At 48.0% G+C, this 70,560-nt stretch overlaps 2 protein-coding genes, 1 long non-coding RNA gene and 2 pseudogenes across 3 annotated transcripts; all 5 read left to right on the forward strand.

Moving 5' to 3' along the window:
- The first annotated feature begins 21,174 nt into the window (after nucleotides 1–21,174).
- On the forward strand, nucleotides 21,175–38,441 carry LOC105497013 (membrane bound acylglycerophosphatidylinositol O-acyltransferase MBOAT7). The gene is given in 11 exon segments (XM_071090008.1): nucleotides 21,175–21,238; nucleotides 22,070–22,148; nucleotides 22,234–22,363; nucleotides 23,270–23,395; nucleotides 27,158–27,318; nucleotides 29,606–29,782; nucleotides 29,785–29,811; nucleotides 29,814–29,943; nucleotides 31,785–31,812; nucleotides 31,814–31,965; nucleotides 37,358–38,441. Coding segments are annotated over 10 exon segments (1,395 nt in total). The 5' UTR covers nucleotides 21,175–21,238; nucleotides 22,070–22,072; the 3' UTR covers nucleotides 37,746–38,441.
- A 4,654-nt stretch (nucleotides 38,442–43,095) lies between these two features.
- Nucleotides 43,096–49,334, forward strand: LOC139361380 (voltage-gated chloride channel TMC4-like). The gene is made up of 5 exons (XM_071090007.1): nucleotides 43,096–43,239; nucleotides 43,326–43,516; nucleotides 47,247–47,394; nucleotides 48,290–48,457; nucleotides 49,024–49,334. The coding sequence occupies exons 1-5, from the start codon at nucleotides 43,096–43,098 to the stop codon at nucleotides 49,216–49,218; spliced, it is 846 nt and encodes a 281-aa protein (XP_070946108.1). The 3' UTR covers nucleotides 49,219–49,334.
- Nucleotides 49,335–51,881: 2,547 nt separating this feature from the next.
- LOC139361382 (uncharacterized) lies at nucleotides 51,882–52,763 on the forward strand. The gene is made up of 3 exons (XR_011618948.1): nucleotides 51,882–52,158; nucleotides 52,464–52,542; nucleotides 52,635–52,763. It is a non-coding gene; the product is annotated as an uncharacterized lncRNA (long non-coding RNA).
- A 313-nt stretch (nucleotides 52,764–53,076) lies between these two features.
- LOC139361386 (leukocyte receptor cluster member 1-like) lies at nucleotides 53,077–57,752 on the forward strand (annotated as a pseudogene).
- A 2,417-nt stretch (nucleotides 57,753–60,169) lies between these two features.
- Nucleotides 60,170–62,203, forward strand: LOC139361388 (coilin pseudogene; annotated as a pseudogene).
- The last annotated feature ends 8,357 nt before the right edge of the window (nucleotides 62,204–70,560 follow it).

Below are 70,560 nucleotides of genomic sequence, written 5' to 3' on the forward strand. Positions count from 1 at the left end.
TTTCTTTTGATTCAGGGGTATGTGTGCAGGTTTGTTACATGGATATATTGTGTGATGCTGATGTTTGGGGTATGGTTGATTCCATCACCCAGGTAGTGAGCACACTACCTATAGTTTTCAACCTTTGCCCCTCTTCTGTCCTTCTCCCTCTAGCAGTCCCCAGTGTCTATTGTTGCCATCTTAATGTCTATGAACACTCAATGTTTAGCTCCCACTTTTGAGTGAGAACATGTGGTATTTGGCTTCTGTTTCTGTGTTAATTTGCTTAGGATGATGACATCTAGCTGCATCTGTGTTTCTGCAAAGAACATGATTTTATTCTTCTTTATGGCTGCATGGTATTTCATGGTGTTTACGTGTCACATTATCATTATACTGTCCACCATTGGTGGGCACTTAGGTTGATTCCAACCCTTTGCTATAACTATATATATATATATATATATATATATATATATATATATATAATTAGCATAATATATTAATTAGATGTTTAAATTAATTAGATGTTAAATATATATTAATTAGATGTTTAATTTTAAAAATTTAAAACTTAAAAATATCTGCTAATTAAAAGACACCATTACTGAGTGAAAAGGTATACAAGAAGTGGGAGAATAATACAGTTGTACACATATATACAGTTGATATTTGAACAAAAGTTGTGAATAGACCAGGCTATGATTTAGACATATACACATATTCTGAGATTTTCTTTAATTTGCTGATTGATTTGGAGATAATTGGTGTCTTTACAGTTTTGAATATTGCAAATTCATAAACCTCCATTTACTTACAAAGACCACCTTTAATTTCCCTCAGTAATGTTTCATGGTTTTTCTGTCTATATCTTATACAACTTTTAGTTTCACTGTTTGACAGTTCTTGATGCTAAAGTAACTGTAATCACTCTTTAGAAAATTAATATGTAATTGTACCTGTTGTTGCATAAAAACATTTATATATTGACTTTTTAATGTATTAATATATTCTTTTTAATTCTATTTTTCATAGTTTTTTGTGTTTTGTAGATGCCGAAAGACATTATGTGTGAATAATAAATGTTATTTCTTACAGACATTATGCATTCTCTTTTTCTTGTCATATTGCAATAGCAAAGGCTTTTCACGGTGTTGTACAATGTTACATAGAGGTGGTGATAGTGAATATCATTTGTCTTGTTTTCTATTTCATAGTTTACTACTAAATAGAATGTTTGTTATAAATATATTTTAACACTGTTTTTAATTCAGTTAGAACTTACATACAGTGAAGTGCACACATATTAAGGGCTCAATGTAGTTAACGTTTACATATGTATACACTTTTGTAACCACCATGGGATCAAAATATAGTACATTCCAAGAAGGCTAAGATGTGCCCTCCTCCCATTACCATCAGGGCCTCTTATAAGTAACTGAATACAGTCGGTATTAAGTGTGTGAGGGAGCTTATTGATGAAATCTGTAAACCATTTTCTAGAGCATAGAGCATGTAGAGAAATGCAAAAGTTAATCTGCTAGGGCAAATGGTAGATATTCAGCCATTTTCCTCCTTAGAGTTCACTTTTGCCCTTTGTTCTGTTGAAAAGTATATATCCCCATGTCAAGTTCCAATAGCTACTATATTATCCTGAGATCATTCCAGTTCAGTCATCTCTCTTCCTGCAGGACTGATCTTTGCTCTTCATTTAAGACAGTAGTGAGAAATAGGTAAAGAGTGGGAGAGGAATTGATTAATATAAAACCTATCTCTTGGAGTTATGATCTCAGTTAAATTATAAATGGTCACAAAATACAACTGATCACTCCATAACATTAAGAAAAAACATGTAACATGAAATACATACACACACACACACACACACACACACACACATATTTAAAACCACCAAAAAGCTATGGGCACAAAGAAATTTAAGTAAAATAATTTTTTTATTTTTATTTTTTGAGACAGTGTCTCATTCCTGTTGCTCAAGCTGGAGTGCAGTGGTGTCATCATGGCTCACTGCAGCCTCAACCTCCCAGATTCAAATGGTTCTCCCACCACAGCCTCCTGAGCAACTGGGACTATAGTTGCATGCTACCACACCTGCCTAAGTTTTTGTAATTTTTTGTAGAGATGAGGTTTTGCCATGTTGTCTAGATTGGCCTCTAACTCCTGGGCTCAAGCCTTCTACCTGCCTCGGCTTCCAAAAGTGCTGGGATTACGGGCCTGAGCAACCATGCCTGGCCTAAATACATAATTTTAGAAATACGTGAGACCTTGAGATGAGCAGAGACTGCAACCTCTTTCATTTCTGAGTGCAGGTATTGAGTCTATAGGAATAACTGGGTGGAAAAGTAAGACCATTATACGCAAAGCAGCATTAATGCCAAAGGGAGAGGCAAGCTGAGATTTTTACCAGTGCAAATTGGCTGACAGGGCTGCTAATGAAATTCTCCACGTAAGGAATCTGGGTGACTAAGCAGTGGTTCTGAAAAACTGATGGCAGGCAGGTTGGAAAATAGAGAGAAGTTGCTTAAGCCCTGTCGGAGGGTGGGACCTGATCCCGTTCTGGAAGCTTCTGAAGACAGAACCCAAGTCATCTAAACTACTTATTAAATTGAGGACATAACCCTCTAGCTCCATAACAAAGGAACAAAGCATGTCCTTTCTGGAAGAACTTACCAACTTGGGTGTCTGCTGCTATTTTGTATTTAAATTGTGGCACGCATTAGAAAACTAGAAGACATGAAAAGTTTTAAGACAAAGTGATTCCTGATAAAAAAAAAAAAAATTAAAAAGCCTAATTCTGTGAAGAAAGTCAATGGTAGCTTGATGGGGATAGCATTGAATCTATAAATTATTCTGGGCAGTATGGCCATTTTCATATTGATTCTTCCTATCTTTGAGCATGGAATGTTCTTCAATTTGCTTGTGTCTTCTCTTATTCCCTTGAGCAGTGGTTTGTAGTTCTCCTTGAAGAGGTCCTTTACATTCCTTGTAAGTTGGATTCCTAGGTATTTTATTCTGTTTGTAGCAATTGTGAATGGGAGTTCACTCAAGATTTGGCTCTCTGTTTGTCTATTACTGGTGTATAGGAATGCTTGTAATTTTTGCACATTGGTTTTTTTATCCTGAGACTTTGCTGAAGTTGCTTATTGGCTTAAGGAGATTTGGGGCTGAGATGATGGGGTTTTCTAAATACACAAGCATGTCATCTGCAAACAGAGACAATTTGACTTGCTCTCTTCCTGTTTGAATACCTTTATTTCTTTCTCTTGCCAGATTGCCCTGACCAGAACTTCCAATACTATGTTGAATATGAGTGGTGAGAGAGGGCTACTGTTGTCAAAACACCTTCAAGGCAATACAATTAGATGAAAGTATTAAAAAAAAAGTTAAAAAGCCAAAAGAAGTAGAACTATGGATGACACAAATACAGAAATTAGTAGATGAAAAAAATTAAAGTTAAGTAATTTAGAAGAAAAAATGGATGAATTGGTATACAAATGAAGAATTCCAGCGGAGAAAAGGAAAACTAAAAGAGGAAATTCTAGAACTGAGAATTGTAATGTTGGAAGTGAATAATTAATCTGATTATCTTAAAGTGGACTGGACACAGAAAAAAAAGTTACTGACTTCAAATAAGGTCATTTGAAATTATCTAAACTGAAACACAGAGAGGAAAAAGAAATAATGATTTTTGAATTGGTAATCAGAGCCCTATAGCAGAATGTCAAAGGTATCATATTGATATAGTACCACAAAATTGGAAAATAAAATGGGGAAATAGTACCACTTACAATAGTGCTTAAAAAAACACAAAACCATAAAATACTGAATAACAGTTTTAAAGAATCATGTGTAAGACCTGTACATTGAAAATTATTGAAAAAAATTTAAAAACTAAATAAATTGAGAAATAATGTCACAAATTGGAAGTCAAAAGGTTAAGATGTCATTTCTCCTGATATGTATATATTCATGGCCATCATACTCATATCATTTCAAATTCTAGCAGGTTTTTAAATTCTAGAACTGAAAAAGTTTTTCTGTATTTTATTTAAAAATGCAGAAGAGTCAATTCTTAAGAAAAAAGACTTACCATATTTCCAGGCAGAATAAAACTACAATAATTAAGCCAATGAGTGTTAGTACACAGACAAATATATCAATAGAACTAAAGAGCATGTACAATGATTGATTTTGACAAATGCACCAATGTAGTTCAATGGGATAATGAGAGCTCTCTCTCTCTCTCTCTCTCTCTCTCTCTCTCTGGTTTCGCTCTGTTGCCCAAGCTGGAGTATAGGGACATGATCATAGCTTACTATAACCTTAAACTCCTGGGCTTGAGTGATTCTCCCTCATCAGACTCCTGAGTAGCTAGAACTAGTTTTTGTAGAGACAGTGTCTCACCATGTTGCCCAAGCAGTGTTCTTCAATTTAAAATACAAATATTTCTGGGGGGAAAATATGTCAAAATGAAAAAAAGGTTTAAAAAATCAGTTAACTTTGACCATCTACATTATTTCTTATACTAAAATTAATTCAACATAAACCTAAATGTCAAAAGCTAAAAACTTTAAAGCTTTTAGAAGGAAACATGCACAAATTTCCCAGTGTAGCAAGTGTTTCTGTAGGGCAAATAAGGCCTATCCATTTTAGTTGAAAAATTAGGCTTGAAATTAATATATTTTGCTCACACAAAGATAAACTTAAGGAAATAAAAAGACAATCCACAGATTCAGAAAAAAATATTCATAAAGCATATAGCTGACAAAGAATGTGTATCCAGAACATATAAGTCCCACAAATCAACAATAACAAAATAATAAGCAATATATTTTTTAAAAATGACCAAAAGATTTGGACAGACACTTAGAAAACCAAATATCCATATGGCAATAAGCATATTAAAAGGTTCTCAGTTGTTATGGCTAATGCAAATTGCATGTACAATAAGATTTGAAAATTTTAAAAAACTACATATACCAAACAGGCTCATATATGAAAAGCCTGAAAAGCAAGGATTGGTGAGAATGTAGAACAACTGGAACTCTTAGGGTGAGAATCTAAAATTGTACTACCTCCTTGCCAAACTCCCAACTAATCTCCAATAAATCTAAAATACTTTGACCATATGGACCAGCAATTTCACTCCATGTATTATTGTGTATGTCTGCAATCAGCCATCAGGTAGCTAGCCGGTTTCCTTAGGAAATGGTGCCATTTAGGGCTCCATTTGTGTGTCTGTTATTAGCAGGTTTTGCACTTAATGATGGGGATCATTTGTTGAGCTTTGTATAACTTCCACACGTGTCATTAGGGTCTTATCATACATGACTCCATTGAGCAGAGAAGAGTGGTGGGGGAAAGAGACTGATTGACATCAGAGAAAGGATCTTGTCTGATTCTTAAGAAGGTCCTAGGTTGTGGATACCCTCTGGTGGGCGTTTATGTGGCACATGATCATCCTTATATGCTGCACCAAGTTATTCATCACCTTACTTCAGTCTCAGCCTTTGTTGTTACCAGTTTGTCAGTTTTGTTCTTTTCCCATCCCTGACTAAGCAGCCAGCATATAGCATTGGCTATAAGTTGGTGTTGGTCTTTATCATTGGCCATTTCTAAATCATGTAAAGTAAGCAACCAACCCACCGGGAAGATAGCCCTTCACTACTGTCTTTATCTTCCCTTTATTTTAACTCATGGCAGAATATTGTGCAGACTTATTTACCAGCCAGGTCGGTCTTGTTTCGTTTTTCATTAATTCGTTTTAGAATACTTTCCAAAAGGCTGTAAGAGTGGGCCTTGAAATCCAAAGCACTTTGTGCAGTTTACCCATGCATTTGGCACCTGCCAGTGCTGGATTCCATGCTATTTCCATCTTTTATTATTATTATTATTATACTTTAAGTTCTAGGGTACATGTGCATAACATGCAGGTTTGTTACATATGTATACTTGTGCTATGTTGGTGTGCTGCACCCATCAACTCGTCAACACCCATCAACTCATCATTTACATCAGGTATAACTCCCAATACAATCCCTCCTCCCTTCCACCTCCCCATAATAGGCCCTGGTGTGTGATGCTCCCCTTCCCAAGTCCAAGTGATCTCATTGTTCAGTTCCCACCTATGAGTGAGAACATGCAGTGTTTGGTTTTCTGTTCTTGCGATAGTTTGCTGAGAATGATGGTTTCCAGCTGCATCCATGTCCCTACAAAGGACACAAACTCATCCTTTTTATGGCTGCATAGTATTCCATGGTGTATATGTGCCACATTTTCTTAATCCAGTCTGTCATTGATGGACATTTGGGTTGATTCCAAGTCTTTGCTATTGTGAATAGTGCCACAATAAACATACGTGTGCATGTGTCTTTATAGCAGCATGATTTATAATCCTTTGGGTATATACCCAGTAATGGGATGGCTGGGTCATATGGTACTTCTAGTTCTAGATCCTTGAGGAATCGCCATACTGTTTTCCATAATAGTTGAACTACTTTACAATCCCACCAACAGTCTAAAAGTGTTCCTATTTCTCCACATCCTCTCCAGCACCTGTTGTTTCTTGACTTTTTAATGATTGCCATTCTAACTGGAGTGAGATGGTATCTCATTGTGGTTTTGATTTGCATTTCTCTGATGGCCAGTGATGACGAGCATTTTTTCATGTGTCTGTTGGCTGTATGCATGTCTTCTTTTGAGAAATGTCTGTTCATGTCCTTTGCCCACTTTTTGATGGGATTGTTTGTTTTTTTCTTGTAAATTTGTTTGAGTTCTTTGTAGGTTCTGGATACTAGCCCTTTGTCAGATGAGTAGATTGCAAAAATTTTCTCCCATTCTGTAGGTTGCCTGTTCACTCTGAAGGAGCTGGTACCATTCCTTCTGAAACTATTCCAATCAATAGAAAAAGAAGGAATCCTCCCTAACTCATTTTATGAGGCCAACATCATCCTGATACCAAAGCCTGGCAGAGACACAACAAAAAAAGAGAATTTTAGATCAATATCCCTGATGAACATCGATGCAAAAATTCTCAATAAAATACTGGCAAACAGAATCCAGTAGCATATCAAAAAGCTTATCCACCATGATCAAGTGGGCTTCATCCCTGGGATGCAAGGCTGGTTCAACATACGCAAATCAATAAACGTAATCCAACATACAAACAGAACCAAATACGAAAACCACATGATTATCTCAATAGATGCAGAAAAGGCCTTTGACAAAATTCAACAGCCCTTCATGCTAAAAACTCTCAATAAATTCGGTATTGATGGAACATATCTCAAAATAATAAAAGCTATTTATGAAAAACCCACAGCCAATATCATACTGAATGAGCAAAAACTGGAAGCATTCCCTTTGAAAACTGGCACAAGACAGGGATGCCCTCCCTCACCACTCCTATTCAACATAGTGTTGAAAGTTCTGGCTAGGATAATCAGGCAAGAGAAAGAAATCAAGGTTATTCAGTTAGGAAAAGAAGAAGTCAAATTGTACCTGTTTGCAGATGACATGATTGTATATTTAGAAAACCCCATCGTCTCAGACCAAAATATCCTTAAGCTGATAAGCAACTTCAGCAAAGTCTCAGGATACAAAATTAATGTGCAAAAATCACAAGCATTCTCATACACCAGTAATAGACAAACAGAGAGCCAAATCAGGAATGAACTTCCATTCACAATTGCTTCAAAGAGAATAAAATACTTAGGAATCCAACTTACAAGGAATGTAAAGGACCTCTTCAAGGAGAACTACAAACCACTGCTCAGTGAAATAAAAGAGGACACAAACAAATGGAAGAACATACCATGCTCATGGATAGGAAGAATCAATATTGTGAAAATGGCCATACTGCCCAAGGTAATTTACAGATTCAATGCCATCCCCATCAAGCTACCAATGAGTTTCTTCACAGAATTAGAAAAAACTGCTTTAAAGTTCATATGGAACCAAAAAAGAGCCCGCATTGCCAAGACAATCCTAAGTCAAAAGAACAAAGCTGGAGGCATCACACTACCTGACTTCAAACTATACTACAAGGCTACAGTAATCAAAACAGCATGGTATAGGCCGGGCGTGGTGGCTCAAGCCTGTAATCCCAGCACTTTGGGAGGCCGAGACGGGCGGATCACGAGGTCAGGAAATCGAGACCATCCTGGCTAACACAATGAAACCCCGTCTCTACTAAAAATACAAAAAAATTAGCCGGGCGAGGTGGCGGGCGCCTGTAGTCCCAGCTACTCGGGAGGCTGAGGCAGGAGAATGGCGTAAACCCGGGAGGTGGAGCTTGCAGTGAGCCGAGATAGCGCCACTGCACTCCAGCCTGGGCGACAGAGCGAGACTCCGTCTCAAAAAACAAAACAAAACAAAACAAAAAAAAAAAAAACAGCATGGTACTGATACCAAAACAGAGATATAGACCAATGGAACAGAACAGAGTCCTCAGAAATAATACCACACATCTACAGCCATCTGATCTTTGACGAATCTGAGAAAAACAGTAAATGGAGAAAGGATTCCCTATTTAATAAATGGTGCTGGGAAAATTGGCTAGCCTTAAGTAGAAAGCTGAAACTGGATCCTTTCCTTACTCCTTATACGAAAATTAATTCAAGATGGATTAGAGACTTAAATATTAGACCTAATACCATAAAAACCCTAGAAGTAAACCTAGGTAATACCATTCAGGACATAGACATGGGTAAGGACTTCATGTCTAAAACACCAAAAGCAATGGCAACCAAAGCCAAAATTGACAAATGGAATCCAATTAAATTAAAGAGCTTCTGCACAGCAAAAGAAGCTATTTCCATCTTATAATGCAACGGCTACTGAAAATGTTCCAATTTTATGGTTTGGTAAATTACATAATGCCAAGTACCTAACAGGTAGTTTCTATTGTGTACATACTTGGTGTCACATGGTTATGCATTCATAGAGCCCAGTAGCAAACCAGGTACTGCTTTTCAGATGACATATAGTTGTCAGGGAAAGAGGGCAAAGAGAACATGGCTTAACTCCAAAGCTCTCAGGGCCTGCACTGCAGTTCTTACATTGCGGTTTGCTAAAAGCTTTATTCAGCATCTCTCTACTACAGATCTTTCCAAAACAGTTATGATTGTGGGTCTTAAGTTTAAAGGGACAAGGCAGCTTGCACTACAACCTATACTTGCTGCAGCGACTTTTTTGCTCCAAAGTCCTGCTCAAAACCATGAAGCTTTCAGTTAACTTAGAAAACACCTTGGAGCAGTAAAGCTGAATAAGTTATAATTACCCCCAAATCTAGAGCATCAACACCTTGAATTTCTTTTTTTATTAGTTGGCAGGGGTAAATACAGTGGTTGATTTTTACTTTATAAAAGAGATCCCAACATACCACAGACCAGAGGGTCCAGAAATTTCACCAATGTAGCAGGCCTCTGAGTTTCATGGGTATTTATCACCCTCTCTCAGGTATACATGTATTTCTTCTTACTCATTAGGTACAATGAAGAAAATGTCAATAAAATGAACTAGCAAAATACTTTGTAGGCCATCAAGAAAATTAAGCCCCCTTTAGAATATATTGTGGACAGAGAACGGGAGGGCTGATGAGTGACAAGGGCATAATGGTATACTGTTTTTCGTAATATAGAAAGACAAATTGCTTTTAACCAACTTTGCTGGTAGCAATAAGGAAAAAAAAAATTGTCAAGTCATTATCTGTACACTAGGTGCCAAGGGCTGTGTTGCTTTTCTCTCTAAAAAACACCACATCTAAAAAGATGCTTAATTAACATCACTCTCTGATTGTTTGTGTTGATGTGTACCAGAAGACATCGGGCTTTTGCACCAATCAGACAAAGTAGAAATGAATGAACACCTCCCATGCCATGGGTAAGAGGATCATATTTGGGAAGGACTTATCTAGAAGAACACCAATTGGTGACCTGAACCATAGAGAAAGGGCTAAAGGTTCTTGAAGTAGTATCACTTGGAAATGTACTCATGTGAATTTGTGGCCTCCAGCCCAGAGCTACCAAAGCAGAGATTTCGGGGGTGGTGCTTAAAAACCCGTGTTTTAACTAGTCCTCCAGGTGATTCCAGTGTGAGCTAAGGTTGGAAAACCACTGTTCTATTTACTTATTATACCTTAATTCTTGAACCAGGTAAATTATGGTAGGATAAGTTTGAGCTTTTCCTGGACTCATTGTGATACAGGCTGGAGTCAGCAGTTCATCTATCACTGGACCACCATATGTACCCTCTTTGACTTGTACAACATGTTAAAGATTTTAGAACTAGGGATTAGCATCAGTTATTCCAGTACTTAATTATGTCCAGATTTGTGTGTTTCCATTTACGTATTGAAAAAACATCATGGGAAATGGCCACGAGCATCTCTGGTGAAGGCGTGAGCTATTACTTAAAGTATATTGCACTGGTCACATTGAAGGGTCTCTTTATCAAAGGACTCTAGATTCATAAAATAGCTTAGGTCTGGGCATCATGTAAGAGATCACAATTCTCTACGTTAGTGAGCTGCAACTGCTATCAGACCTAGAATTTTTTTCTTGTATATGTAAATAAGTTAAAAATAAACCTTCCATCCTTAGGTGTGACTAATTAACAATCACCACACATCCCTGTGGGTTAATATTCTGACTGCTGCTTTGTCCTTGTGAATTTTTATAGCAATTACACCTAGTTTTAGCTGCTGATTTTTAAGTTCTACATCCTGGCCTTTCTCATGTAGGATCTTATTAATTATTCTCGTTAAAAATAGGGAGCCCAATTCTAGTGAAGCATCCTCTACCCTCATCTCTGACCTACAGAGTCAGCTACGACAACTTATGAAAGCTGTTGCTGCTTTGCGAATGCATCTTTTAATGATTTGGTGAAGACAGTAACCTCTGGGCCTTCCATAAGGGTAAGGTTCATGGGTGACTAAGCAGATCCAGTCCAATATCTCCATCTCCTTGATATTTGGTCTTCTTCTAGTGCGCATCTAGTTCACCATTAAGTCCAAGCTTAAATTTACCATAGATTTAACACAACTCTTAGAAGCTCAAGTTAAAACATTAAATCATCCCTGAAGGACGTTGGTGAAGGAAGTCCTCTCGGTGGGCATAACTTTGAGTGATGTACCTGGTCGTTCACTTTGCTTGAAAGGAGGAATGGTCGGACGTGTGATTCTACACTGAGTCATGGCTGTGGCCATGGTTTGGCTCGATAGTCAGGGACTTGGAAGGAACATGATTAGAAAACTGGTGACAAGAAAATTTGGGGAAGAGGTATGTGGATAGACCACCATGAATGAGCAAAAAATGTGAAGATACTTGTATTCTATATTAATGCCTATCGAAGGGTGGCCTCAGCAGAGCATTTTGATAATCAAGTGGCTAAGATGACTTGTCTGTGGATATCAGTCAGCCTCTTTCCTTAGCCCCTTCTGTCATTGCCCAGTGGCTCCTGAATAAAGTGGCCATAGTGACAGGGATGAAAGTTATGCATGGGCTCAACAACGACGATTTTCATTCAGCAAGGCCAACCTGCCTAGAGCCACGACTGAGTGCCCAATCTGCCAGCAGAAGAAACCAACATCGACTCCTTGATATGGCACCATTCTCTGGGGTGACCAGCCGGCTACCTGGTGGCTGGTTGATTATACTGGACCCATTCCATCATGGAAAGGGCAGCATTTTGTCCTTAATGGAACAGACTCTTACTCTGAATATGGATTTGCCTTCCATTGCATGCAATACTTCTGCCAAAATACCATCTGTGAATTTATAGATGCTTTATCCAACATCACAGTATTACACACAGCACAGCTGTGAGACTGAGGAACTTGCTTCACTTGAATGAAGTGCAGTAATGAGCCCCATGCTTGTGAAATTCACTACCTTTACCATGTTCCCCACCATCCTGAAGCAGCTGGATAGAAAGGATGATGGAATGGCCTTTAGAAGACTCAGTCACAGTTCCAGGTAGGTGACATTACCTTTTTGGGCTGGGACAAGGTTCTCCAGGAAGCTGTATATGCTCTGAATCAGTGTCCAGTATTAGTACTGTTTCTCCCATAGCCAGGAATTGCAGGTCCAGAAATCAAGAGGTGGAAATGAGAGTGGCACCAGTCACTATCACCCCTAATGACCCACTAACAAAATTTTTCCTTTGTCCCTGTGACCTTTTGCTCTGCTAGCCTAAATGTCTTAGGTCTAAGTGGAGGAATGCTTCCACCAGGAGACATAGCAATGATCCCATTCAACGAGAAGACTGCCACCTGGCCACTTTGTGCTTCTCAGACCTCTAAATGAACAGGTAAAGGAAGTTACTGTGCTTGTGGAGGTGATTGATCCTGACTATAAAGGAGAGATTGGACTGCTACTCCATAATGGAGGTAAGGAAGACTATGTCTGGATTCCTTACAGCATGTCTTAGTATTAGCATGCTCTGTGATTAAAGTCAATAGAAAATTACAGTTAGTCTCTGACTTATGATGGTTCAACTTATGACTTTTTGACTTTACCATCCAAAGCAATAGGTATTCATTGCTTTCCTCAACTTACCATGGGACTATATGCAGATAAGCCCATAGTAAATTGAGCCCCATTACAAAGCCAGGAACATTTGTACAAAAACCCAATCCAGGCAGGACTACTCATGGCTCAGACCTTTGAGGAACGAAAGGTTAAGTCACCATCACCAGGTAAAGAACCATGGCCAGCTGAGGTGCTTGCTGAGGGTAAAGGGAATATGGAATGAGTAGTGGAAAAAGGTTATTACAAATACCAGCTGTGACCATGTGGTCAGTTATAGAACAGAGGACTGTAATTGTCATAAGCATTTCCTCCTTATTTTGTTATATGTTTATGTGTGTGTACAAATATCTTTCTTTCTTCCTATTATTCTTTGATCATGTAACATGAGATGTATTGACTTTGTACCATAGAATTTAAGTATTGTTAGCTTTCCATCATAGTATTTAAGTTATAGGGTATCAAAGAGAAGAGCAAACATCACTCGAGGAGTTTGCATCTTCTTCCGGGGAAAGGGTTAGTGCCTCTTTGATTGTATGCAGGATAGTTGTGTCATGTTAGGTAGAAGTATGACCTTTTACTCTCTTTATCTGGAGATTAAATATGGTTTAAGGAAATCTATATGGGTGCCAAGTTGACAAGAGGTAGACTTGTGATGGTTAGTTTTATGTCAATTTGGTTGGGCCATGGTGCCCAGGTATTTGGTCAAACATTATTCTGGATGTTTCTGTGAGGGTATTCTTTGTGGGGTGAGATTAATATTTAAATTAATGGACTTTGAATAAAGCAGGCTACCCTCCATAATATGGGTGGGCCTCATCCAATCAGTTGAAGGCTTCAGCAAAACAAAGACTGACCTCCCATAAGCAAGAAGGAATTCTGTCAGTAGATGGACTTCTGACTTGAACTCCAACATCAGCTCCTCCCTCAGTCTCCAGCCTGCTGGTCCATCCTGCAGATTTTGGACTTGCCATCTTCCATAATCCATGAGATTTATTTTCCTTAAAATAAATCTCTCAGTCGGGCATGGTGGCTCATGCCTGTAATCCCAGCTCTTTGGCAGGCTGAGTCGGGCAGATCACCTGAGGTAAGGAGTTCAAGACCAGTCTGGCCAACATGGTGAAATCCTATCTCTACTAAAAATACAAAGCTTAGGCAGGGGTGGTGGTGTATGCTTGTCATCCTAGCTACTCGGGAGGGTGAGACACGAGAAGCGCTCGAACCTGGGAGACAGGGGTCACAGTGAGCCAAGATTGTGCCACTGCATTCCAGCCTGGGCAACCAGAGTGAAACTCCATCTCAAAAAATAAATAAATAAATAAATAAATAAAATAAAAATAAATAAATAAATATCTCATACTCTCTACACATTCCATATGTCTCATTTCTCTGGAGAACCCTAGTATAAGGGCCTCTAAGACAATGGGACAAGCTGACTCCTCATACTCTGAAGTAGATAAATGGAGTAGGAGTGAGGAGGCTTTAGAGTCACCTGACAACATTGCTGCACATCAGGGTATTTAGATACAAGGAAGAGGGGCCTTTGTTTTCACATCCCCCAGTCTGCCCACCTAACTCTAGGGCTAGCAAGGTACCTATGGGAGCCCATTTTCCTGGGGACCAGCCTTAGGGAGTGAGTCTCCACTGCTTTCTCCACTAAGAGGGGATGTGCCCCTGATGTTGAGCTTAGGCCCCTCCTTCAGAGATCACCTGGAACATTCCTGTCAGGTCTCTCAGATGAGGAAACTCAGGCCCAGCAGGGGAAGGGACCTACCCAAGGTTGCTCAGTTACATTTAGAACTAAGGTAATTACATATCAGAACTAAAATTGATGGTCAGATTCTTACTCTAGTGTACCGAACATCAACACACCATACTGCTCACCTATTTTTACCTCAGTTTATTTATTGTTTTATTCAGAAGAGGACCCCATGCTGAAAAGCACAGAGCTAAAAGGGAATTGATTTAGCTTTTTGTACTCAAAAGGTGAGTTTTTAAAATATTCAGGGGATGGTTACTGATCTAAAGGGCTTTACTGTCCCATCAAGGTAAACACTTTGATGAACAGTGTGATTGTAAATTGTAATTCCTGATGTCATGAGTTGGTTAACAAAAATTTCAAAGATAATCAGTGACAAGTACTCTTACAATGGTTATAAATCAAAACATCATGCTCCATTTTGTGTTTTAGTTGCAGAGGTGTTCAAAATTAGTCACATGGTACAGCGAAGATTTAATGCCATTTAGGCTGTCACCAGAAATATGTACAAAAAAATTACAAGGCTATACTGACAGTTTAGCTGGTGATTGAGGAAATTTGGTGTGCTACAGTCTCTTCTTGAATAGTTTCAGGTATAGTCAACCTTAAAGATGAGGTCCAGATAAGAGACTCTCAAGCTTTTTTGGCTTCTATACTGTATAATTTTTGTGATTTTTAATATTTTCTGTTGATGTCCCCAGTTTACCAGATATTATATGCTGTGAGAAGTATATTGAGCACCTTATTAAGCCAGGATTAATGAAGCAAAATTTATATATCTAGGCTCCCATATTAAATTAGAAATAAAAGCTGTCGAGGTCTTCAAGAAATTCTGCCATTTTTATTTCTGTTTAAAATGTTTTCAAATTTAGCATCATTATTTTATATCATTAGATTGAGAGATTCATGTTGAGAATTTTCATGCCTGTGGCAATTACAGTGTTGTATCCTTTTTCATTCTGGATATTGGTTTATTTGTGCTTTCTCTCCTCCTGATTAGTCTTGCCAAAGATTAATCAATTTTATTGTTCTTCGTATAGAGTTAACTTTTGGTTCTATTGATCTCTCAACTGTTCTTTGTTTCTTTACTTCATTAATTTCTGCTGTTATTTTCATCATTTCCTTCCTTCTACTTTTTTGGGGTTTAATTTATTTTTCCAACCTTCCAAGATTAACACTCAGATGATTGACCTTTGTTTTTTGTTTTTGTTTGTTTGTTTGTTTGTTTTTGAGACGGAGTCTTGCTCTGTTGCCCAGGCTGGAGTGCAGTGGCACAATCTCTGCTCACTGCAAGCTCTGCCTCCTGGTTTCACACCATTCTCTTGCCTCAGCCTCCTGAGTAGCTGGGACTACAGGCGCCCGCCACTATGCTAGGTTAATTTTTTTTTTTTTTTTTTTTACATTTTTAGTAAAGATGGGGTTTCACTGTGTTAGCCAGGATGGTCTCTATCTCCTGACCTCGTGATCCACCCGCCTTGGCCTCCCAAAGTGCTTGGATTACAGGCGTGAGCCGCTGCACCTGACCAGACCTCTGTTTTTCTAATATATGCATTTAAAGTCATAAATTTCCTTCTAAGCCTAGCTTTAGCTGCATCCCACACATTGTGATGTCATATACTTATTATTATTTAATTCAAAATATTTTACAGTTTCCTCTGTGGTTCTTCTTTGACCCATAGGTTATTTAGATGTATATTACTTAATGTCTAAACATTTGGGAATTTTAAAAGTTATGCTTTTGATACTGATATATAGGTAATTTTTACTGTGATATTAGAACACATCCTGTATAATTTCAACACTCTGGGTACGGTGTGGTGGCTTATGCCTGTAATCCCAGCACTTTGGGAGGCCAAGGTGGGAGGATCACTTGAGCCCAGGAGTTCAAGACCAACCTAGGCAACATTGGGAGACCCCTGTCTCTACAAAAAATAAAAACAAATTAGCTGGGTGTAGTGGCACGCACTTGTAGTCCCAACTACTCAGGAGACTGAGGTGGGAAGATTGCTTGAACGTGGGAGGTTGAGGCTGCAGTGAGCCCTGACTATACCACTGCACTCCAGCCTGGGTGCCAGGGTAAGACTCTATCTCAAAACAAGAAACAAAAACAAAAAAAACAAAAAACACACCCACCAAATGCTGGAATTTGTTGAGACTTAATTTTTGAACCTACCGGGTGCGGTGGCTCATGTTTGTAATCCCAGCACTTTGGGAGGACTTGGCGGTCAGATCACTTGAGGTCAGGAGTTTGAGACCAGCCTGGCCAACATGGTGAAACTCCGTCTCTACTAAAAATACAAAAATTAGCTAGGCATGGTGACGCGCACCTATAATCCCAGCTACTTGGGAGGCTGAGGCATGAGAATCACTGGAACTCAGGAAGCAGAGGCTGCAGTGAGTCAAGATTGCACCACTGCACTCCAGCTTGGGCAACAGAGCGAGACTCTGTCTCAAAAATAACATTGTTTCTGAACCAGCATTATATGGTCAATTTTGGAAAAGTGTTCCCATGTTCACTTGAAAAGAATGTGGATTTGCTATAGACAATAGCAAAGACATGAAATCAACCTAGGTGCTCATCAACAGTGGATTGGATAAAGAGAATGTGGTAGATATACACCATGGAATACTAAGCAGCCATGCAAAAGAATGAGATTACGTGTTTTGCAGTAGCATGGATGCAGCTAGAGGTCATTATCCTAGGCAAATTAACATAGAAGACCAAATATCACATGCTCTCGCTTATAAGTGAGAGCTAAACATTGGGTACACATGAACACAAAGATGGGAACAACAGACACTGGAGACTCCAAAAGAGGGGAGGTAGGGAAGTGGGGCAAAGACTGAAGAACTTTCTATCAGGTACTATGTTCAGTATCTGGGTGATGAGATCAGTACTGCATAAGTATATACCCTTGTAACACACCTGCACATGTACCCCCTGAATCTAAAATGAAAATTTAAAAAAGAATGTGCATTCTGCATTTATTCTTAAAGTGTGTGTATAATCAGATCATGTTTGTTAAAATCTTCCCATATTGTTACTTGTCTTTTGTCTACTTATTCTATCAGTACTACTACAAGAAGCGTGTTAGCGTCTTTTACCAAGGCTGGGCTCTTGTCTTGGTGAGTGCTATCCTATTTCCAAGTCTCCTTTATTCCTAGAGTCTCAGTTCTTTAGGGACTTCAAATGAAATCCTGAGTGTTTACCATGCATGGCCCTTTCTTCCTGGTGGTCCTGAATATTTACTCCTCCCAGCTGTAGGAGACTGCAGTAAACTCTACCCAGCTTCTCAGCTGTTCCTTCACAGATTTCTGTGCAGTGCCGGGTGCCCAGTCTCTCAGCTGTTGCCTTAGAGTTTACAAGAGCAAGAGTGGTGCCTCCACCAGGCTTGCTAGTCTGTGTCTCCCTCCTCTCCGGGATCTTGGCCCCTCAGGTTCACTGTCCAGATGGCTCTTGCACAGCTTCGAACAGGTTTTATTTTCCTTACTATTATCCAGTTTTAAGCAGGTCTCTCCTTGCTGGAAGTGAAAATCCTTTTCCAGAGAATTTTTATCTCTTTTAAAAATAGGTAAGAATTTAAAATTCAAAAAATTAAGAGTAAGTTGACCCCAGTGGAAAGAAATACCTTCCTTACAAGGTTCAACTAAGAGCCCAAACCACAGATACGATTAACTGATAATTCATTTAGTGAGATTTTTCACTATGTGTTCCTCCTCCCCAATTTTATTTATTATATGAACAACAATAACAAAGAAGCAATTAATAGCCCATGATATCATTCTTCTAAATAAAAATGCACCTCTGTTTTTATTTTTATTTTGGGGTATGTACTTTTATAACATGTCCATTGTTCATGCGTAAATTCTATCTATGGTGTCAATAAATAAATTGATGTATCATATACATTGATGTAGTTTTTCCCTTAACATCACTTCATAAAAATATTCTATCATGCCAGGCGTAGTGGCTTATGCCTGTAATCCCAGCAATTTGGGAGGCAGAGGCGGGCAGATCACTTGAGGTCGGGAGTTTGAGACCATCCTGGCCAACATGGTGAAACCCTGTCTCTATGAAAAATACAAAAATTAGCCAGGCATGGTGCCACACGCCTGTATTCCCAGCTACTCGGAAGGCTGAGGTAGGAGAATTGCTTGAACTTGGGAGGTGGAGGTTGCAATGAGCTGAGATCGCACCACTGCACTCGGGCCTGGTGACGGAGTGAGACTTCGTCTCAAAAAAAAAAATTATATGTATATATAACATTCTATCAGTCTATGTAATCCTAATTTTAATAGCTATATCACATAACCTGAATTGTCTTATATACTTGTCATGAAACTTCTATTTACTCTGTAAATTGCCAGCATATCTACTTATTTGATCAATCTTTATTTTTAAAATTGAGTGTATCATAAATACTTAAAAACGATTTTCCTTAGGCCCAGTGTGGTGCCTCATGCCTGTAATCGCAGCACTTTGGGAGGCCGAGGCAGGTGGATCATGAGATCAGGAGATCGAGACCATCCTGGCTAACACAGTGAAACCCCGTCTCTACTAAAAATACAAAAAATTAGCTGGACGTGGTGGTGGATGCCTGTAGTCCCAGCTACTCAGAAGGCTGAGGCAGGAGAATGGCATGAACTCAAGAGGCGGAGCTTGCAGTGAGCTGAGATGGGGCCACTGCATTCCAGCCTGGGCGACAGAGGAAGACTCCATCAAAAAACAAAAAAAAAACAAAAAAACAAACAAAAAAAGGCTTTCCTTTTAAATCTGTGCTATTTTATTTTTCAAAGTTTTTTTTCCCCATACAGTTAAATTTGTCATTCTTGTGATTTCTTGTATTGCAGAAAAACCAAACCACAGCTGGCTCTTTGCATTTGCTGAGAATGTATTTTAGAGTGCCCACACAGCAAAAGAGTCTATGATTATTGCACTAAACCACACCAAGCATCGTGAGGAAATGAGGATGAGGACATGCTCTTGCTCTGGAGTGACTTGCGCCCTCAAGGGAGGGCTAAGTGTTCCTTGCACATAATCTACTTGTGTTATTCCAACTGTGGTGAGGAGGTAACAGAGACATCAAGAAAGGACCTGGGAAACAGTGTGAAAAGTCTTCAGGGGAAAACGAAGTAAGTATTCTTCTTAACTGTCCTTCATGTTTGGGGGAATCAGGCAAGACTTTACTGAGAAGTTAAGTGAATAGAAATTGTTGGTAAAGAAGACAGTTCCAGGCAGAGGGAAACGTACGGGTCACAATGTGGAAGCTTGTGAGAGCATCAAGTGTCAAGGAAACAAGGCATGCTTAGCATGTAGGGGAATGAGAGGAATGGAGAACAGTGGAGGCAAAGGTGGCCAAGTGACGTTGAAGCCTTTCTTATTTTTTTGCCCAATCAAAATTCCTCTTCTCTGAGTGCTGACATCAGCAAACAACTGCCTGGAATGAGGTTTGACTCTCTCTGAGGGCTTTTGAATTTTCAACTGGATGAATCTAACTGGTGTAGAGCATATGGAAAATCTTTTTTAAGTAGGAACTTCTGTACCTATTCCAGACCATCAGCTTCTCCTCTCGGGGTTCCATTCCTATCCTTTCCTTTCTTTTGCAATTTGGACTCAGTAAAAATAAATATTTATTGCTTAAATTGGCACAGAGAACCATGACATTTTCGTCAGCCAGTTAATGAGAACTTATGAATACCTTTTTATTAAGAGAACTGAAGTTAAATATGAACTCAGATCAGCGTTCTCAAGTTGCATGTGACTGTTTCAAGAAACTGAGATCTCAACATTACATCATTATGCTAGATGTGGAGCACAGAGAAGTCATTGATTACTGTCAGTTACAGTTCTGAACTCTTGAGTTATGATATCAGAATATTATTTATTTGTTCTTCATGGAGCAAAATTTAAAAGGAATCAGGCTGGGCATGGTGGCTCATGCCTGTAATCCCAGCACTTCGGGAGGCAGAGGCAGGTGGATCACCTGAGGCCAGGAGTTTGAGACCAGCTTGGCTAACATGGTAAAATCTTGTCTCTAGTAAAAATACAAAAATTATCTGGGTGTGGTTGTGCACACTTGTAATCCCAGGTACTTGGGAGGCTGAGGCAGGAGAATGGCTTGAACCTGGGAGGCAGAAGCTTCAGTGAGCCAAGATCACGCCATTGCACTCCAGCCTGGGCAATAAAGTGAGACCCTGTCTCAAAAAAATAAAAAATAAAAACAAATAAAAGGAATCAGCACTGCATCTTTCGCCCTAAAAGTAAACTTTCATCATTCTTAATTCTTGTTTTTTTCCCCATGACTACTATACTGCATGTGTCATCCCCATTGTCCCTTCCTGTGTCCATGGCAGAAATTACCAGTTCATCTTGAGGACTTCACAGCTGAACCGCAATATGGCCTTAAAGCCTTCGCAACCTGAGTCCCAGGCATCACAATTCATGGATTGTATGTGTTTGTGAGATGAAACGTATTTACTTCCCCAGCATCATTTCTACATTCTCCTTTTTGCATTTTTTTGAGACAGAGTCTCACTTTGTTGCCAGGCTGGATTGCAGTGGTGTCATCTTGGCTCACTGTAACCTCCGTCTCCAGGTTCAAGTGATTCTCCTGCCTCAGCCTCCTGAGTAGCTCGATTATAGGCACGTGCCACCAAGCCCAGCTAATTTTTGTATTTGTAGTAGAGACGGGGTTTCAACATATAGGCCAGGATGGTCTTGATCTCCTGACCCGTTGCCGACTCGAGCTCCGGTCGCCTGCTCTGGGGCTCCTTCCCTGCCCGCCCGGGACCCTGACCATGGTCTCATCCCCGCCCCGATCCGCGCGGCCCAGCGGGCGCCCAGAAGGAGCAGGCGGCGCGGGGGCGCGCTGGGCGCGGGAGGCGTGGCCGGAGCCGCAGCTGCCTGCGGGCTGGGACTGCTCGGCCGCCTCCTGCCCGGCGAGCAGCTCAGGTGGGCCGGGGTGGCGGCGCCCAGTGGCAAGGCGAGGTTACACGGCGGCAGGGTCTCTGCAGGCTGGTGGGTGCGGGGCGGCCCCGGAGGCGCGTTAGAGCTCCGGGCTGGCGCAACCGCCTGTGGATCTGCCGGGGATTGGATCTGACCCACGCTGGGGTGTGCGGGACCGGTTCGGGCTGGGCCTGGGCCTGGGGAGGGAAGGGTGTCCGATCCCCGGGTTCTCCGTAGGAGAGGGGTCTGGAGCACCGAAGGAGGTGGAGGCTGGAGGCCTGGGCTCCTCTGGGTGCTCGCGAAGGAGAAGGGCTGGGGGGTCCGGATATCTGGTTTCACAAGGGCCGGGGGATGGGGGATCCAAAGAGGGGATCTGGGTTCCTGGATCCTCGCTGGAAAAGGGGTCTCAGAGGTCTAGATTCCTGGGCTGTCGAAGAGGAAGGGTCTGGGAGGGGTGCTGTTTCTGGTTTTCTTAAAGAGGGGCGTCTTCAAATCTGGGTCCCCAGTATGGGTGCGGGGAGTAACTTTGATTTCTGCCTTCGCAAAGGAGGCGCCTGGGTGCCGGGAGATCCCCACGCTTTCCTGGGTTCTCAAAGGAGAGAAGAGCTGGAGGCCTGTGCGTTCATAGGAGAGGGGCTGGGGGTGGATTCCTGTCTCCAAGGAGGAAGGGGCTGGAGTCCGGGTTCCTAGGTTCTCAAAGGAGAGGAGCTGAGTCTCGGACTCCATCATCCTCAAAAACTGGGGTCTAGAGGGCTGGGTTCCTGGATCCTCGAAGAGGGAGGAGGCAGGGGGCCTGGATTCCTGGGTTCTCACTGTGAATCTCTGCCCCTCCCCCAGACCATGTCGCCTGAAGAATGGACGTATCTAGTGGTTCTTCTTATCTCCATCCCCATCGGCTTCCTCTTTAAGAAAGCCGGTGAGTCAGGCTCCCTCCGCAGTGGAAAATAAAGGGGGAGACCCTCTGGAAGGTTCCAGGCTTATGCTGTCCCTTCCCCCTGCAGGTCCTGGGCTGAAGAGATGGGAGGCAGCTGCTGTGGGCCTGGGGCTCACCTTGTTCACCTGTGGCCCCCACACTTTGCATTCTCTGATCACCATCCTTGGGACCTAGGCCCTCATTCAGGCCCAGCCCTGGTGAGAATTTGATGGAGGGAGGAGAGGGAGAGGAGGGCAGAGGAGGAAGTAACCTGTTTCCTCTTTGGGTCTTTCTCAGCTTCTGCCTCATCTCTGGCTGTCTGGCTGTCTCTTGTTGATCAGCTCCTTTCTCTGTTTCATGTTTTTTTTTTCTTTCTTTCTTTCTTTTTTGAGATGGAGTTTCGCTCTTATTGCCCAGGCTGGAGTTCAATGGTGCGATCTCAGCTCACTGCAACCTCCACCTCCCGGGTTCAAGCGATTCTTTTGCCCCAGCCTCCCGAGTAGCTGGGATTACAGGCATGCACCACCATGCCTGGCTAATTTTGTATTTTTAGTAGAGATGGGGTTTCTCCACATTGGTCAGGCTGGTTTCGAACTCCTGACCTTGTGATCTGCCTGCCTCAGCCTCCCAAAGTGCTGGAATTACGGGTGTGATCCACCGTATCCAGCCTCTTCATCTGCTTTTCTTCCTCCCCCGCCTTCTGCATCTGGTCCCTGTGTGTTTGTCCCAGTACGCTACATCCATGTCATGGAGAGAGGTGGGTGGTGTGTCTGCTGGCCCTGCCACCATTCATATTCATTCGTATCCACACCCCTCTTCTTGAGCCCTGGACCTTGGAAATAAAGAAAAAGTGGAGGATTGCAAAGTCTTCACCTGAAGCTTCTCTGAATCTCATTCTTCTCTGTTGCTGTGTGTTTCTGTGTGGCTGAGCCTCTTCTCCCCATTTCAATCATACTCATTCCATCCCTACATCCACCCTCCAGTCCTCTCTCTCTGCCCTTCTGTGTTTTTGTCTCTGAATGAATGGGGAGAGTTGGGGGAGGATTGGTGGCTGGACTCGGGGAGTGGGTGGCCAAGGCTGAGACTTATGTGCCCAACACAACGCACCTCCTGCTTTTGCCCAGCTCCTGCCCCACCCTGGCTCTGGCCTGGACCTTCTCCTATCTCCTGTTCTTCCGAGCCTTCAGCCTGCTGGGCCTGCCAACTCCCACGCCCTTCACCAATGTCATCCAGCTGCTACTGACGCTGAAGGTCAGACTTGGGGCTTGCCACTCCCCTCCAGCCTCCCTGTGGGCCCCTTCACCTCCCCACTTTACCTCCCCCTCCAGTTGCTCCTGGATTTTACCTCCTGCACACCCTGGGGGTGGGTCGCCACCACACTGCTGCCCTGGGCATAGGGTTCCCCATTCACATGCTCTTGGGCAGGTCTTCACCTCCCAGCTCCTCCTGGGGTGAGGAAATAACCCATGTGGGGTAACAGTAGGTGCCATTGGGTGCTTGCTGTGAGCCAGAGGCCCAGCTGGGTGGTTTACCAACATGCTGTCCTTGAATCTCTGTAGCTAGCTATTTTGCAAAGGAGAAAAACCAGCTCTGGGGAGAAGGTACTTGTTGAAGGGCACAAAACTAGGGCATCCAGGTCTGGCTCCTGGTCATCTGGGAAGATGGGTGAAAACAGACTCCCAGGGCCCACCCCAGACCCACAGAGTCACAGTTTCCTACTGGAGACTTATCTGTGAACACAGCGGTCATGCTAGGTAGGGAGCAGCCTCCACAGCATTCAGCATGCCCCACGGGAGCTCAGCAGTGGCAGGAGTAGGTTGGATGAGAGAGGGGTTAGAGGAGGAGCATTTCAGGCCGTAGGGATGACGTGTGTGGAGGGGAGCAGGATGGGTTCACCTGCTGCACCAGCCACATCCGCTTTCTGGGAAGAGCAAAAGGGAATGGGCAGCAGGGCTGACACCATGCTAGGTCTGGCTGGCGACCGTGAGGACTTGGGACTTCTTCCCATGGAGGACTGAGATCTGCTGGAAGAGGGGATTTTTGGTTTGCTGCCAGAAGAGGCAATGTGACCAGTTTCTAATGTTTACAAATACTAGTTCTGGCCAGGCGCGGTGGCTTACGCCTGTAATCCCAGCACTTTGGGAGGCTGAGGCAGGCGGATCACCTGAGGTGGGGAGTTTGAGACCAGCCTGACCAAAATGGAGAAACCCTGTCTCTACTAAAAATACAAAAAATTAGCCGGGTGTGGTGGCACACACCTGTAATCCCAGCTACTCGGGAAGCTGAGGCAGGAGAATTGCTTGAACCCAGGAGGCAGAGGTTGTGGTGAGCTGAGATCGTGCCATTGCACTCCAGCCTGGGCAACAAGAGCGAAACTCCATCTCAAAAATAAATAAATAGAAATACTCATTCTAGGCCAGGTGCTCACGCCTTGGCTCACGCCTTTAATCCCAGCACTTTGGGAGGCTGATGTGGGTGGATTACCTGAGGTCAGGAGTTTGAGACCAGTCTGGCCAACATACTAAAACTCCATCTCTACTAAAAATACAAAAATGAGCCGGTGTGGTGGCTCACACCTGTAATCCCAGCTACTTGGGAGGTTGAGGCAGGAGAATTGCTTGAACCTGGAAGGTGGAGGTTGCAGTGAGCCAAGATCCCACCATCGCATTCCAGCCTGGGCCTCCCCGGGCGAGACTCCATCTCAAAAAATAAAAATAAAAAAATACTGGTTCTGGATGTTAAAGGAGAATTGAAGTGGAACAGGGTGAGATGGAATGGACTCCGATAAAGGGATCCTCCTTTATCCAAGTCCAGGTGACAGACTGTGGTGCCTTGATACAGGCTGTCAGCTATGGGTAGGTCTGAGCTGCAGCAGGAAATGCGCATTTGGGATGATTGAAGGAGTGGCCACCGTGTGGGCAGGATGTAGAGAAGCGAAAAGGGATGGTGCCAGCTGGGTGCGGTGGCTCATGCCTGTAATCCGAGCACTTTGGGAGGCCGAGGTGGGTGGATCACGAGGTTGAGAGATTGAGACCATCCTGGCTAACATGGTGAAACCCCATCTCTACTAAAAATACAAAAAATTAGCCGGGCGTGGTGGCCGGCGCCTGTAGTCCCAGCTACTGGGGAGGCTGAGGCAGCAGAATGGGTGAACCCGGGAGGCAGAGCTTGCAGTGAGCCAAGATAGTGCCACTACACTCCATCCTGGGTGACAGAGCAAGACTGCCTCAAAAAAAAAGGGGTGGTGCCTGAACCCCAGACCAGCAGCAGGAGCCATTTCCAACTCAAGGCCCAGGGGAAGTGGGTCAGGTTGTGGTACCTCGATGGAAAAAGGGTTGTGTAGGCCTGGTGCAGTGACTCATACTTGTACAATCCCAGTGCTTTGGGAGGTCATAGTGGGAGGATTGCTGGAGGCCAGGAGTTTAAGACCAGCCTGGGCAATATAGTGAGACTCTGTCTCTACAAAAAAAAAATAATTTTTTTTTTTAAGACAGAATCTCGCTCTGTCACCCAGGCTGGAGGGCAGTGGTATGATGTCACTGCAACCTCTGCCTCCCAGGTTCCAGCGATTCTCCCGCTTCAGCCTCTCGAGTAGCTGGAACTACAGGCACCCACCACCACACCTGGCTAATCTTTATATTTTTAGTAGAGACGGGGTTTCACTGTCTTGGCTGGGCTGGTCTCAAACCCCTGACATCAAGTGATCTGCCCGCCTAGGCCAACCAAAGTGCTGGGATTACAGGCGTGAGCCACCACATCACACCAGGCCCTATATTTTTCTTTTTCTTTCTTTTTTTTTTTGAGACGGAGTTTCACTCTTGTTGCCCAGGCTGGAGTACAATAGCACGATCTTGGCTCACCACGAACTCCACCTCCCGGGTTCAAGCAATTCTCCTGCCTCGGCTTCCTGAGTAGCTGGAATTACAGGCATGCATCACCATGCCCGGCTAATTTTTTGTATTTTTAGTAGAGACGGGGTTTCTCCTTGTTGGTCAGGCTGGTCTCAAACTCGCAATCTCAGGTGATCTGCCCACTTCCCAAAGTGCTGGGATTACAGGCGCCAGCCACCACGCCAGGCCAACATTATTTTTGTTAAAGAGTGAGTAGAGCCACCCACCTTGAAACGATCTATCAAGGGTGATGGCCAGCCCAAGGCTATCTCACAAGGGAATAAAAGCCCTGCCCTCCCTCTCCTGACTTTGTCCGACTCCAGCCAGGGATTTCTATGGACAACCCAGCCACAAGCTGGAAGAACGAAATCTATTGATATAGGGTGGACCTTGGGACTGGTGGGAAAGGGTGGAGAGTACAACATATTCAGCTCAGTAGTGGAGATGAAAAGAGGCAACAGAGTCAAACTTAAGGGATTTTAAGGCAGGCAGATTACTTGAGGCCAGAAGTTCGAGACCAGCCTGGCCAGCTGAGGCATGAGAATTGCTTGAGTCCCCAGGAGGCAGAGGCTGCAGTGAGCCGACATCGTGCCACTCTACTCCAGCCTGGGTGACAGAGCAAAACTTGTCTCAAAAAAAAAAAAGAGAGATCGGATTTGGGGAGTGAGGGAGTAAGGGAGGTTTTGGGCTTGAACAATTTGGTGGCCTATTGTTTGAGGGGAGACACTAGAAGAGGATCTACTTTGTGGGGCGGGTAACATCGTCTTCCATTTCCAGTGCGTTTTGGGGTGCCTGGAGACATTCGAGTCTAAATGCCAATAAGCCACTTGATGGATAGGTCTGGGGCTGGGGTAGCGTTTGAGCATCATCAGTGTGTGGATAGTATCGAAACCTCTGTGACTGCCTGAGAGCAGGTAAGGACAGAACAGGGAAGGCGGGGAGGAGGGCCTGGGACTGATCCCTGGGGAACACTGCCCAGCTAGAGGCCTTACACACAACCTAGATATGCAGAGCTGCGAGCATGCAGCACCCCTTGGCTGCAGAGGGCAGCAGCACAAAGGAGATGGGTGTGGGGAAGGGCCCAAAGTCTGACCTGGCCCCTTGCTCACCCCCTTCCGCCCTGCTGGTGAGCCTGGCCAGTGAAGTCCAGGACCTGCACCTGGCCCAGAGGAAGGAAATGACCTCGGGTTTCAACAAGGGGCCCACCCTGGGGCTGCTGCCTGACGTGCCCTCCTTAATGGAGACGCTCAGCTACAGTTACTGCTACATGGGAATCATGACAGGTGAGTGGGCCTGCCCAACAGCTCTGTCTCTCCGCCGCCCTGAGTGCCTGTTCTGTGTTCCCGCCCTGCCCGGGGCAACCTCCATCCTAGCATCTGCTGCTGTGAGGGTGAGCATGTGTCTGGGTCTACATCTCACGCCTCCGCTGGACCAGAGCTGCTTCGGGGTAGAAGCTGGCTATTCTCAGCCTAAGTGATTCCTTGCTCTTCTCTTCTCCTGTAGCTTATCGGGAGCACAGAGAAGAGAGAAAGGAGGTAAAGATCTATGTCAACCTGATTTTTTTGCTGCCTAGATAACAAATATTCACAGCTTAGGGTCCACTTTCAGTTTAAGGAAATATTTTTCATCTGGGCATGGGGACTGACGCCTATAATCTCAGCACTGTGGGAGGCTGAGACCAGAGGATTGCTTGAGGCCAAGAGTTCAAGATCCACTTGGCCAACGTAGCAAGATCCCATCCCTTTATTTTAAACCTTTATTTTTAAAAAATAAATAAATATAAAATTAAAAGGGCCGGGTGCAGTGACTCACGCCCGTAATCCCAGCACTTTGGGAGGCCGAGACGGGCAGATCTCCTGAGGTCAGGAGTTTGAGACCAGCCTGGCCAACATGGTGAAACCCCGTCTCTACTAAAAATACAGAAATTAGCCGGGCATGGTGGTCTGCGCCTGTAATCCCAACTACTTGGGAGGCTGAGACGGGAGAATCGCTTGAACCCAGGAGGCAGAGGTTGCAGTGAGCCGAGACTGCACCACTGCACTCCAACCTGGGCAACAGAGCAAGATTCTGTCTCAAAAAATATATATGTATGTCGGCCAGGCGTGGTGGTCTGTAATCCCAGCACTTTGGGAGGCCAAGGCGGGTGGATTACAAGGTCAGGAGATCAAGACCATCCTGGCTAACACAGTGAAACCCTGTCTCTACTAAAAATACAAAAAATTAGCTGGGCGTGGTAGCGGGCACCTGTAGTCCCAGCTACCCAGGAGGCTGAGGCGGGAGAATGGCGTGAACCTGGGAGGCAGAGCTTGCAGTGAGCCAAGATTGCGCCACTGCATTCCAGCCTGGATGACAGAGCAAGTTTCCGTCTCAAAAATATATATATATGTATATATATTTATATATATAATATGTGTGTGCATGTGTATATATATGTGTATATATATGTATATATATGTGTGAAATTTTTAAAAAAGATTTTTCATTAATGTTTACCTCATCAGTTTTTTTTTTCAATAACAGCTTTAGGGAACTCTAATTCACATATTCATCCAGTTAAAACATACAACTCTTGGCTTCTTTGATTTCCTGAAAAAAAAAAAGAAAGAAAAAGAAAAACCAACATACAACTCCCTGATTTTTAGTATATCCACAGAGTTGTGCAAACATGACCACTGTGTAGTTATTTTCAGAACAATTTCATACCCTGCAAAGAAACCCCATATCCATCATCCCCCAAACCTCCATCCATCCCTGGAAACCAGTAATTGACTTTCTATTTGTAAAGATTTGCCTGTTCCAGACATTGTACTTATAAATGGAATCACACAACATGTGGTCTTATTTATTTTAATTTGTTTTTTTTCTTTCTTTTTTTTTTTTTTTATTTTTAACTTCCCATGCTACATTGACCTAAACATATGGTCTTTGGTGAACATACAAAAATTTTAACCCTGGTCCCTTCTGTGAATCACACTGCTTCCTCCCTAGGCCAGATCACCATCATGTTGTAGCTAAAGTTCCACAGCTATCTCCTAGTTTCTTTCCTTCCTCCCTCCCTCCCTCCTTCCCTCCTTCCCTCCCTCCCTGGCTGGAACGCAGTAGCACAGTCACTGCTCACTGCAGCCTGGGCTCAAATGATCCTCCCGCCTCAGCCCTTCCAGTAGCTGGGATTACAGGTGCCCTCCACCACACCTGGCTAATTTTTATTTTTTGTAGTGATGGGGTCTTGCCGTTTTGCCCAGGCTGGTCTCGAACTCTTGGGCTCAAGCAGTCCTCCCAGCTAGGCCTCCCAAAGTGCTGGGATTCCAGGTGTGAGCCACCGCGCCGGCCCCTCTTTCTAATTTTCTGTCACTGTCTCTGTCTCTCTGAGTTTCTTGTCCCCCCGTCTCTCATTCCTTATCCCCATTTCCCTGGGTCTCTGTCCCTACCCTTGGGGTATCCCCGGCGCCCAGTCTCTGCCCCTCTCTCTCCCTCTTCCCCCCTTCCCTCCAAGCTCCCTCTCCTCCTTCTGCGGACTTGAGCTCTGCCCATCTGCCTGTCTGATGGCGGCCCTCCCTCCCCGCCCCACAGGCCCGTTCTTCCGCTACCGCACCTACCTGGACTGGCTGGAGCAGCCCTTCCCCGGGGCCGTGCCCAGCCTGCGGCCCCTGCTGCGCCGCGCCTGGCCGGCCCCGCTCTTCGGCCTGCTGTTCCTGCTCTCCTCCCACCTCTTCCGGCTGGAGGCTGTGCGCGAGGACGCCTTCTACGCCCCCGGCTGCCCGCCTGCCTCTTCTACATGATCCCGTCTTCTTTGCCTTCCGCATGCGCTTCTGCGTGGCCTGGATTGCTGCCGACTTCGGGGCCTACCCCATGGCCGCCAAAGCCCGGGCCAGGGGCGGCCCCACCCTCCAATGCCCACCCCCCAGCAGGTCAGGCGGCGCGAGGGAGGCTTCCCAAGACCCAGCAGCCCCCACCTCCAAGGGCTGGCTCTGCCCCCAGCAGGGAGGAGAGCGGGGAGCAAGAGGCCAGGGCCACCATCTTTTTGTTAGCAGAGTGTCGCCCCCTTGGCAACCACGGCCTGCCAGCCCCTATCGGTAGGGAAAAGACCCCTGGTACTGACAGATGCCCCTTGTTGCTAGCGCTTGTCACCCCGCAGTATGGTGAACTGCCCCCTGTCGCTAGGAAAAGGTGGTAACTTAGCAACCCTGTGCCACCCCTCTGTTGCCACGGAAGTGTCACCCCCCAGAACCAGGTTGTTCCTGCTTGCTGGGGATGCCATCCTTTGGCAGTGGTGGGTCCCCCTCTGTTGCTAGGGAAACGGTTCCCTAGCAACGGAACACTGCTATTTGCTAGGGAAGCAGGATCCCTAGCAACAGTAGTTCCCCTCCTTTTTGCCAGAAGTTTTACTCTATTGCTGCAGATATGGCTCCCCCTGCACTGCGCCTTTGTCGCTAGGAGATAGCGCTGCTCCATCCCGTGGGACATCCTCACATAGCAGCCCTCAGCTGCCCTCTGTTTGCAAGGAAATAGTAATTTCCAATTCCTGACCAGTGCTGTTCCCCAGCAGAGGGCATGCCATTCCTACCAACTACTGTTACACTGTTGCTAAGGAAGCCAAACCTCCCCCTGGTAACTATGTGTTGACCCTTGTTGCCAGAGAGGCTCCACCCCCCCGCCCCCAGCACCAGTATTGCTAGGCAAGTAGCACGGCCATAGCTGTGGACTCTCTTGTGGCTGAGGAAGTATTGCCCCCGTGTTGCTAGGGAAATGGCACCCCCGGCAACCAGGAGTAGACTGCCCTTGTGTTCCTCGCAGCTGCAGTCAGCCTTCCCCCAGGGGCTTGGACTGCAGCTGGGGGAACAGCCTGTCGATGTAAATGATGAACTACTCCCTGCTAGGGTTGTCCCCTAGTCGTCACCAACTGCCATTCTGTTGTGGGGGTAGTGACACCCCCATGTGAATTTATTACCACTGCCCTAATAACCATGCTCTGACCTCCAACTGCTAGAGAGACGATGTCCCCCTAGTGAATCCAAGCAGGAATTGAAGGTTTTTCTAAATCTGCTCGGTCCCCACCCCTAAAGGATGGCTCCCCTCCCATCATCAGCGGCCACCAAGGCTTCATATGGGCCAACGTTTCCAACTGCTGGGGCTGTCGGCACGAATGATGAGGGAACCACTGTATTGTTAGAGGTGACATTTCTCCAACAATCACTGCAACCAGGAAAAAGCCCCTTTCTAAAAGCCTTTCTAAACATCCTAGGCCTTGTTGCTAAGGAATGCCTTTTCCTTAGCAACAAAGATCATGGGGACCCCACTGGTGCCTGGAACATCTGCCTAGCAACCATGAAGCACCTTGTTATGAGGGATGATAATCACAACTTCCTTAGCAACTGCAGTGTCCGACGATTTAGAAGGGACCATCCTTGGAGGCTTCTCTGAATATACTGAACTTGGTTGCTTAAAGGACTCATAGCTTAGCAACCATAGCCCTTCAAGGCTTTTCATGGCTGTGGCAGGCCCCATTAGGTACCAAAAGAAGAAGCAGCCCATTGTCAGTGAACTGTACCACCTGGCCCACCCATCGTCCTCCCCTACAGGCACCCTCTGGGCCACCCTCCCTTGTTGCCCTAGCAAGTCTGACAGCCAGAGGGCCATTGCCTGGCCAGGATCCCTTCCTTAGCATCCAGGGCTGGGACTCTAGCAGGCGTCGGGAGGAGGCCTGGCTGAGCTGCATGTCTGTCCCCCACCCTCATCCTCCACACCCCAGTCCGGAGAAGGCGGCTTCCCTGGAGTATGACTGACTATGAGACCATCCGCAACATCAACTGCTACGGCACAGATTTCTGCATGCGGGTGCGCGATGGCATGCGGTACTGGAACATGACAGTGTAGTGGTGGCTGGCGCAGTATATCTACAAGAGCGCACCTGCCAGTTCCTATGTCCTACGGTGAGTGAGTCCCACCAGCCGCAGGTGACACTGCAGAACTACATCACCCAGCAAGCCCCAGGGTAGCCTGCAGCTTCCCTGGCTGGGCTTCTGCCCCGGAGTCTCATGGGAGTTGTAGTTTGTTTAGCCTGGTTTTGCCCTGCCTCTGATTAGTGGCAGCATGCTGGTGTAAAACCATTCCCCCTCTCTGGGCCTCAGTTTCTACTTCTGTAAAGTCAGCCTCACTTGACAGAAGCAATGTACTGAGTCCTCTGGACTCAACAGCCAGCCTTCCTGGAATCTTGGCCATCCAGGTTATGGAGAAACCTTGATGAGTTAGTTGACCTCTTAGTTGCCTCAAGTGTTAAATGGAGTTAATGCTATTTATTACTGGTTTCATAGGTAGATAGAAGGACTAAATGTGATAAAATGTGAAATGTATTTAATGTGAGGCCTGACAGGTAAGCGCGTGCTACGTATTCGTTTTTATTGTTTTTCATTTTTCCAGTATTTCTTGAGTGGAGACTCTGTGCTTGATATTGTTATCTGTGCAGCCTTTAGAAGCAGAAACTCAGGCCAGGCACGGCAGCTGGCGCCTGGAATCCCAGCACTTTGGGAGGCCCAAGCGGATGGATCATGAGGTCAGGAGTTCAAGACCAGCCTAACCAACATGGTGAAACCCTGTCTCTACTAAAAATGCAAAAATTAGCCAGATGTGTGGTGCACACTTGTAATCCCAGCTACTTGTGAGGCTGAGGCAGGAGAATCGCTTGAACCCAGGAGGCAGAGGTTGCAATGACCCGAGATCATGCCACTGCACACCCTGAGCGACAGAGCGAGACTTTGTCTCAAAAGAAAAAGGCCGGGCGTGGTGGCTCACGCCTGTAATCCCAACACTTTGGGAAGCCGAGGCGGGTGGATCACGAGGTCAGGAGATTGAGACCATCCTTGTTAACATGGTGCAACCACATCTCTACTAAAAATACAAAAAATTACCGGGGCGTGCTGGTGCGCACCTGTAGTCCCAGCTACTCGGGAGGCTAAGGCAGGAGAATGGTTTGAACCCAGGAGGTGGAGGTTGCAGGGAGCCAGAATCTCGCCACTGCACTCCAGCCTGGGCAACAGAGCGAGACTCCATCTCAAAAAAAAAAAAAAAAAAAGAAGTAGAAACTCATAGCCAGGTGGGGTGGCTCACACTTGTAATCCCAGCAGTTTGGGAGGCCCAGGCAGGTGGATCACTTTGAGGTCAGGACAATATGGTGAAGACCAGCCTGGGCAATATGGCAAAACCCCTTCTCAACTAAAAATACCGAAAATTAGCCGGGCATGGTGGCGGGCGCCTGTAATCCCAGCTACTTGGGAGGCTGAGGCAAGAGAATCACTTGAACCCAAGAGGCGGAGGTTGCAGTGAGCCGAGGTCACCTGGGCAACAGAGCAAAACTTCATCTCAAAATAAAATAAAACAGGCCGGGCACGGTGGCTCATGTCTGTAATCCCAGCACTTTGGGAGGCAGAGGTGGGCGGATCACAAGGTCAGGAGATCAAGACCATCCTGGCTAACATGGTGAAACCCCGTCTCTACTAAAAATACAAAAAATTAGCCGGGCGTGGTGGCGGGCACCTGTAGTCCCAGCTACTCGGGGGGCTGAGGCAGGAGAACAACATGAACCTGGGAGGCAGAGCTTGCAGTAAGCCGAGATTGCACCACTGCACTCCAGCCTGGGTGACAGAAAAGACTCTATCTCAAAAAAATAAAAAAGTAAAAAAGCAAAAATTAATTAATCAATTAAATTAAATTAAACATGGAAGGGGAAGACCCAGCAGGAGTAAGTTTTGGGAGTAAGAAGGATGAGGAAACAGGGCTTGGGTTTTAGTCTGATTGACTCTGAGGTGACTATTAGATTTCCAGCTGAGGTTATTGGATAGGTAATTATGTGATTCCGATGCTTAAGGGAAAAGTCGCTCTTAAAAGGGGACGCTTGAGTGGCGTCAGGTGTAAATTATACCTTTACAAATTTTTATTATTATTTATTGTTATTATTTTTTTGATGCTCTGTCACCCAGGGTGAAGTGCAGTGGTGTGATCTCAGCTCACTGTAACCACCATCTCCTGGGTTCAAGTGATTCTCATGCCAAGAGTAGATGCAGGGTTTCACTATGTTGGCCAGGCTAGTCTCGAACTCTTGGCCTCAAGTGACCTGCCTGCCTTGGCCTCCCAAAGTGCTGGGATTACAGGTGTGAATCACCATGCCTGGCCAAAATTTTTTAAATAATTTTTTTTTTTTTTTTAAGAATATAGAGAGATGAGGTCTCGCTGTGTTGACCAGGCTGTTCTCAAACTCCTGGCCCCAAGCAGTCCTCCCATCTCAGCCTCCCAAAGTGCTGGGATTATAAGCGTGAGCCACTGCATCTGGCCAGGTATATAGATGATACTTAAAGCTCTGGGGCTGAAGCCAGGTCAAAGCCCAGAGCACCCCAGTGTTTACACAAGTGCTTCTCAACTGGGGGCAGTTGTGCTGCTGCTGCACCCCCAGGAGACACGTGGCAATCCCTGGAGACATTTTGTTTTAACTGGAAGGTGCTAGTGGGATGTAGTGGGTGGAGGCCAGGGATGCTCCCAAACACCTTAAAATGCACAGGATTCATCCTTTTTGTTTATTTTACAGCTGAAGTGAAGTGGCATGATCTCGGCTCACTGCAACCTCCCCCTCCCGGGTTCAAGCGATCCTCTTGCCTCAGCCCCCCTAGTACCTGGGATTACAGGCACGTGTTACCATGCCAGGCTAATCTTTGTATTTTTAGTAGAGACCAGGTTTTGCCATATTGGCCAGGCTGGTCTTGAACTCCTGACCTCGGGTGATCCACCTGCCTCGGCCTCCCAAAGTGCTAGGATTACAGGTGTGAGCCACTGCACCGGCCAGAGGTTTTTTGTTTTTTGTTTTTTTTTTAAATCATCGGGTTACTTTTGTGCTTCTAGCACTCAGATGTGTCTGAGGGACAAGTCAGTGAGCACGACAGGAAAGACCTCCCTCAGGTCACCGTCTGTGGCAAAGCTCACTGATAGATACACAGATGGGGAGTGAGATGGACAGCGATTTCTCTGTCGTTGATAAAGATGGGGTGAGAGCCTGACTCTGTAGGTCTTCAAGGGTTAGGGAATGAAATTTATGGGTATATGAGGAGAGGGGACCAAAACTCTGGGTCCCAAAAGAGGAGGCGACCGAGGCTGGAGATTTCCGAGTCTTCAGGAGGCAGGAATTATATTCTTGAATCCCTGAAGGAAGAAGAGGCTGGGACTCCGAATCCTGGGTCCTGAGGGAAAGGACGGGAGGGATTCTGGGTGGGAGGGGATGAACTGGGCCCCTAAAAAGAAAGGAGTAGAGACTCCTGGGGCCCTGAGGGAGGAAGGCGGACAGGCTTCCGAAATCCTGAGTTCCTGAAGGAAGAGGGGACCTGGGCTGTATAGAGGAATGGGAGGCTGGGGCTCCTGGTTTCTTTTCTTTTCTTTTTCTTTTTTTTTTTTTTTTTTTGAGGCGGAGTTTCACTTTCGTTGCCCAGGCTGGTGTGCAGTGGCACAATCTCAGTTCACTGCAACCTCTGCCTCCCGGGTTCAAGTGATTCTCCTCTGCCTTAGGCTCCCAAGTAGCAGAGATTACAGGCGCCTGCCACCACGTCAGGCTAATTTTTGTATTCTAAGTAGAGACAGGGTTTCACCATGTTGGCCAGGCTGGTCTCCAATCGAACTCCTGCCCTTTTTTTTTAAGACTGAGTCTCACTCTATCGCCCAGGTTGGAGTGCAGTGGTGCGATCTCAGCTCACTGCAACCTCCACCTCCCAGTTTCAAGTGATTCTCCTGCCTCAGCCTCCTGAGTAGCTGGGATTACAGGCACACACTACCACGCCCAGCTAATCTTTTGTATTTTTAGTAGAGATGGGGTTTCATCATGTTAGCCAGGATAGTCTCAGTCTCCTGATATCATGATCTGCCCACCTCGGCCTCCCAGATAGCTGGGATTACAGGTGTGAGCCACCGCGCCTGGCCCTTTTTTTCTTTTTTTTAATAGAGATGGAGTTTCACTATGTTGCCCAGGCTGGTCTTGAACTCCTGGCATCAAGCAGCCCTCCCACCTCAGCCTCCCAAAGTGCTGCAATTACAGGCACCAGCCGTTGCCCCCAGCCTCCACACTCTTGAAGAACCAGAAAACCAGTAGTCCTCCCTTCTCAAGAAAACAGGACTTGGCCAGGTGCAATGTAATTCCAGTATTTTGGGAGGCCAAGGTGAGAGGATCACTTAAGCTTGGGAGTTCGAGACCAGCCTGGGCAACACAGCAAGACTCCATCTCTACAAAGAAAAAAAAGAGGCTGGGTGCAATGGCCCACCCCTGTAATCCCACACTTTGGGAAGCCGAGGCGGATGGATCACAAGGTCAGGAGATCAAGACCATCCTGGCCAATGTGGTGAAACCCCATCTCCACTAAAAATACAAAAATGGCCCGGCACGGTGGCTCACGCCTGTAATTCCAGCACTTTGGGAGGCAGAGGCAGGCGGATCACAAGGTCAAGAGATCGAGACCATCCTGGCCAACATGGTGAATGAAATTAGCCTGGCGTGGTGGCACACACCCGTAGTCCCAGCTGCTCGGGAGGCTGAGGCAGGAGAATCACTTGAACCCGGGAGGTGGAGGTTGCAATGAGCCGAGATTGCGCCACTGCACTCCAGCCTGGGTGACAGAGCGAGACTCCGTCTGAACAACAACAAAAAAATACAAAAATTAGCTGGGTTTGGTTGCGCTTGCCTGCAATCCCAGCTACTTGGGAGGCTGAGGCATGAGAATCACTTGAACCCAGGAGGCGGAGCTTGCAGTGAGCTGAGATCGGGCCACTGCACTCCAGCCTGGGTGACAGAGCGAGACTCCGTCTCAAAAAACAAAACAAAACAAAAAAAACCATTGGGCTGAAGAATTAGACTTGTTGGTCCTGGGAAAGGAAGGGCAGTGGAACATAAAATGTTAAATCTTTAAAGGAGGAGAGGGTCTTCATAGGACTGTGAGTGTGTATGGGAGGCTGCGAGCTCCTGGATCCCTGTAGGAGACTTATAGCCTCCTCCGCCTTCCAGAGCTAGGGGCATGGTTCTGAGCGGGGAGGGCCTGGGGCCTGGTCTCCTGGATCTGAGGGAGGAGGGAGGTGGGGTCTGGACTCCTGGGTCTGAGGGAGAAGGGGCAGGGGCCTGGACTCCTGGGTCTGAGGAAGGAAGGGGTGGGGCCTGGACTCCTGGTCTGAGGGAGGAGGGGCTGGGGGCCTGGACTCCTGGGTCTGAGGGAGGTGGGGCTGGAGCCCCGGACTCCTGGATCTGGGGTCAGTGGGCACTGGGGACCTGGACTCGCAGGTCCTGACTCCCAGCCTCCTCCTCAGGAGCGCCTGGACCATGCTGCTGAGCGCCTACTGGCGCAGCCTCCACCCGGGCTACTACCTGAGCTTCCTGACCATCCCTCTGTGCCTGGCTGCTGAGGGCCGGCTGGAGTCAGCCTTGCGGGGGCAGCTAAGCCCATGGGGCCAGAAGGCCTGAGACTGGGTGCACTGGTTCCTGAAGATGCGCGCCTATGACTACATGTGCATGGGCTTCGTGCTGCTCTCCTTGGCCGACACGCTTCGGTACTGGGCCTCCATCTACTTCTGTATCCACTTCCTGGCCCTGGCAGGGCTGGGGCTGGGGCTGGCTTTGGGTGGGGGCAGCCCCAGCCGGCGGAAGGCAGCATCCCAGCCCACCAGCCTTGCCCCAGAGAAGCTCCAGGAGGAGTAAGCTCCGTGACGCTCCCTCTGCCAGCTGGTCCTGGGAATTCTGTGAACCAGGCCGCTGTCTCCTCCCCAGAAAGAGTCCTTACCTTGGAGAGGGTCCTGGAGAGAATTTCCTTTTCCCCAGCTAAATACTCTGCCTGCAACTGAAGCAGACCTGGGGGTGTCCTCCCTGCCCTCCGCCCAGGGACCACCTCCACTCCTACAAAATCAAAGTTTTGTCCAGACAAGAGTCCCCTGGGCCCCTGCTCCAGCTTCTGGGTATCCAGAGAGCACTGCACTTCCCCGAAATGGAAGGGGCCCCTGGGCAGTGGGTTTTGGACAAATTCCCTTTCTTTGCATCCACAATGTGGGGTCAGAGCTTGGGGGCAGGTCCTGGGAGTGGGAAGCCTCTTCCTTGTGTCTTTCGCTCCACTTTTAGCTCATGGCACCGATATTGCAGACTTGGAAGGAAGCATAAGCTTCCCATTTCACAAAGGGGAAACTGAGGTGCAGATGCGTGGGCCGGGGGACGGCCGTCCCATAGCTTCCATCTGAGCCACCTCGGGGCCCCAACGCTTCTGGCACCCTCTTCTCATCCCTCGGTCTATGACAGGTCACCATGTGTAAATCTTTCCCAATAAAGTGTTGCACAAAGGCATTGTGTCTGTGCAGGTATCTGGGTGATAAACGGCAGGAGGGACTTAGGCCATGAAGTCCCGGGGTGAGGTACAGCTGCCCAGCCCAGGAACCAAACTGTCAGGCCTGGGGCACCAGAGGGACTTCAGCTCCCAGGAGACCTTTCGCATCAGCGGCCCTGAGAAACTACAGGAAGTGTACCTTACTCCCTCCGGGCCACCTACTGCCCAGGTACACACCTGCCCCTGGCCCCTCCCTTACCTCAGGCAGTGTTTGCCTGGTGGCCACTAGAAACAGCCCAGCCTGGGGCCATGGAAGAAAACCCAACCTTGGAATCAGAATCCTGGGGCTCCTCCAGGGGGTGGCTGGCCCCCCGGGAGGCCAGAGGAGGTAGGGATGCCAGGAGAAGCTCAGATCCATCCGACCTTCAGGCTAGGTGGGAGTCCTGCTGGAGGAAAGGGGAGGCCTGGCCTCCTGAGTCTGAGGGCTAAAGAGAAGGTTCTACTTCCTGATATTATGGGGGAGAAAGAAACTGAAGGCTGAAACTCCGGGGTCTGAGGAGTTTCAGCCTAGAGAACCAGGCTAGTCTGGAAGGAGGGGAGGGCTAAGGGCTGGGAGTTTGGGTGTCTTGGGAATAGGAGAGGCTGGGTTCCCACACTTCTGAGCTAGAAGGAAAAGGAAGTTGAGGACTGGACTCCTCTGCCCTGGAGTAGGAGGGGTCCGCGCCTGGGGATGGAGTTGAGGACTGTGGGCCCCTGGGTCCAGGGAAAGTAGAGACTGGCACCCGGACTCCTGGGCCTGAGGGAGGAGGGGCTGGGGACCTGGTTTCCTGGTCTGAGGGAGGAGGAGCTGGGTGCCTGGACTCCTGGGTCTGAGGGAGGAGGGGCTGAGGGCCTGGACTCCTGGGTCTGAGGGAGGAGGGGCTGAGGGACTGGACTCCTGGGTCTGAGGGAGGAGGGGCTGGGGGCCTGGACTGCTGGGTCTGAGGGAGGAGGGGCTGGGGGCCTGGACTCCTGGGTCTGAGGGAGGAGGGGCTGGGAGCCTGGACTCCTGGGTCTGAGGGAAGAGGGGACTGAGGCCTGGTTTCCTGGTCTGAGGGAGGAGGAATTTGGGCCCAGACTTCCGGGTCTTCCCAGCCCCCTGCCCCTCCCCAGGCCCATCGCTGTCCTCTGTGCTGAACGAGCTGCCCAGTGCTGCCACCCTTCGGTACCGAGGCCCTGGGGCGCTGCCTTGGGGGGTGCCGGAGGAGGAGGAGGAGGAGGCTGGAGAAAAGAGCAGAAAGGCCTTCACAGAAGTCACCCAGACGGAGCTGCAGGACCCTCACCCTTCCCAGGAACTGCCCTGGCCCATGCAGGCCAGACGGGCACACAGGTGAGGCCCCACCTCCGGCTGGGACCCGCACAGCCTGCACCGGGCCCTTCTCCCATACCTTGGATTCGGTCTCCTCCCTCTGTCCTCTGCCACTCCTGGCTTCTGGGGCCTCTCTCTGCCTTGCTCAGAGCTGCCTCTCTTGGTTTCTTTTTCCCCCTGTCTTTGTCTCTCCTTCGGACTCCAGGTGAGTGCTGCCTTTCTGTGGCTCTGGGATCTCTTCTCTGTCTCACTCTCTGGGATTCGCCGTCCCCCTGGTCTCTTCGAATCCTGTCTCTGCCTCTCAGTTTTTCTCTGTGTGTGTCCAAAATCTGTTAATATTTATTTCTCTCTGCTTTATGCCTTCCTTCATCTTTGCCTCTTCTTCAAAGCCTCCCTCTCTTTAACTTCTTTCTTTTCCCATTCTCACGGTATAATTCGCAGGGCCCGGTGAACAATGAAAATGCAGGTGCCCTCCTTCAAAAATGACTGTGGGCCCGGCACAGTGGCTCACACCTGTAATCCCAGCACTTTGGGAGGCCGAGGCGAGTGGATCACCTGAGGTCAGGAGTTCGAGACCAGCCTGGCCAACATGGCGAAACCCCAACTCTACTAAAAACACAAAAATTAGCTGGGTGTGGTGGCATGTGCCTGTATTCCCAGCCACTCGGGAGGCTGAGGCAGGAGAATTGCTTGAACCACGGAGATACAGGTTGCAGTGAGCCGAAATCGTGCCATTGCACTCCAGCCTGGGTGATAGAGCGGGACTCCATCTCAAATATAAATATATATATAGTATATATTTGGAAAAAACAAAAACCAACAATATATCACCACCCCCCTGCTGATCAGTGGCGGGATCGTGCCTGTGAATATAGCCACTATAATTCAGCCTGAGCAACATATCGAGACCCCATCTGTATCTTTTAAAAGTAATAATCAGGCCGGGTGCAGTGGCTCATGCCTGTAATCCCAGCACTTTGGGAGGCCGAGACGGGCAGATCACAAGGTCAGGAGTCAAGACCATCCTGGCTAACACGGTGAAACCCTATCTCTACTAAAAAATACAAAAAAGTTAGCTGGGCGTGGTGGCGGGTGCCTGTAGTCCCAGCTACTCAGGAGGCTGAAGCAGGAGAATGGCGTGAACCCGGGAGGCGGAGCTTGCAGTGAGCCAAGATCACGCCACTGCACTCCAGCCTGGGTGACGAGCGAGACTCCGTCTCAAAAAAGAAAAGAAAAGAAAAAAAAGTAATAAAGTAACAATATGACAAAAAAAATACAAATTAAAAGAACAGCTATCTATATAACATTTACCTTGTATGAAGTATTGTAAGTAATCTAGAGGTGATTTAAAGTGCATTGGAGGGCTGGGTGTAGTGGCCCACACGGGTAGCCCCAGCACAGGTGTGGAGCCTGGAATTTTGAGGCTGGAGCCTGGAAATTTGAGGCTGCATTGAGCTATGATTGCACCACTGCACTCCAGCCTGGACAACAAAACAAGATGCTGTCACTGAAAAATCAGATAAAAAATAAAAATTTGAAAAACCACAGGAAGATATGTGTAGCCTGTATGCAAATACTATGCCATTTTATATACGGAATTTGGGCATCTACAGATTTCAGTATCCTTGGGGAGTCCTTGAACCAACCCCCATAGATACTGAGGGACGATTGTATTTATAAACTGAGTGCCCAGATAAACTCCAGCTAGGGCAAGCGACACAGCATGACAGCACCCGTGCGTCCCTCCCCTGATACCCCCTTTCTTCTCACGGGGAGATGGTAACCTTCTCCCCCAACCTTTTTTTTTTTTTTTTGAGACAGAGTCTGACTGTGATGCCCAAGCTGGAGTGCAGTGGTGTGATCTCAGCTCACTGCAGCCTCCGACACCTGGGCTCAAGCGATTCTCCCACTCCAGCCTCCCGCTTTTCTGTATAGCTTTGCCAGCTCTGTGCTCTGCAACTTTGTACAAATAGAATCATGCAGTCTTCAGTCTTCTGTGCTGTTTTCTTCTGCCTAGCATTAGGTTTCCTTCTTTCTTTCTTTTTTCTGAGAAGGATTCTCACTCTGTCACCCAGGCTGGAGTGCAATGGTGCCATCTCAGCTCACTGCAACCTCTGTCTCCCAGGTTCAAGCGATTCTCCTGCCTCAGCCTCCCGAGTAACTGGGATTACAGGCGCCCACCACCAGACCCAGCTAATTTTTTTTTTTTTTTTTTTGTATTTTTAGTAGAGGCAGGATTTCACCATGTTGGTCAGGCTAGTCTCAAATCCCTGACCTCAGATGATCCACCCACCTTGGCCTCCCAAAGTGCTGGGATTACAGGCGTGAGCCACCGCACTCAATTGGTTTCTTTTTTATTGCCGCAGGGTATTCTATCTTATATATAGACCACAATTTACTTCTCCGTTCTACTTTTGGGTTGTTTCTACATTCGGATGGTTTCCAGTCTGGGGCTGCAAAACCCCTCATTTTCTGCCTGTTTCCCTCCCAGGCAAAGAAATGCCAGGGACCAGGTGGTCTATGGCTCTGGAACTAGGAGGGACCAATGGGCGCGGCTACTTCGGAGGTCCAAGGAGAAAACAAAGGAAGGTTTTCGAAGCCTGCAGCCCTGGTCATGGACACTGAAGAGGATCGGGGGTGCGGTGGGGTTCGGGTGATGTCCTGGGGGCAGGGCCTGGACTCCTGGGTGTGAGGGAGGAGGGGCTTGGGCCTGGATTTTGGGGTCTGAGGGAGGAGGGGCTGGGGTCTGGATCTGATGGAGAAGGGACTGGGATCTGGGTCTGAGGGAGGAGGGGCTCGGGGTCTGGACTCCCTGGTCTGAGGGAGAAGGGGTTGGGGGCCTGGACTCTTGGGTCTGAGAAAGGCACGGCTGGGCCTGGCGCGGTGGCTCACGCCTGTAATCCCAACAGTTTGGGAGACCAAAGTGGGTGGATCACCTGAGATCAGGAGTTCGAGACCAGCCTGACCAATATGGTGAAACCCTGTCTCTACTAAAAATACAAAAACTAACTGAGCATGGTGGCGCGTGCCTGTAATCCCAGCTACTCGGGAGGCTGAGATAGGTGAATTGCTTGAACCCAGGAGGTGAAGGTTGCAGTGAGCCGAGATCGCGCCACTGCACTCCCGCCTGGGCGGCAGAGAGAGACTCCGAATCAAAAATAATAATAATAACAACAATAATAATAATAAAAAAATAGAAAGAAAGCAAGGCACGGCTGGGCCCCTAGTGCCGGGATGGGAGGAGCTGGTCCTGCTCCCGGAAAGGAACCTGAGCCTCTCTCTGCTGCCCCCTGCAGGCCAGTTTGGCGCCGGCACGGAGTCCTACTTCTCCCTGCTGCGCTTCCTGCTCCTCCTCAACGTGCTGGCCTCTGTGCATAATTATGGCCTGCATGACGCTGCTGCCCACCTGGCTGGGAGGCGCTCCCCCAGGCCCTCCCGCCTCCAACACCTCCTCGCCTTGCGGCTCCTATAACCCCCACTCCCAGGGCCTGGTCACCTTTGTCACTCAGCTCTTCAACTTGCTCTCAGGAGAAGTAGGTGCCTGGGGCCCTGGGAGTTTCCCCCGCCCACCTGTGAGCCCAGTGCCTTCAATGACACGAACATCAAACCCTGACCTCAGACCCTGACTGTGCAGCTCCAGGAGCCCCGCCTCCTCCCACAGTGGCCCCCGCGCCGCCTTCCCCCACAGGGTTACCTGGAATGGTCCCCTCTTTTCTATGGCTTCTACCCGCCCCGCCCACGCCTGGCGGTCACCTACCTGTGCTGGGCCTTTGCAGTTGGCCTCATCTGCCTCTTGCTCATCCTGCATCGGTCAGTGGCACCTGCACCCCTGACCCCGTGACGGGACGGGTTGGGGTAGGGAAGCAAGTGGTGGTGGCAGAAACTCCCTCCCCAAGAATCCTCAGTCTTGCCGTGTAACCCTTTCTTCTGTGTGAGTTAAAATCAAGGTTTTGTGCCGGGCGCGGTGGCTCACGCCTGTAATCCCAGCACTTTGGGAGACCGAGGCCGGCGGATCACGAGGTCAGGAGATCGAGACCATCCTGGTTAACACGGTGAAACCCCGTCTCTACTAAAAATACAAAAAATTAGCCGGGTGTGATGGCGGGCACCTGTAGTCCCGGCTACTCCGGAGGCTGAGCCAGGAGAATGGTGTGAACCCAGGAGGCAGAGCTTGCAGTGAGCCGAGATCAGGCCACTGCACTCCAGCCTGGGCGACAGAGCAAAACTCTGTCTCGAAAAAAAATAAAATAAAATAAAATAAATAAAGGTTTGGGGATTTTTTTTTCATTTGTTTTTGTTTGTTTGTTTTTGAGAGAGTCTTACTCTGTCACCCAGGCTGGAGTGCATGATCTTGGCTCACTGCAACCTACACCTCCCGGGTTCAAGCGATTCTACTGCCTCAGCCTCCCAAGTAGCTGGGTTTACAGGCTCCTGCCACCACGCCCAGCTAATTTTTTGTATTTTTAGTAGAGACAGGGTTTTGCCATGTTGGTCAGGCTGGTCTCAAACTCCTGACTTCAGGTGATACACCTGCCTCGGCCTCCCAAAGTGCTGGGATTACAGGTGTGAGCCACCGCGCCCACCCTGTTTTATTTTTTGAGACAGGGTCTCACTCTGTCACCTGGGTAGAGTGCAGTGGTGCAATCATAGCTCACCTGAAGTCTGGGCCTCCGGAACTCAACTGATCCTCCCACCTCAGCCTCTGGAGCAGCTAGGACCACAGGGATGCACCATCATGCCCTGCTAATTTTTTTTTTTTAATGTTATAGAGGCAGGGTCTTGCTATGTTGCCCAGGCTGTGCTCAAACTCCTTGACTCAAGAGATCTGCTCATCTCAGCCTCCCAAGGTGCTGGAATTACAGGCATGAGCCAATGTGCCTGGCTAAAAGTAAACTTTTTTTTTTTTTTTTTTTTTTTTTTTTTTTTTTTTGAGATGGAGTCTCACTCTGTTATCCAGGCTGGAGTGCAGTGGTGCGATTTCAGCTCACTGCAACCTCTGCCTCCTGGGTTAAGCCATTTTCCTGCCTCAACCCCCACGAAGTAGCTGAGATTGCAGGCATGCGACACCATACCTGGCTAATTTTGTATTTTTAGTAAAGATGGGGTTTCACCATGTTGGTCAGGCTGGTCTCGAACTCCTGACTTCAAGTGATCCACCCACCTCGGCCTCCCCAAGTGCTGGGATTAGAGGCGTGAACCACCATGCCCAGTCAATTTTACTGGCTAATTTTGTATTTTTAGTACAGATGGGGTTTCTCCATGTTGGTCAGGGTGGTCTCGAACTCCCAACCTCAGGTGATCTGCCCGCCTCGGCCTCCAAAAGTGCTGGGATTACAGGCGTGACCCACCGTGCCTGGCTCAATTTTAGTCTTTAAAATATATATATATTGCAGTGTAGTGTCTCCTTTGCCCAGGCACTGTACTAGGACATGGAGAACCATTTGGGAGTCCCCAAACATATGTACAGCTTACCGTTTAGTAGGGGAGATACACTGTGGGACAGACTGTTAAATAGACAAGCAGGCTGGGCCTAGTGGCTCATGCCTGCAATGTCAGCACTTTGGGAGGACGAGGCATGTGGATCACCTGAAGTTGAGAGTTTGAGACCGCCTGACAAACATGGAGAAACCCCATCTCTACTAAAAATACAAAATTAGCCAGGCATGGTGATGCATGCCTGTAATCCCAGCTACTCAGGAGACTGAGGCAGAAAAATTGCTTGAACTCAGGAGGTGGAGGTTGCAGTGAGCTGAGATTGGGCCATTGCACTCCAGCCTGGGCAACAAGAGCAAACTCCATCTCAAAAATAATAATAGTAATAAAATAAACAAACAAATCAATTATTTGAGTTTGGGAGCAATACTATAGAGAAAACGAATGGGATGTGAGGATAGAGAGCAAGAATCAGCAAACTTTTTCTGTGAAGGGCCAGGAAGTAAATATTTTCGTCTTTGAAGGCCTTGTAGTCTGGGACTCAACCAAACTCTGCCACTGTAGTGCAAAAGCAGCCACATACAATACATAAATGAGTGGGTGTGGCTGTGTTCCAACAAAACTTTACTTACAAAAACAGTGGTTGGCCCAGATTAGGCCCTTGGAGTCTTGTTTGCCAACCCCTGTGATACAGAAAATGGGTAGGGACCCTCATTACATGGAGTGGTAAAAGCCTTTCTATCTGGAGTAAGGGACCTGCAGATGAAGAGAAAGAAGAGAAGGAGCCAGGCAGGTGAACAGCCAAGCCACCAGCATTCCAGGCAGAGGGAGCTGCAAGTGCAAAGGCCATGTGGTAGGAAAGAGGTTTGAGGTGTTCTGAGAAATAAAAGGCCTGTATGAGAAGAAGGGGCAGGGCCAGTCATGATGGCTCATGCCTGTAATTTCAGCGTTTTGGGAGGCGGAGGTGGGCGGATCACTTGAGGTCAGGAGTTTGAGACCAGCCTGGCCAACATGGTGAAACCCCATCTCTATTAAAAATATGAAAAGTAGCTGCGCATGGTGGCATTTGCCTGTGGTCCCAGCTACTCGGGAAGCTGAGGCAGGAGAATCAGTTGAACCTGGGAGAGAGAAGTTGCAGTGAGCCAAGATCGCACCACTGCACTCCAGCCTGAACAACAGAGCAAGGCCGTGTCAAAAAAAAAAAAAAAAGACAAAGATTTAAGCTTTGAGAAGTAGGGAAGGGTCAGATCAGGTAGGCCCTAGCAGGTTATGCTAGGAAGAAGTCTCAATTTTTTTTTTTTTTTGAGATGGAGTCTCGCTGTGTTGCCCAGGCTGGAGTGCAGGGGCGAGATCTCAGCTGGCTGCAAGCTCCGCCTCCCAGGTTCACGCCATTCTCCTGCCTCAGACTCCCGAGTAGCTGGGACTACAGGCGGCCACCACCTAGCCCGACTAATCTTTATTATTTTTAGTAGAGACGGGGTTTCACCGTGTTAACCAGGATGGTCTCGATCTCCTGACCTCGTGATCCGCCCGTCTCGGCCTCCCAAAGTGCTGGGATTACAGGCGTGAGCCATGGCGCCTGGTGTGCCCCTGTCTCTTGAGTCTTTACCTGCCATCTTCTCTGGGTCTCTGTCTTCTTCTTGGGTCTTCCCGCCCAGCCCCGTTCTCTAGGTGCCTGTACTTCTTATGGGTCTTTGACCCCCATCTTTTGTAGATTTAGTTTCTCCTTTCTCACTGTCTTTGTCTCCCTTTCTCCAAATCTCCCTCTGGGGCCTCTGTCCCTCCTCCACATCTCTGTCTTTCTCAGGGCCTCTGTCCCTTTCACTCTGGGTTTCTGCCCTCTTCGCTCCCGGGCTCTGTCCCTGTCTCCCAGGTTTCTACCTCTCTCTGTGGGGTGCCTGTGCCCCAGGTCTGTCTCTGAATCTCCCTTGGACTTTGCCTTCAATGACTGTAGGTGTCTCCGCCTCTTTGACTCTTTCTCCATCTGATGGCAGCTCCCCTAGTACCCAAGGCCTTAGGGTTCGTCTTCCTCATTGGTCCCAATATGAGGGATCCCCCCATAACCCCCGTTCCTGGTTGTCCTTTCACATCCTGTCTCCCCTCTCAGCTCGGTGTCCGGGCTGAAGCAGACACTGCTGGCGGAGTCCGGGGATCTGACCAGCTACAGCCACCGGGTGTTCTCGGCCTGGGACTTCGCCCTCTGCGGGGACATCCACGTGCAGCTGCGCCAGCGCATCATCTTGTACGAATTACAGGTGCGATTGGGGGCGGGTTATGCAACGGGGTAGGGACCAGACCGGACTGGGCTGAGATAACGCACTGGGCCTAACCCGGTGATGGGGCCTAGGTGCGACTAGGGGGCAGGGTCTGCAATGGGGTAGGGACCAGACTGGACCGGGCTGACATAACGCACAGGGCCTAACCCGGTGATGGGGCCTCCGGAGAGACGCTAGGCAGCTCCTTCTCCAAGAAAGTCAGGTCCTGGGGAATGAGAGGGTTCAGAGGAGGCCGCGATAGGGCTATCCGAGATCCAAGTGTGTAGGAAAAGGATGCGCCAAGGCTGGGATCGGTGGCTCATGCTTGTAACCCCAGCACTTTGGGAGACCGAGGCAGGTGGATCGCTTGAGTCTAGGAGTTCAAGACCAGCCTGGGCAACATAGGGAGGCTCCCTCTCTACCAAAAAAAGCAAGCACAAGAAGCGGGAGGGGCTTTAAGGCAATTTGGTTCAAAGTTAAGTGATGGGAGCGGCCAGCGGGGCGTCTTGATATAGATGACCTGGAACTTCAGGCCAGCCATTAAGCCCAGGGCCACCTGGGGGCGGAGCCTCTGATGGGCAGGGCTGACCAGGGGCGGATCTTGGGGGTGTTGGGCGGAGCTTCAGGGGCGGAGCCCGGGGCGCTGAGATTGGCCGCACAGGGATGGGGGCTTGGGTTGCTGGATCCTGCCGCGGAGGGGCGGGGCTGCAAAGGGCCACTGGTTTCTTAGAGCGCCCCGGAGCGGGTGGAACCGGGACTGCAGAGGTTGTTAGCTGGTGGGGAGATGGCTGCATCAGTTCACGTTGAGGAGGATCTCTGGAGAGCCAGGCCTGGGGAACTCAGAGGCCAGCACCTTGGGAAATGGAGTCCAAGCTGGCATCTCTCCTGCCTTCAGGTGGAGCTGGAGGAGACAGTGGTGCGGCGCCAGGCTGCTGTGCGGACTCTGGGCCAGGAAGCCAGGGTTTGGTTGGTGCAGGTGCTGCTCAACCTGCTGGTGATTGCACACCTTGGGGGAGCCTTCTATGGCGTCTACTGGGCTACAGAGAGCATCGTGGCGCTGCAGGTGCGGAGGGTCTTGGAAGAGGAAGCCAATGGGTCCTGGAACGTATATTTCCAACAATGGAGGGAGGGAATGGAAGGTTGGGATGCCAGAGATCTTACAGAGGAAGTATGGGAAAGGGTATGTTTGGACCCTGGACTTCGGGGTTTTAAAGGAAGAAGAGAGACTGGGCGCGGTAGCTCATGCCTGTAATCCCAGCACTTTGGGAGGCTGAGGTGGGGGGATCACGAGGTCAGGAGTTCGAGACCAGCCTGACCAACATGGCGAAAATCCGTCTCTACTAAAAATACAAAAATTAGACGGGCGTGGTGGTGCACACCTGTAATCCCAGCTACTCAGGAGGCTGAGGCAGAATAATCACTTGAACCCGGGAGGCGGAGGTTGCAGTGAGCCAAGATCACACCACTGCACTCCAGCCTGGGCGACAGAGCCAGACTCTGTCTCAAAACAAACAAAGAAACAAACAAAACAAAAACAAACAAACAACAAAGAAGAGGTCTGGGGGAGGACCTTAAGCTTGGCTCCTCCAGGACCCCAAGCCTCTACTCATGGTCCACTCCCTCTCCCAGGAGACGCCCCTTGTTCAGGAGTTGCCACTGCTGAAGCTTGGGGTGAATTACCTTCCGTCCATCTTCATCGCTGGGGGCAACTTTGTGCTGCCGCCCGTGTTCAAGCTCATTGCTCTACTGGAAGGCTACACTAGAATTCGCCAGATCGTTTTTATCCTGCTCAGGTTCCAGCCTCATGGGGATGGCTGGGAATGATGGAGGGTCGGGGCGGTCAGAGGGATGTTGGCGCTGACAGGTAAGACACGGAAATCCTGCTGATATCGGATCCAGGGATTCAAATCCTGACTCCGCTGGCCAGGCGCAGTGGCTCACACCTGTAATCCCAGCACTTTGAGAGGCCGAGGCTGAGGTCAGGAGTTCGACACCAGCCTGACAAACATGGTGAAACCCTGTCTCTAGTAAAAATACAAAATTTAGCCCGGCGATAGTGGCTTCTGTAGTCCCAGCTACTCGGGAGGCTGAGGCAGGAGAATCGCTTGAGCCTGGGAGGTAGAGGATGCAGTGAGCTGAGATCGCGCCACTGCACTCCAGTTTGTACGACAAGTGAGACCCTGTCAAAAGAAAGAAAGAAAGAAAGAAAGAAAGAAAGAAAGAAAGAAAGAAAGAAAGAAAGAAAGAAAGAAAGAAAGAAAGAAAGAAGGAAGGAAGGAAGGAAGGAAGGAAGGAAGGAAGGAAGGAAGGAAGGAAGGAAGGAAAGAAAGAAAGAAAGAAAGAAAGAAAGAAAGAAAGAAAGAAAGAAAGAAAGAAAGAAAGCAAGCAAGCAAGCAAGCAAGCAAGCAATCCTGACTCTGTCGCTGGGCCTCAGCTTCTTCATCTGTGAGATGGCTTGAATGCAAGCGCGTTCCACTGAGAAGGGGACTGCCACGTGGTGGGTACCGGATCAGGGCCCATTCTCTGCCTTCCCCCTGCCAGGACCGTGTTTCTTCGCCTGGCCTCCCTGGTGGTCCTGCTCTTCTCTCTCTGGAAATAGATCACTTGTGGGGGCGACTCCGAGGCTAAGGACTGCAAAACCTGTGGCTACAATTACAAAGAACTTCTGGTGAGAACGGCATGGGGTCTGCCTGGGACTCCTGGGTCCCTGAAGGAAAGATGGAGCTGGGTGGGTCCAGACTCTTGGTTTAGGTGGAGAGGGGAGCTCAGGATGCTGGAACACTCTCCCATGGGTATGAATGTTTGAAAAACGAGGACCCCCAGAGAAAGTATTGATAGGGTCTCATAGGCTTGCGATGTGGAGACTCGGACGCGTGGGCCTCCAGGTGCTCGGGTCCTGAGGTCTTTCTGACCTATTTCTTCCTTCTTCAGTGCTGGGAGACTGTCCTGGGCCAGGAAATGTACAAACTTCTGCTCTTTGATCTGCTGACTGCCTTGGCAGTCGCGTTGCTCATCCAGTTTCCTAGAAAGTGAGAGCCCCGCCCCTCGCTGTGGCCCCGCCCCTCTAGGGCCAGGCCCTGCCCCATCGCGCTGTTCTTTTCACCGCGCACCTTTTTACTGTTCCCGCCTCTGCCGGCTCCCTTTGCTTGCCCTAGGTCCGCAGATCTCCCCCACTCCCCGCCCTTGTTTTAGTGGGTTACTTCCCTGTGGCCCAGCCCCTACCGCCGCGACACCTGGGTCCCGTCTAGTCCTCTGGACACACCCCCTGCATGTGGATTCTTGAAAGTCCCGCCCCTCCTAGATACGCTTGCTTCCTATTGGCGGGCAGGGCGGTGGAGGCGGGGAAACTCCTAGTCGCGGCGCCCCTGACTCGGACCCGGCCCGGCCCCGTCCTTCAGGCTCCTCTGTGGCCTCTGTCCTGGGGCGCTGGGTCGTCTGGCGCGGACCCAGGAGTTCCAGGTGCCCGACGAGGTGCTGGGGCTCATCTACGCGCAGACGGTGGTCTGGATGGGGAGTTTTTTCTGCCCTTTGCTGCCCCTGCTTAACACGGTCAAGTTCCTGCTGCTTTTCTACCTGAAGAAGGTAAGGGGTAGGGGGGGACTCTTGGGTCTGAGGCAGGAGGTATTGGGGCCCGCACTCTTGGGTCCTGGGCAAGGAAGATCCTGGGGGCCTGGATTACTAGGTCCAAAGAGTGGAGGGGGTTGGAGGACAGACTCCTGGATCTGAGAGAAGGAAGAGTCTAGGGCATTCTGACTTCTATGTCTGAGGATCCGGGGACTTAGACTCCGGGGTCCTAGATGAGGAAGGAGCTCAGACTCCTGGTTCGGGAAAAAGGAGAGGCAGGTAGGCCGGGCGCGGCGGCTCACATCTGTAATCCCAGTACTTTGGGAGACTGAGGCGGGTTGATCACCTGAGGTCAGGAGTTTGAGACCAGCCTGGCTAACATGGCAAAACCCCGTCTCTACTAAAAACACAAAAAAAAAATTTAGCCGGCTTGGTGGCGAGCGCCTGTAATCCCAGCTACTTGGGAGGCTGAGGCAGGGGAATTGCTTGAACCAGGGAGGTGAAGTTCGCAGTGAGCCTAGATCGCGCCACTGCACTCCAGCCTGGGCGACAGAGCGACTCCGTCTCAAAATCAGAAAACAAACAACAACAGCAAAACAAATTAGTCGGGAGTGGTGGTGCACACCTGTAATCCCAGCTACTCGGGAAGCTGAGACACGAGAATAGCTTGAATCCGGGAGGGGAGGCTGCAGTGAGCACCACTGCACTCCCGCCTGGGCGGCAGAGCAAGACTGTCTCAAAAAAAAAAAAAAAAAAAAAAAAGAGGCACAGGCTCTTGTGTTTCAGATCCCCTTTCTCCGTGCCTTACCCCCACCAGCTTACCCTTTTCTCCACCTGCTCTCCGGCTGCCCGCACCTTCCGGGCCTCCACGGCGAATTTCTTTTTCCCCTTAGTTCTTCTCCTGGGTCTGGCCTTCTCCAGCGTTCCCCTGCTTTACAGCATCTTCCTGTAAGTGCGAGAGGTTCCCGCCTCTCTCCCGCCCTCTCCCCACATTCAGTGTTCAGACTCCTGGCTCTACGTGAGCCCAGCCTGTCTTGACTTCAGGATCCCGCCTTCTAAGCTGTGTGGTCCATTCCGGGAGCAGTCGTCCATCTGGGCCCAGATCCCTGAGTCAATTTCCAGCCTCCCTGAGACCACCCAGAACTTCCTTTTCTTCCTGGGGACCCAGGCTTTTGCTGTGCCCCTTCTGCTGATCTCCAGGTGAGGTGGGCCAGACTTCTGGGTCTGGGTTTGAATGCGTGTGATCTGGGGGCTACCACCTGCGTCCAAGAGAGGAAAGGCTTGGGGGTGGGAGTAGGCAATGTACTGAGTCTGAGGGAGGAGGCCTAGGCTCCTGGACTGCTGGGTCCGAAGGAGGAGGTGGGCGGGATTTAGGACTCCTGGATCTGAAGGCGGAGGTGCTGGGAGACTGAACTCCTTGGGCCTGGACGAGGAGGGGCTTAGGGGTCCACATCCCTGACTTCGAAGAGCGTGTCAGGAGTGGCTTCCGTTCCTGTCTCCTCCAGCATCCTGATGGCATACACTGTGGCTCGGGCTAACTCCTACGGACGCCTCATCTCTGAGCTCAAACGTCAGAGAGAGACGGTGAGCCAGGCGGGTCCCTGAGAGGGCCCCTGGGGAACACGGAAAGGGGTTGGGGAAGAGGGCTGTCACACCTCCACCTCTCTTTGCCCCAGGAGGCGCAGAATAAAGTCTTCCTGGCACGGCGCGCTGTGGCGCTGACCTCCACCAAACCGGCTCTTTGACACCCGCAGCTCACGTCCCACTTTCAGACCCCAGGCCCATTTTAAGCCTAGGTCACAACATCTGTAAACTAGGAGAACTGGAGAAGACTCCACGCCCTTCCAGCTTTGGTACCTGGAGATTTCCAGGGCCCTTCGCCGCCACGTCCCTGACTCTCGGGTGATCTTTCTTGTATCAATAAATACAGCCGAGGTTGCTGAGCGCGCTTTGAAATCTGTGTCCTGAAGGTGGGGGCAGGGCTACCGCAGGGCAGCAGCCAATCAAATGTATGGGCATGTTTGTCGGTGCCGAGCGCTCTTCCGCAAGGAGACTTGTCGGTCATGTCGACCAATCGACGGCCGCATCTGGTAGCATCAGGGGCGGGCCAACTTATGATTGGTTCAGATCTGTGATAAAAGGCGGTTGCTAGGGGACACCACGAGCCGAACGCCTAACATTCCCTGTGAAAAGGACGTCTCAGCCAATCACCTGTCGTTACAGGCCAGGTGGTCGTACCAACTAATTCGGAACCAATCTGTGGTCGAAGAAGGGACAAGAGGAAGGGGGGCATCCTCTCGCCAATCAGAAGTGCAAAGAGGCGGGCGTGCCAGTCCCTGGACAGCTACGATGCCATGAATATCTTGCCTAAGAAGAGCTGGCACGTCCGGAACAAGGACAATGTCGCCCGCGTGCGGCGTGACGAGGCCCAGGCTCAGGAGGAGGAGAAGGAGCGTGAGCGGAGGGTGCTGCTCGCTCAGCAAGAGGTAAGCTTGGAGGCCGGCCGGGCGGACCTCCGGAGCCCAGCGCGCACGCGCCGCGGTTGGGGGCCGGAAGCTGAGGCGTTGCGCAGGCTCAGTGTGCCCCGTGTGAAATTCGGGACCAGGCGCCGATCCCGTTTTCGAGGACGTTGCCCTGCAAACCTTGTGCCCACTTCCACGAAACCTCCCTTGATCTCGCCTTCGTCTTAGTTTCCCCGCACTGATGTATTTCGCATGGCTGGAACAGTGTCTAGCACAAAAGAGAAGCTTAAAAACATTTAATGAATACATGAGCGCTTGGACAGTTCAAGGAAATTCGGATCACTTTTTAGTTTGCCTGCACAGCCTATTTATTGAGCACCTATTGTATGCTAACTACATGCAGAGCGCCTGACTTGCGGAATCCCCAATAGGCACTGTTCGTTCTTAGAGGGGCACTGTCATCGCCGTTGCACGAAGTGAGATGGCTTCAGTGAGGGAAAGGCACATTCAAGGAGAAGGGGACAGCCAGGCTCCACGCCATCGGGCGAGCCCTTTCCTGCACCACCCCCTAGACACATACACACAAACATGGGCTTTCTGTATGGCTCCTTAAATCTGTTTGGTGTACACCCCACTTTCAGTTCCTTAGCTAGTCTGATCCTCCACAGTGGGTGGGAGGTAGTCTGGGTTTTTAGAATCTCAATAGGCTGCTGAGCACTGTTTGAAATCCGCGTCCTGAAGGCGGGGAACAGGGCTTCAGCAGTAGACATGGGGTAGTGACTTGGAGCCATGGCTAGAATTCAGATCGTCTGGCCTAATGCAGTTTGGTCTACCTTTATGGCTGTTTTAATTGTCTCACTTGAGGTTAGGAACCCCTTTGGTTTAGGCCAGGGACCTCCTCCCAGCCATCCTTGATGACCCGTCGTTTACTATTTGAAAGGCAGTTTACAAAACGCAGGCGTTGCCTCATCTGCCTACCCTCACCCCCAGCTAGGACAGGTGCCTCTTTTAGGCATCTAGTGCTCCCTTTCTTATAAACCCAGCACCCTGAACTGCCGTTTTCTGTGGTGGGCACCAGACTCACAGTTCTTGAATTATCTCTAGGTTCTGAATGCCCTGCCTATAACTTTCTCCCCAGGCCTGTACAAAATTCCTATGAAAGAAAGCCAGACATCAGAACTCACTGCCTGAGCTTGAAGCAGCAGAGGCGGGAGCCCCAAGTTCTGGCCCTGTGGACCTGTTTCGGGAGCTGCCGGAGGAAGGGAAAGGAGTGATCAGAGGCAATAAAGAGTAGGAGGAAGAAAAGCGACAGGAGAAAGTAAGCTGGCCTCACCCACTTCATTAGAGGAGCCATGAATTGAGTTGGGGGAGAGGGCACTTTAGCCACTGCTTGTGATCAAGGTCAAACGAGAACGAACACACAGAATTTAGAACCATACCAAAGCATGACACTTAAGAAGTGTTGCCATCTGGGCACCCGCAGGGCTTGGAGGTAGATGCTAGAGGTCCCCAGCTGCTAGGCAAACTGCTCAGTTCTCCAAACTGGAGGGGTCTGAAACCTGATGGGCTTTAAAAATGTAAATCAGCCAGCTGTGGCTCATGCCTGTAATCCCAGCACTTCAGGAGGCTGAGGCGGGTGGATCACCTGAGGTCAGCAGTTCAAGACCAGCATGGTCAACATGGTATCTCTAAAAATACAAAAAAATAAGCCAAGTGTGGTGGTGCACACCTGTAATCCCAGCTACCTGGAGGCTGAAGCAGGAGAATCGCTTGACCTGGGAGGTGGAAGTTGCAGTGAGCTGAGATTGTGCCACTGCACTCCAGCCCGGGTGACAGAGTGAGACCCCATCTCAAAAACAAAAACAAAAACAAAAAAAAACCGAATCAGTCACCTCTGCCTTTTGGCTAAGATCAAGTGTAAAAAGTACATCAGTGGTCGTGCACGGTGGCTCACACCTGTAATCCCAGAACATTGGGAGGCCAAGGTGGATGGATCACCTGAGGTCAGGAGTTCAAGACCAGCCTGGCCAAACATAGCAAAACTCCATCTCTATTAAAAATACAAAAATTAGCCGGGCATGGTGGTGCCCGGTAATGGTAATTACCATGCCCGGTGCCATGGTAATCTTAGCAACTAGGGGGGCTGAGGCAGGAGGATTGCTTGAACCTGGGAGGAAGAGGTTGCAGTGAGCTGAGATGGTACCACTGCACTTGAGCCTGAACAACAGAGCGAGACTGCATCTCAAAAAACACAGGTACATGAGCTCTTGTCACTCGCCTGCTGTCTCTGGACTTGCTGACCCCACCCATGGCTCCTCTGCTTTGCTTGATCCCTTCAGGCTTCTCTTCAAGTCTCTCTGCAAAGATGCCTGCCTTTGAACACTCAAGTGGCTCCGCTTGTCCCCTCCTTCCCCTGTTGTTACTGTACCTGCCACTGTCCCCCCAGGGGGAACTTGGCCTCTGTTGGTGTCTTCCATCCCCAGCACCTGGTACAACTGGTTCATGACAAGCCTTAGGTACCTGTTTGCTTAGATTCCTATGTCAGGGAGACACACCTGACACCTTGAAAGATTGTATCCCATCTCTTGTATTTCCTGGCCCTCTCAGGAGAGGCAAGAGAAAGCTCTGGGCATCCTGACATACCTGGGCCAGAGTGCAGTGGAGGCACAGACTCAACCCCCTTGGTACCAGCTACCCCCAGAGCGAGGGGGCCCCCCGCCTGGCCCAGCCCCAGAGGAGAAGATCAAGAGCTGTCTGGACCCTCTGCGGGAGATGCAGAAGCATCTGGGGAAGAAGAGACAGCACAGTGGTGAAGGCAATTGCAGCAGAAAGGAAAAGAAGGAGGGGTCTGAGAAGCAATGACCCGAAGAGTAAGAAGGAAGACCCCTCCTCGGCAGACCAGGGCCCAGACTTTCAGGGCTTGGCAGCAGCCCAGCATGGGCACTGCAGGGTCTCTGGTCAGGACAACCAGGGACTCGGTGAAAGGCTGGCTAGGTGAAGTGGTTCTCAGCATGTGGTCCAGGAAGCCCTAGGGGTCCTGCCACCCTTTCCTGGGGTGCTGTGGTATCAAGCCTATTTTCCTAACACTGTTGGCCTTTTTTACTCACATTCTCAGTCACATAGTGCAGGTTTCCAGAGGCTGTGTGATGAGAAGACACCCTCGTTCTGATGGCTAATAGCACAGATGCTTGTGCCCAAACTTTCTTAGTTTTCACTTCTGATTTGCATTATATTAACAGATAGAATCTATTTAAACAAAAGCTCTTAGGGTCCTCAGTTTTAAAGAGTATAAAGGGGTCCTGAGACCAAACAGTTTGAGAACTGCTGGGTTAAGACAGTAAAAGCAGGCTTGTCTCCAGGATGCTGTACCCCTGGTCTAGAGGGGGTACACTGCCTGTACTCTTTTCTCTAGAAAGGGAAACTGAGGCCCAGAGAGGGCCAGGGGGCTGCTCATTTTGCTTTCTTGACCTGGAGGAGCATCAGATTTTAAAGACTGGGGAGGACCAAAGTCCACAGAAGGGAAGGCCAGAGACGTGCCCATGGTGCCCCAGCACCAAGTGGCTTCTTCCAGAAGGCCTGAGAGCTGAGGCTGGGACGTACTGGATGCAGCAGGGCTTCCAGGCGGCAGCTCCCTCTATGGGAGAGGTTGGGGGAATGGCCTCCTAGGAGCTACCAGCTTTCTGACCTCACTCCTCTCCCCGCAGGCCTCCATCCCTGGACCAGCTTTGAGCTGAACGTCTTCGGAGGGAAGAAACTGAGAGGGCTCGGGCAGAGGCGGTGCTGGCCCAGGTCCAAGGCTGGGCACTACAGGAGGGTCAGCCGGAAGAAGAGACAGATGACCGGAGGCGGCGGTACAACTCCCAATTCAACCCCCAGCTGGCCCGGCGCCCCCGCCAGCAGGACCCTCACTTTGCTCATTGACTCCTGAGGGGGGTACAGGAGAGGCCGCTGCTGCCAGCCATCATATAAAACTATTTATTCATAAATATTTTCCAAAATGAAAATAGGTTTACCAAAAAATGTCCCTCACTGGGGAGGGGAGGAGGGGGCAGCCCTCGCCCCCGGGCCCCCAGGGTGGGGCTGAGAGGAAAACCTCCCGGCCCCCTCCCTGCTTCCTGGGAGAGGGGAATGCCCGGTGGCCTGGGGCCTCCCTCCAGTCTTCCAGGGCAGGGCCCTCACCTGGGCAGGGGGATCAGCATGCGGGGGGAAGGGGGTGGGTAGAGGGAGGGGCCGGTGTCACTGGAGGTCCTGGTCCTCCAGGGAGCGGTACTCAAAGGTGAAGGCTTCCTTCTTCCGCTGGCCCCACTTCTCATAGTCAAAGTAGATGTAGGTGCCCTGGCCGGGGGAGAAGGCGGTCAGTGAGTGGATGAGGAGGTGGTCTGGGATCTGGGCTGGACCGACAGACAAAGGGGACAGTTCTTAGGGCTGTAGGTGTGTCAGGCACCAGGCCAACTGCCCTGCATGCACACTCTCATTCCACCCTCAGAAGGTTCTTCTTGGGTAGGAAATGTTATCATGCCACTTCAGCGAGGAGGAAACGGAGGGGGCCGCAGAGGTTCCACCGAAGCCAGCTGCCAGAGCAGGGCCCCAGCCCCAGCCCCAGGTGTGAGTGCACAGCCTTCGTTTTCTCGAGGGCTGCGGCTTTTGAGCACCTCTCACGTGTGAGGACGGGATGCACAGCCTAGCATTTAATCTTCACAAAGACCTCCAGGCAGCGGGTACTGTCACCCTTGTTCTAGAGAATGGAACAGGCTCAGAGTCTAAATCCAAGCACTCTGCAGGGACATTTTATTGGTGACAGCAGTGGTGTGGGAATTTCTTAATGACTGGATGGCCTGAAATGTACTAACTTGGAGGATGGTTTTGGGCCAAACCAGGAAAGGACAGGAAGTCTGTAGTTAATGTCTGAGGACACAGTGGGAGAGGAGCTAGGTTCTGAATGAATGTCTTAAATGCTTCAAAAATGGCAACCTGGGAGAACTAGGAGAGGGGACTGAGTTCTCTGAGGACAAGAACCTTGTAATACTTCATCCCCATGAAGGGGCTCGGCTTCAGGGAAGTATTTGGTGGGAAAAAAAGTCACTGTAGAACACACCAACTAAAAGTAATTTGGAAAAAAAAAATCCATGACACTGACTATGTAGCAGTCACCATTAAGTACTTACACGTTATTGACTCATTTAATCTTCATAACAACTGCATTAGGTAGGTCTTCTTCCCCCCGTTTTTACAGATAAGGAAATTGAGACACAGAGGTTCGAGTGACTTGCCCAGAGTCACCCAGCTAGACTGGGCTCAAACCCAGGTAGGCTGGCTCCAGAGTGTTTGCAAGAAACAGGAATTTCCCAGTATTAAAACTTGAGAAGCCCATTAAAAAAAAAAAATAGTTTCCCCACTGAGCCCCTTCCCTGCTGGGTGCTGGGACCTGGAGGTGAAAGGGGGGCCATCAAGGTCCCTGGGCAGCAGAGCCCACAGCCTGGTACAGGGAGACATACCGGGAAAATCCCACACCCAAGCGAGTGTGCCCAGCACTGCAAGGGGGAGGCACCAGGCTGGGCGGCACCAGGAAGGTGTCTTTGAGGAAGGGACATTCGGGTTAAGACCCACAGGAGGCCTAGGAGCTGGCCAAATGGAGGATGAGAGGGCAGTGTTCCAGGCTGAGCAGACAGCCCGAGGGAGGAGAACATGGTCAGGCTGAGGGACTGCGCCGGCTGAAAGGTGGAGGCGAGGGCGCAGAGGCCAGCCCGGGCTGCCTGGAGCCTGGGGACCCTACCCCAACCCTAGCAGCGGGAAGAGAGGGGGCGGGGCCGTCACCTGCTCGAACTGGTCAGTGATGGTCTTGGGCTCCTTGTGCCTCTGGAACCACATCATGTTCTTGGTGTGGAATTGCCACGACTGCTTCTTTAGGGCCTTGGCTGCCAGGTACTGTGTCTTAGTGCCCTGGGGGAGGAACAGTGGAGAGGGGGACCAGGGGGCCCCCAAACTGGGTGGGGAGCCAGGGGGATGGGGCAGGACATCAGGGCTGAACCCTGGCCCCCGCCAACGACCACAGTTGGGCTGGACAATCCTCTTGGAGATGGGGCTGGGGACACAGAACATACCAATGCTGGTCAGGAGAAGGAAAATGAGACAGGAGGTGAAAATTGCTTTCAGAGAAGCTTTGAGAAGGAAGAAAAACTAACGTATGATGAGAGCTGAGAGAGGAGGCAATTTAGAAAATTTCCCAAGTGGGGATGCGGGTGGAGGTCACTCATGACTCACTGGGGTGGGGAGGAGGCTGGACAGTTCCCCAGTGGCCTCCAGGGAGGCCTGAGAATGTGCCGATGAGTGGAGTGGGGTTGGCCTAGACTGAGGGGCTGTAAAAAAAGGCATGTACACCACACAGATAGGCATTCACACACTCTGTCACATAAGCCAAGACTGGAGAAGTTGGAGTCACTGCTTAGTGGTGGTCTACATAGGATTTTTTTTTTTTTTTTTTTGAGACAAAGTCTCGCTCTTGTTCCCCAAGCTGGAGTGCGATGGCACGATCTCAGCTCACTGTAACCTCTGCCTCCTGGGTTCAAGCAAATCTCCTGCCTTGGCCCCCCTGAGTAGCTGGGATTACAGGCACCTGCCACCACGCCCGGCTAATGTTTGTATTTTCAGTAGAGATGGAATTTCACCACGTTGGCCAGGCTGGTCTCGAGCCCCTGACCTCAGGCAATCCACCCGCCTCGGCCTCCCAAAGTGCTGGGATAACAGGCATGAGCCACCGCACCCGGCCTACACAGGATTTTTGACTGCCCAGCAGGGATGCCTGATTGGGATTCCTGAACATACTAGCTCCAATCAGAGAGCCTGACCCGCATGGTGACAAGGGCTGACTGCTCACTCGCGAGAGCCAGCAGCTATTCTGGGTTCCACTCAGGGGCATATAGGATCGAGGCTCTAATTCATGCCCCATAGGAGCCGATTCCTCACATTAGTCTCTCCAGACTCAAGAAGATGCCCCCCAGCCTCCAAACTCAATTTAAAAATAGTCCAAAATATCTCTCGACTTCCGCTGAGCACCAAGCAAGATGGCAGCTTCCAAGATCGTTAGGCTACGGTTTCAATCTGATTATCCACTGCCAGTTACCCCGCACTGTATGGCCTTCTGGCTTCTGGTCGACTTGAACAGATGCCGAGTCATCACAGATCTCATTAGTCTTATCCACCAGCGCTTCGGCTTCAGTTCTGGGGCCCTCCTAAGCCTCTACCTGGAGGGGGGCCTCCTGCCCGCCACCGAGAGCACGCGCCTGGTGAGAGACAACGACTGCCTCAGAGTTAAATTAGAAGAGAGAGGAGCCGCTGAGAATCCTGTAGTCATCAGTAATGGGAGACTAATTTATCTCTTAGAAAAGCAAAGAAGGGGCATTTCAGTTAGAGGAGGATGAAGAAACTGAACCAGATTACAAATATTCAAAGAAGCATTGAAAGAGGCAAGAGAACAATAACAATAATGAGAAGGTCTTGGATCTGGAACCAGAAGCTGTCACAGATCAGACTGTCAGCAAAAAAAAAAAAAAAGAAAAGAAAGAAAAAAGAAAACAACCTGTGGCACCGTGGGTGATGATAACGAAGAGACCAAAAGAAAATCCCCAAAGAAAAAGGAGAAATGTGAATATAAAAAAAAGGCCAAGAATCTCAAGTCTCCTAAAATACAGGCAGTAAAAGACTGGGCCAATCAGAGATGTAGTTCTCCAAAAAGTTCTGCTAGAAACAGCCTTGTTAAAGCCAAAAGGAAAGGTATTGTAAGCGTTTGCTCAAAAGAGAGTCCCATTTCCTTCTTGGCATCTGAGTCTTGTGATGAATCTATAGTGATGGTCCCAGTAAAGTCACTTTGGAGGCCAGAAATTCCTCAGAGAAATTACCAACTGAGTTATCGAAGGAAGGACCCTCTACCAAAAATACAACTGCAGACAAACTGGTATAAAACCTGGCTTTTGCCTTACCCCTAGCAAGGGCAAGACCTCTGGAACAACATCTTCTAGTTCAGACTCTAGTTCAGAGTCAGATGACCAATGCTTGATGTCATTGAGCACCCTGGAGTGTGCTGCGAGTTTCTTAAAGACAGCAGGCCTTTTTGCAGGAAGAGGTTGTCCAGGCCCAGGGCTGTCATTACAGACTGCAGGTGCTTCTGGATAGAGGCGTTCTGGCCCAAATAGTGGTGGACAGGCTCCTGGTCCTTCTCCCAGTGTGTCTCTCCCCAGTAGTTTAGGAAGAGGATGATGTAGAGGAGAGAACATTTTTTTCTTGGAAGGGAGCTAAGGGACGGGGCATACTGGGGAGAGGTTGAGGATGAGGGCATCCTGTTTCCTGTGTTGTAAATAGAAGCACTGATAACCAGAGGCAACAGCAATTAAATGACATGGTAACAAATTCATCTGCTATTATCCAGAATCTGGTAGAGACACACAAGAAGGACTATAGTCTGTTACCACTGTTAGCAGCTGCCCCTCAAGTTGGAGAAAAGATTGCATTTAAGCTTTTGGAACTAACATCCAGTTACCCTCCTGATGTCTCTGACTGCAAGGAAGGAAGAATATTAAGCCACAATTCAGAGACCCATCAAGTAGATATAGAAATTCTTTCATCCTTACCTCCCTTGAGAGAACCTGGGCAATTTGATTTGGGTTATCACAATGAAAATGGAACTGAGGTAGTGGAGTACACTGACACAGGAGAGCAAGATCACTGTATTTTGGAGAGAGTTGATTGACCCAAGACTGATGAATACATCAAGTACAGAACCTGCCTGAGTATGACATCTCCACCTTATAGTTTATGAATGTCTGTTTGTGAAAGTAACTATAACCCAAACTTTTTTTCTTTTTTTTTTTTTTAGATGGAGCCAAACTTTTTTTTAAGAGGATTTGGATGTTGTATGGATTTTTTTGTTATCTTCACTTTACTGCATAGGAAACAATCTACCTCATCATTTAAAATGACATGGGTGTCGGTTGTGTAGATCTTTGGTTTTTTGTCAGGTTTAATTTCAGTTAACAAAATGTAAAACATGATATTCCCTGCAGACATTATTGTATCCAGTGTGGTTTTTTCTCTGTTTCAAATGTTTTTGGCCATCAAGCAGCAGTCATCAGTAGGAGTTTATAGTACCAAGAATGTGCTGCTATCTTGTCTCAATAAGTTTTAAGTAACATTTAAAAATATTAAAGCATGTTACTTGACCTAACTTTTTAGCATTTGAGTTGTTCCATTAAATGGAGCATCTTGTAAATTTCAAGTATTTTATACCTCCAATTGTTAAGAGTTAACAGGTAGTTGGATTTGTCACAGACAATGAGTTAAGGAATCCTTTCACGTTTTTCCCAACTTTAAAATTAAGGATTCTCAGGGCCCTGTGTAGAGTAGTGAAAATAAGATGTGTGTGTGTGTGTGCCTGGAGGAGAGTTGGTGTTCCACTTGGGTGAGAGGATTGGCTGTGAGCCTCAGACCAGGAAATGTGTCATCTTGCCAGGAATCTGGTTGAGTATGCTGGAGTGAGGATCTTGAGCAGAAACTTCCTTTTCTGTTATTATTCACTACAAAGTTAAAATGGCCAAATATATACTGTGAAAATTGGTTTCATTTAACAAAAAGATCACATCCCTCCTTCAGCTATACACATATTTAAATAAAATCATATTGAACTAAAAATAAAATCCAAAAAGCACACTTCTCATTAGATGTATTTTTCTTTCACATCATCCCGCAATTTTAGTTCATGCACACAGCACAGCATAACTAAAACCAAACTCAGGCCTTGCCTGAAAGTCAGCCCCGTTGCTCTGAGTCATCATTTCCCAGCTCAGCTAACAAACCTTCATCTGGTGAGGGGTCCACCAGGGAGGGTTGAGGCAGGAAGGCAGGAGGAAGCATGGGTCTGGCTGGAGCCTCACAATCAAAGCCTGTGTTCAATCGTACCTTCCCCTCTTGCCTCCTCCATCATCCTCTTCTCTGGTTGGGACTCTCTTAAAGCAATCATGTCTTCTATGAAAGGCAAGGCCTGTTGGGACATGAAGCAGCCATGGAAGGTCCTCCAGGCAAGACTTCCCATAGATAGTTTTGCCAAATTCGTAAATTAAGTTGAAAATTCAATCCTATTTGCTGCCAAGTGGGGCTAATTAATTTCCATAGAGACCGATGAACAGGAAGCACACTGTTCACATTATTTCATCAACAATTAATTCCCTAAGCTCAGATTCATTAGTTTCCTGGCATTCACCACCCTAAACAGTGTTGGGAAGGCATTTGTGGAAGGAGCCCGGCAATTTTAAGCCTCCTGGAGAACACCCTCAGTTCAGCTGCCTCCTTGCAGGTGACTGCACCCTCCCCTGGAGAGGACTCATCGGGGATTGTTTTGCAGCCCCAGGAGGCAGGCCTGGGTTGTGCCCCATTCCTCCCTGGGACGTTCTGGAACTTTGTGGCCTCCCTGGCAGGAAGAAGCCACACTCTGGGTCCCACATTAATTGCTGCTTTACTAATGAGTTTCGTAAATGCCCCAGGGCACTCGTAAGTACAGGAAATTGGAAAGAATGGAGCGCCAACTCAGTCTCCCCCAGCCCCTCCTACCCTCAGATTTCCTTCACACCAGAGGCCCTATATTCTAGGGCACAAGGTCCCCAGGTGAGAGCTGTTCATGGGTCAGCAGGCACCTAATACAATTATGGTGCAGTCAGGGAAGGCTTCCTGGAGGAAGAACAATATAAATGTTTCACAAGAGCAGGGACTCTCTTTTGTTACAGTTGTATACACAGCTCCTAGCACAGGTCCTGGCACAAAGTAGGTGGTCAATAAATGTGAGAGACAGGAAGAAAGAGAGGGAAAGAAGGAAGAAACAAAGATGGTCAGAAGGAAAGGAAATGTAATGACTAAGCTGAAGACTGAGATGAGTATGAGCTACACCCACAAAAGGGAAATGGGGTGGAGGTGGCAGTTGGAGCCATGCTGTGCAGTTGTATAAGTTGTACACTGCACATCTCTGAGGGCACCATATACATTTATGTAAATAGACCTAGAATTATGCAGCATGAAATTTCCACAGCTGTACACAGCAGTCCTCATAACAGGGCGACAAAGAGAGCATTTCAGGCTGAGGCCACAGCATGTGCAAAGTTTAGAAGTAAACAAGAAAAAGGAGAAACATTGAGTAACTAGAAGAAGCTCAGATTAGCTAGAAATACTGAGGGTGGAGACTATATTTTCTATATGTCTGTGTCTTCCATGTGGTACCTCCCACATGGTGACAGGTTAGGGATGGTCCCTGAATCCAAGTGAACCTCGGGTGTTTTGCCAGTACAAAGGGAGCCCAGGCCTCCATGCTGATGTACAGCCCCATGCCATGCCCAGCCCCATCAGGGAGGTGCTCACTCTATCACGGGAGGCAGACATCACTTCTAGCATTGTGCAATGGTCCTAGGGGGAGAAAGAGAACTTGCAATGGTGCCACATTTTCCTGTTTCCTCATAGAATGGTGATTTAGGTAACTATGAGTTTTTATGCACTGTCCTATCTTAGCGTGAGAATTATACAAGGCCATGAAAATCATTTTGACCATTACCTATTTTACTATTGAGGAGAATGTGGCCCATAGAGAGAAAGAAAGTTACCCAATGCCACCCACCTAGTTAGCAAAGGAATCAGGGCCCAAAGCTTATCCTTTGGATGTTCTGCACATCAAACGGCCTCAGCAAACCTTTCTGTATTCCAGTGCCTGCCTCCCCATGTTGGTGCATGGTCTGCCTGAAAGTGGGCAAGGTATCGTAAGGGGTTAGGCTCAGTCAAATTCATAAATTAAGTAGAATTTGGCACAAAAGGAAAGGAAGATGCTCAACTTCCTTTCCTTTTGTGCCAAATTCTACTTAATTTATGAATTTCAACTTAATTTATGAAACTTCCACGAGTTTCTCTTCTGTTGTATCAGGTAATGCATTCCATCTAGTCTAAGCCCAGAGGTGCTGACTGTCCTTAAGCTCTAAGCGATACTGTGTGGCTCCGCTCTCATTATGTGGCCCCTCAGTATCTTCTCCGGCAAGCCTCTTGACTGGAAAGGGCAGATGCTATGCAGACTGGCTGGACGGACATCACAGGAAAAAATAAAGTAAAACAGTTTGGAGAAAGCCATGTCCAGCCTCCACCTCCTCCAAAGAAGGCATACATATCTTCTGCCTGCAAACCTGGATGGGCAGACTCACAGCATACACACAGCTCTCTTACAATGGGCATCCTCATTCAGGCTGAGGAGCCATAAGCAGCCCTTGCAAGCACTCACTTTCCCAAGCAAACCACAGGCTTGTACACAGAGGTGCTCAGGTTGGTTCACCTGGCCTGGCTCCACCCTCATGAAAGCTGAAAGGTCAAGGAGAAGCCTGACTGGGGGATTCTGGCTCTTATTCTTGGCGGTGGCCATAAACTTGACATGCTCTCTGTTCGTGTATTTCCTTTTTGTCTGGGCATAGTAAACTATTGTGGCTAAGGCAAGCCTTGGCCCATGGGGCAGGCAAGTCAGAGCCCTTGGCAGCAGCCTCCCTCAGAAGCCCTGACTTGCTCGGACCCTGCGTCACTGAGGAGTAACCACTCACACTCCATCTCCTGTGCTCTTTTCCCCAGGAGGGTTTTGCTCATTACTGCTTCCTCCTTTCCCCTAGGGGTTGCCAGAAATGGGATGTTACTGAGTCTCCAGTATTTGAAACGTTTTGCAAAAAAATGTTACATTTCTCACTCCCTCACAACTGCAAACAGCAAGACAAGCTGTGTTTCAAAGTTGAATGAGTGAAAAACGGTAGACTCAGTTTTTAGGGTGACATGGCCCTTCCTCCCAATCTCAATGAAATGATAGAACATCCATAAAAATAGGGTAAGTCTGGATTGGTACTGGTAGCTGGGTAAGGGTGCCCAGCAAATACCAGAATATTTCAAGGAAATTCTGTTAGGTTGAAAATAAATGGTATAAAAACAAAGGAGGATGTCCACGTTCAACTTGTAACTCGGCTTCCTGAGAAAGTAACAAAGGCCTGTTCTCTGAGTTTCTCTTCTATCAAGTAACATAAGTGGGTCCTATCAAAAGTTAAGTTTGAGATATAGTGATTTTTTTTTAGGGGGCAGGACTGTTAGAGGATTTACCTTTCTTCTAAAAGAGAAAAGTTTAATACCTTGCATTTTCTTCAGGGTCCATGCCTCCCTCACCCTCAGCCATATGCACTGCGTGGATTTCCTTCCACCCCTCACCTCCCAGCTCCCGGGGTGGGCACTGGTTGTATTCAGCTCCCTTTTCACTACGTGATTTTAAGCTGAGATGCAGCAGCTGCCTTCTGACCCCGAAGGGAGATACTGTCTGAGAACAAAGTCAACACATGGGAAGAACAGAGCTGTGCTGAATACTAATAATATTGTTTAACCCCCACATTACGTTGCGCCTGACACTTAACCCTAGCCCAGGACTATTGAGTCACATAAGCCAGCAAATTCCCTCTTTGCTTAATCCAACTTGAGTTGGGTTTTCTGTCACTTGTAACCGAAAGAGTTCCAACTGATTTGGTTAGGCAGAGTACATCAATAATATAGTCTAAAGGTAATCTTACTTCTCTGAGAATCTGTGGGTGTTGGATATTGATATGGTTTAGCTTTGTGTCCCCATCCAAATCTCATCTTGAATTGTAATCCCATAATCCCCACATGTCATGGGAGGGACCCGGTAGGAGGTAATTGAATCATGGGGGCAGTTTCCCTGATGCTGTTCTCATGATAGTAATCGAGTTCTCATGAGATCCAATGGTTTTATAAGGGGCTTCCTCCTTCACTTGGCTCTCATTCTCTCTCCTGCTGTTCTGTGAAGAGATGCCTCCTTCCCTCTCCTGCTGCCCTATGAAGAGGTGTATTCTGCCAGGACTGCAAGTTTCCTGGGGCTTCCCCAGTCATGCAGAACTGTGAGTCAATTAAACCTCTTTTCTTTGTAAATTACCTGGGTTTGTCTCTGGCCTCTTCTTACAGCAGCATGAGAATGAACTAATAGAAATATAACATTAATATTAACAACTGTGCTCACAATAACATTCTATCTTCACAAGATAATTTTTAAGAACAACCAACAGAAGGGAAATCAATGAGCTGTACAGAAATGGCACCTACATAAACAGAATTTCTTCATTCATGTGTGCTTTTAGTATTTTAATTTTCTCGAGCGCTGCCTTCATATCCAGGTTACTGGCCCTGAGGGCCTCAAAGACCAAAGGAAATAGGAGGCTGAAGGAATTGAAGGTGACAGGAAGTGTTCCCCTGCCCCACTGCCAAGCCTCCCAATCTGAAGATGAGCCTTTTGGTTTCCAAATGGGCAGATATACTCCATCTCCCACAAGACTTTCTATGGCTATGTTAAGGAGAAAGAGGAAAAAAAATGAGAAAACTTCTTTTGCTCATTTGACAACATTCTCCCACGCTCTCATTGTGCACAGCCACAGCCTCCTTCCAATTCCTTAGATTTGCTGTGCTTTTTCCTTCACATCTGTTTACTTTCATAGCACCACCTACCACCATAGGTCATAAAATACTTGATATGTTTGTTTGTGGAATGTCAGACTCTTTTCTCAGCTGTAGGGTCTGCAAGGCAGCAGCTAGGTTGGTTTTGGCCCTTACTCTATACTCAGAGGGTGGCCTAACACCAAATTAGTACTTGTTGAATAAACCAATGAATGAAGGTATGAATGAGTGCTCGTAACTTTCCTGGGTTAAGAGGGATGAAAGGGTGTGTTTCGTCATACACGGTTTTTGTCTGCAATGATTGTTTCTTCTAAACTCTTTTCTTTAATGAAAGGTTGATATTTTGTCAACCGATTCTGATCCTAGTTTTTTTTTAGAATAGGGGGAGGAGGGGGAGACCAGTGGAGGAAGGAAGAGGGGATTTGGTACTACCTAGAAACAAGTTCTGTGCATTGATCTTTCTTCGGATGCAGGAGTGGGCTGCTTAGAGGAAGAAATGAAAGCTGTGTTGATTCTGCTTCTGGAAGGGAATTTAACAGCTGCTGCCAGGAGTCATGAGGCAGTGGATTCTGGTTGATGGTCCAAATTCTGATTTGGGGTAAAAGAACATGAATGTATCTATCTTGCTTAGAATGTTCCAGTTTTACTGTTACCTGGAGACCACGGAGAACCATAAGGGAAGTGGAATGTGAAGCAAAAAAAAAAAGGCTATTTTTTGTTTTAAATTCTTGGTAGATTCATCTTCAACAAAAGGAGCACAGTTAAGTCAATGATGCCTCATCCATAGGAGGTCTATTATATATCCATTAAAATAATTTATATTAATATAAAACAAGATTATGCTATGGTATTAAGTGCAGAATCTAAAATGAAATAAAACCAGAAAGACTCAGGACCCAAAGTTGTTGCTACAGAATAGTAATAACTGGGTTGATAAGCTCCCTGCCTGGGGCGTGGCTTACCTCCACAGCACCATCTCTTATCACTCCTCCTCCTGGAGGCCTCAGCCCTCTGCCCTCCAGTCACCCCAAAGCCATGTTTCACTTACGCCTTCCCCACATTGGCATCTTTCCCATCTCCTGGACAACTTCCCCTGATTTTTTAGGTCTTAACTTAAATATCTCTCCCTCTGGAAACCCTTCCCTAAACCCAGAGTCCATGGAAGTGCTATGAGGTCTCAACTTAAATGCCTCTCCCTCTGGAAACCCTTTCATAAACCCAGAGTCCATGGAAGTTCCCCGAGGTCAAGCCCCTCCTACTTTCTTTTTGTACTTCCAGGTCATCACACTTAACACAAGGTCTCTAAGCCGTGAGCTCTGAGGGGAGGATGCAGTCATTCATTACAGTGTCACTAGCACAGTGCCTGGCAAAGTGTCAGTAAGTAAAAATATAGACCTGAAGGAAATAGCCCATAATGTTGGCAGTAGTTGCCTCTAAGTGGAGCAACTCATGCAGATTTTTATTCCCTTTTTCCAAGTTTTCTTTATTTTCCAAGATTTCCACAATAATCATGTATTACATCATATTATTATGACCGCAAATAACAATGACCCTTTAATTATCAAATATGTGGAGAAGGCATAAATATAGGCAACATCAAATACGTTTTCTATTTTAACAGAACAGTCGGATTTCACTTGCACTTTTTAGGTCTTTATCTGGGGCAAAACATAAAAACACATCTGAATTACAAACCCATGAGAGAGTGTGGTGAGACCAGTGGGCCATGCAGGGCTGTGTCATGACATTATGCCAGTGAGCTGCACATACCAGGGAACTTCGCCCTGTTAGGGATCAGGCTTTTCATCTCTCTATTTTCAGCAACTCTTCCAGGGCTGGAGTAGAGAAGGTGCCTACTTACTAAATGTTTGCTGAATTCCTTGATAGCAGTTTCAGAGAAGAAGCTAACTTAATTGATGAACAGAAAAGTGAAATGTATTTTGTGCCATTGTTCTGGAAATTTAGAGATGCACAGTAGGAAAAATTCCCCTCTGCCTCGAATAGCACGATTGGAAGGTGTGTATGTGTAGTTATACTCCATTTATCTAGAGATAAGGTTTAAAGTGACCTCAATTTTCCAGACTATGACTGAAAGGAAAAACAAGCCAAATAAATAAATAGGAGCAAGAGAGAAACAAAACAAAAAGAAGCCTGTGAGCATCCTGACAAGTTCACAGAGGCTGTCAAGTTCATGACCTGGAAACCTCCAAGAGCTTTGCACAGCCTCCCTCAGAACATGTCTACAGGTACCTTGGACACAATTCTAACAAGCACAGCCTTGATCCTAACAAGGGTCCCAAGTCCTCACATACTATGGGCATTTCCCAAGGGGGCACGCTTCCTTCCACGTTGTAAAGGCACTGAGACTTTACTGATGGCACAATGTAAGCAACAAACATCAAAACTAGAACAGGCCTTTAAAGAACTTCTACTGAAGTCACCCCCTCCTTTTACAGATGAAGCACAACTAGTGAGGTTAATGGCCCCAAATCACACAGCAATAAGGATGAAACTGTGACATACAATAAATACACAAGTAAACAAAAACCTCCCAGGCCCCTGACTCCCTGTATTAAAGCAACTGTAGTCAAGGGTCATCATGACCAAATGAAAGGAAGGCAGAGGAGTAAGTACTACATTT

The sequence above is a fragment of the Macaca nemestrina genome, unplaced genomic scaffold (genome assembly GCF_043159975.1).
Source record: "Macaca nemestrina isolate mMacNem1 unplaced genomic scaffold, mMacNem.hap1 Scaffold_46, whole genome shotgun sequence".
Lineage (NCBI taxonomy): Eukaryota > Metazoa > Chordata > Mammalia > Primates > Cercopithecidae > Macaca > Macaca nemestrina.

Bases quoted from the DNA above. Each gene is read 5' to 3' on its own strand.
- LOC139361380 (XM_071090007.1), top strand. From the start codon at position 43,096: ATGACGCTGCTGCCCACCTGGCTGGGAGGCGCTCCCCCAGGCCCTCCC. The intron at 43,240-43,325 runs GTAGGTGCCTGG...CCCTGACCTCAG, and splicing joins TCAACTTGCTCTCAGGAGAA to ACCCTGACTGTGCAGCTCCA. The intron at 43,517-47,246 runs GTCAGTGGCACC...CTCCCCTCTCAG, and splicing joins CTCTTGCTCATCCTGCATCG to CTCGGTGTCCGGGCTGAAGC.